The 72,089-nt window shown below is 40.4% G+C and overlaps 1 protein-coding gene across 1 annotated transcript; it reads left to right on the top strand.

The window, feature by feature from the left end:
* Positions 1 to 28,371: 28,371 nt before the first annotated feature.
* Positions 28,372 to 58,246, top strand: GRAMD2B (GRAM domain containing 2B; the record flags this gene model as incomplete). Its single annotated transcript, XM_082336015.1, has 14 exons — positions 28,372 to 28,483; positions 41,038 to 41,160; positions 43,092 to 43,179; positions 43,493 to 43,559; positions 44,540 to 44,643; positions 47,752 to 47,847; positions 48,835 to 48,906; positions 49,027 to 49,107; positions 49,800 to 49,911; positions 51,671 to 51,793; positions 51,987 to 52,074; positions 52,524 to 52,625; positions 54,456 to 54,549; positions 58,205 to 58,246. The coding sequence occupies exons 1-14, from the start codon at positions 28,392 to 28,394 to the stop codon at positions 58,244 to 58,246; spliced, it is 1,284 nt and encodes a 427-aa protein (XP_082192141.1). The 5' UTR covers positions 28,372 to 28,391.
* Positions 58,247 to 72,089: the final 13,843 nt, after the last annotated feature.

The following is a 72,089-nucleotide window of genomic DNA, read 5'->3' as shown; positions in this document are numbered from 1 at the left end:
CTGTGGAGGTTATCCAGTTGGGCACCTCTGCCACATGCAGAAGTGTCCTTGCCTTCTCTGCCGTAGTGGTGGCTTTGGAGCTCCCACTTGAGAGCTGGAGCAAGAGTGGTGATGGTCAGGGTTGTGGCTGCAGCCAGAGCCTGGCCTGCTGGGTTTGTGGGGTTTCTCCTCCTCTGGACATTGCTTGGCCTTGGCCATGAGGTGCCCTGAACAGCTGCCTTCTGGCCTCCTGCATTTCCCTCTGGGTTCTCCAGCTGTGTGTGGAAATGCTTTTCCCAAGCACAAATCCCATGAGTGGTTGCACAGGGCACCTCAGCCCGGCCGTAGAACCATCTCCCGGCCCAGGTCTGCTGCCCAGAGGTGGCCCCTGAGCACTCCTGTTCCAGGATGGCTACAAGACAAACCTGGGGCTGTTTCTTCTCTCTTCACCAAGGGAAACTTCACTCCGTTACAGGGCACCCTTTTCTCTCCGACAACCCTGCTTCCTGCCAGATTAACCCCTTCTTGTAGTTGGGCCTTTTGCCCTCCATGCCTGAGCAGCTACAATTTGAATTTCCCCCTCATATTCCCTCCTTTCATGAGCAAATATTGCTCACACACATTCACCATTGCAGCATTTCAAAGTCCTCCTTATGTTTCTTGCTCTCAGTTTTCATTTCCAAAAACGCTTGCCTCACATAGTTTTATTCCCTTTGCTCCCTTCTTCATTTCTTTACAGCTTAATTTCAGACACCTTCAGATAAGGATCTCTTTCTCTTAAAGATCTAGAGTATGGTAGATGGGCTGCTGACTTGTGGGAGCCCAGGATCAATCACTGCACGGGCCACGCTGTCCTATCATCCATTCCTACCTCTAGGTTTTATAATAATTTATAGCCATTAGTGCAAGTACTTCTTCCTTTTCATCTTCCTTACTCTCTAACATATTCAGCATTTTTGTTCTGGCCTCTGCTTGCTTTTTGCCGTGCTCTATTCTTTTGCATACCAATTGGCTACAATGTGAGATCAACTGAACTAATACAAGCACAAGCAATAAAAGTAATTAACCCAACAAATTGTACTTCAATGCTGTCTTAAGTATTTTTTTCTAACCATCCTTTCCAGTCTGGGAGCCATCCCCACCAGTCAAAAAGGTTTTTCACCAGGTGTTTCATGCAGTATCTGAACGTTACCTCAAATTTTATGTTTGTCCATTTCTATTCTTTGATCTTGGTCTGCGTCTGTGCTGCAAGTGGTGTTAACCAGCATCCATACCTTCCTTGAGTGACAAGCACATAATCAAATGCCATTCTGTTTTGCAGGGCTACCTGAGATGCTCATTGCACCTCCAACTGTAATGCTGAAATAGCATTACGCATCTCTTCCATTACAGCAGATATACTTAAAATAGCCCTTTATAATTCTGATTACAATGCAGACTGGTGGAAGCTAGGTTTTCAAATAACAAGTACTTTGCAGAGAGCATTTTATCTTTTGTTTGGTATGCTGGGGTAAATTGTGTCCATCTTTCCAGGAGAGATCTGGATGTACTGAAATGCCAAGAAACAACAACAAAAAAATTTTAATGTATAAGTGCCTGTCCAATGAACAGGCAGTATCTTATGGGCCTCAGAGCCACATACCCTTCATAATCTTTCATTCCTTACGGTCTTACCATATAACAATTCTTACAGGTTAGTATATGACCAGTAATAATATAAACTCAAATGCAAAACTCCGAGCTACAGTTTCTAAAAACAATGAACAGGTTCAGATGATGATAATAGGATCATCAAACTCTATTTGCAGGGCCGTAGACTGTACTCCTGTTGACATCTGATCAAAGGAAGTTCATCCAGATCATCCAGCTCTGCTGTGACAGGTGATACACTCTGCATTGTGTCTGAAGATGGTGTCACCCTTTTACCCTGAGAAGCATGGATCCATCAAGCAGCCCTTTGCACATAGCTGCAGCATTAGTTATTACCAGTACCAATAAGTTCCCTTCCAGCACAGCTGAAGCACATGTTCTCACTGGTATACCTAAATGTAGACTCAGTCTCTTGATTTCAATGAGTGACAGACTTCAGTGGTGGGTTATGGGAAAACATCTTTCAGTAGTCTGTGGAAAGTCCTTAAACATTTCATTAATAGCTGACAGTATTTCAGAAGAGCATTATCTGTTAGTTTTATGTTTCACTGTAGGGAGTGCTGGGTGAGATAGTCACATGCATCTGCCCATTAAAATCTTGTGAGGTGGCAGCCCATATTTTCTATTCACTGTGCTTCTTATATATACATCAGTGGGAGACATTCACATCCAGACCTTTCAGGCCAGTCTCTGCACAATTTTTTGCCAATTGTGTTTTAAAATGGGAGGTTTTTCTTCTCTGCAGCCCCACTTGATTGGGAATGACGGGCACAATGACACCTTGCTTCTATTTGTGGGGCTGCCCAAATTTTTTGCATTACTTGTCCAGTAAAATGGGTCCCCTTATTGCTTTCTAGCATTAGGGGAATATTAAAGCAAGGAATTAGTTCTCTCAGCAATTATTTTTGCAACAGTTATTTCATCTCTATGTTTACAAGCACAGGACTCCATCCTGAGAACATATGTAAATTGACAAGGACATACTGAAAGTTACAGCATCTAGGCATCTAAATAAAGTCAATTTGGAAATTTACAAATGGTCCTCACTGTCTAGGGTGTGCAGCTATACTTGTCTTCTCCTTCTGTCGTCTATGATTTTGTTGAAATGGTGTGCAAACAATATGAAGATTAAAGAACGTGAACAGTACTTTGCTGGCAAGCCTCAGTTGTTTGCACCTTAATTTCTGACAAAATGAAAGCCCCTTCCTAATCATTCAAGTTATAGAACTATCTGATTAAATAAAAATGTGTTTGAGTTATACAAACCCTAAATTTGTGTGGACTATTAAAAAAAACAAATTGTCTTTCAAGTTCAATTTTCATTTTTCAGTATTAGCTGTATCTTCAGATACACCAACATTTTAATGGTGTAGTCATTAGGTCAGTTTAGAATGGCATTTGAAACTCTCTATGTGAAATTGCAAAGACAATTGGTCTGTTAAGTACAGCAAGAGCACAACATTTTTTCTCAAAAGAACCAAAACAACTATAAAGAGAGTAAATGAGGTATCAAGAATAAAAGCTGAAGCCTCACAGGGCAGGCATGTGTTTTGATGCTGCACACCCCAAAAATAAAAGGCAACACAGGACCCAATGCAACCTTTGCCATGTACCCTCAGTATAAGCAATGCAGGCCAGGACAACTTTGCTTTCTTGGCTGCACTAGTTGCACATTTCACCAACAGTCTCTTTAACCTTTTAAAGACTGGGCAGTCTGAACCCTGGGATGAAAGCAAGGTATCGTGAATATAATACACCAGCTGAAGCTCCTCTGAGGATAAGTAAACACAGGTATGTTCAGCTAGCAGTTTTATCTAGCTTTATAACAGGCCTTGGAGATTACATATCACCACCTGCACACTTTGGATTTAATTTCCATGGTTTGGGACAAGCTGAAAGGCCAACTTTCCAACAGCACACAAATGCCTGTTTTGATTGACTGCCAGATCAGGGAAGAGTTTTCTATTTATTAGAATGAAGTCCATTCAATAAGTAACATGGGAAACATTACCAAATGTAATAGTTCTTTCTTGCCAATGGTGTTGATTGTTGCAGGGAGTGCGCCGACACCCTTCTGTCTTCCTGCACACAGAGGCTTCATACAGTAAAATCAAGCATACCATGAAATCAAAACATCTCTTAGTCTTTCCTAGTGTGCACTAGCACATCCAGTTGTTACCATAACAACAAAAGATGTAGGGGATGAGATGCTATTTTCAACACTGAAATATCTGAAGAACTACTTTCCTCAGGAAAAGAATCGAAAGCATACTAAATATTCTCTTCTTCAGTTGTGATAGGATTGCAAGCTCCTACAAGCTGAAAAGCTGCTTTCAAAGTGTTCCTGTGTAGTTTTGTGTAGCACAAATAGACACCAAAAAAAAAAAAATTCCCAAAGAATTAAAATACTTAAAACTGTACAATTTTACTTGCTTTAAAAACCCCAGTACTTACTGAAAAAATGGGTTTTTTTCCTCAGGTACTTGTAACAACCAGCTGTCAAAGTAAGTGCTGTGCATGCTTTCAGGAGGTAAGCTATTAAATATACACTTTTTCAATGTAATCCAGCCAGAAAATTAATTTGCTATTCGGGCTTAGCTTGTGTGCAAGCCAGGAATTTCAGATCGGCCTTTAAGTGCATGACAAACTGAATGAATACATTCTTCATATCCCTAACATAACACTTAAGATCAAGTTAAATCACAAAACAAACCAGGATAAGTGTCATGCATATATAATGTTTCATCGGGGGGGGGGGGGGGGGGGGCGGGAAGTCCACCAAAGCAGTTCAGACTGATTTAAGAGCTTCTTCTCCCTCCATAGATGTTATATACATACAGGTCACAGACTGAAAAATGCTATCTTTTTCAAATTGCTGTTAGAATTCACTGATAAATGTACATTTCTCCTGATCAATAAAGCACTTGCTTGTGTCAATTTTTTAAATACGTTTCTAAATACTCCCAACACATTCTTTTCAGCAAAACTTGTGAAAAACCTGGAGAAGGAAACCTACAAGAATAAGGATGCAATTTAACAGAGGGAAAAAAATACACTAATAGCCAGATTAGGAAAAAGTGCAGCAAAGTTTCTTGCAGCCTCAACACTCTTGCTGTGGTTGAGGTCAAAGGAACCATGCAAAGACACACCTGATGTCCACTAAAATGATACTTGGTCCCATATCTGTGTAACTAAACCGTGAAATTTAACACTTATGATGAAACAGACCTCAAGCACATTCGATCCTTATTTTAGTTTGTGTAGTACTGTTTCTCAAGCCCACAAAGCTTGCTCTTATAAGCAAAAGTATAAAATGTTTAAGGTAAATATGATGCAAACACAGGCAGTCACCAGTTCTAGCAATCCAGAACCCTGACTATGGACTATGTGGCTATCTGTATGCAAGAGGCAGAGCCACTCGCTACTTAGAGGAGAAGCTGTGCAGAAAAATTCAGTCTCCAGATCAGGAGATGAAGTTAGACACTGCATAAGTCTTCAAAAGCCATGGGTTTATATGCAGACAGATATAGATGAAGTAAACTAGAACACTTCAGCATATTTTATGACAAAGTTGATGTTTCTTATGCCTCTTCTATCCACTCCCATTCAGAAAGTGTAATTTATAAAATGTTGCTCAGAGACTTTTGGTTCCAAAGATGCTAAAAGCAAGTTTGGGGTCTTCTTTTGCCAGAGGGTGAGGGGCTCTTTTAAACACACAAAAGCCAAACAAGCAAATCACAAAAACTTTTTTTTTTCCCCATGAATAATTCTAGCTCGAAGTTTCCATTGAATTTTCAGAATTCAAGATGCATACTCAGTTCCACCTGTAATTTCAAGCACTCAATGAGTAGCACTCCTGGCTAGTATCAACGGGCATTGTATGTACTTCTACATCAGCTTTAGGACTGTGTCACCTCTTCTATTTCTCCAGCTTCAAGTGGGCTGCATTCAGCTACGCAAACCCAACGTTTCCAGCGGAATATTGTTGCAAGATTGTTATGCAGGTTTACAGCCAGAGTGGCAATCTGTCAACGTGTTCTACCACTATCATATTCCTTTATCTTTTAGCACTAAGCGGAACTAAGAAGGAAATAAGTAATAACCAGAATAAGTGCATCTGTGCATACGAAGAAATCTAAGATGGACATTCCATGTGAAACAGGTGAAGAGCTTCATACTATTAGGTACATCACTACAGGGGAAAAAGCAACAGAAGTCAGGTCACTGAATTACTCCCAGAGATCTCTCAGCTTCATCAAGTAGGCCCTACATCCTGTTCACGTTTCTGTGCACCGTCGTAGCAAATGAAGCATTGTTATCAATGGGCCCTCTCCAAATGCAAGCTTGGCAACAGCCTTCACACCAATTTTGATCCACAGTCAGATTACTGCATTATCCGCGTCTGCAAGCTTATACCATACAACAGGCGGTCTGGATTAGCATTCATCATTTTAACATGTGTATTCCAGAAAGCAGAAAAGCTATGGATTATACAGTTATCATGAAGGGTTTGTGACTGAGCATAAATTCCCTAGCATAAACAAAAACAATTCTTCTTTCTAAATCCAGATTCCAGAGCTAAACCTCCTTTGATGATACTTTTTCCCCCATCATATTCAGGACATACTCAACTCTCACATTTCGCAATCAGGTCAGATTACGATCTAGTATGTGTCACTCTCCTTAATTCATTTCACAAGTGTGATTCCATATACCAAACACCAAATATTTTAAAGCTCTTGCATATGAATTAGATGATGAGAAACACACCCCCCCGGAGGACAGCAGAGCAAAAAAAAAAGCACAAGACAACTAAATCCTGCAAGCTGATGAAGCTAAAGCAGAGCAAAGACTCAGCAGTTCTGTAGCTAACTAGCCTTCTCAGAACCATACGCTTGCCCAAGTGTTTCCTTTCCCCCTTTTTCTCTTTTTTTGAAGGCTCAAGCTATTAATTCACAGAAGTTAGGTACTATTCACCACAACCACTATGCAATGTATGAATTATTCACCATAACTTTTATAGCTTCCCTTATAATTAACAAACCACAAACATCCACATCACAAATGAGCTACAGCTGATGTAGGAGGATCTCACTGATACTCATACCAGGTGGACATATGTTCTACTCTGTTATCCAACAATCTCAAATGTAGAAAATGCAATATTGTCACAGAATGCAGACAACGTTGAGTAAAAAGCAGCATAATAAATATACTTTTTCTATAGCGAAAATATATATGACTTTTTTCCATTTGTCAATGTCTTACTTTCTGTCATTTTGCATTCAAACTAGAAAATAACTCACATGTAAATTGCCAAACACCTGTTTTAACATCTGGCGGTTTTCAGATCTCAACTTTTCATTTGTTCCATCGTTCTTGACTCAACCCTTTAAAGTAGCTTTAAATTCTATTCTTGCAAAAATAAACTACATTTAGGCATCATTTTAATGAGAGTCAGAAGCAGTAATGGATCACAGTTGAAAAAGTTTTGTTTGGAAGAAAGACCGTTGCTGAAAAGCTGTGTTAACTATTAATAAGTGCACTGCAGAGATCATCAAGAGCACTCTCAAGTGGGGAATATTTGTAAAGGATGCTCTTTAACTTAAATGTTATCAGAATAGTTTTTAGAAAAAATAAATAAATGGATTACTAAATATCCTGAACTTACCCCAAGCTGTAGAAAATTCATGCACTAAATTTTTGCAGTACTGTTTTCAAAATTGACTGCAAGTCCTGCAGTTTATCATTTGTATTAGCTGCCATCCCAAGCAAATGGGAAGCTACAGCACCAGCAAGAGAGCTCCAAGTGTGGGGTCCCTGCCTCTGGCTCAGCGGGAAGAGGAAAGCAAACATGCCCCGCACAGGCCACCACGGTGCCAGGACCCACTAGGTGGTGCTGTCCGCCCATGCATTTAGGACATTTGGATTTGAACTAAAAAAAATAAGAACAGGAAAATATTCACTGGGGGGAGCGTTTTTGTTTTTTTTTTTTTTAAAAAGAAGAAAATAGGATAAAGCTTCAGAAGAGTAATTTATCCATCACATCTTTTTCTTGAGGCAACATTAGATCAGAAAATTAAACTTTGCCCTAGTGTTACAAGCTTTGGGAGGTGTCTTCTCTTTTTTAACTGTTCTCTAACATAATTCAATGCCTAGACTGCTCTAGTGATAATGTATATTATTCAACCAAATCCTAAATTATACCATGGGAAAGTCTTCTCACTTTATTAATTCAAAGAAACAGTCAACATGTTTGAAAGTAATTTACACAGAAAATATAATTTACATTGTAGGTAAAAAAAATAATTTAGATTGCAGGGAACAGAACCTGACCTTTTGTTTCCTGAACTTTTCCCAGTTTATACACTGATAAATGTCACAAGTTCACTGCACACAAAGAGAAAGATTAGTTTTTCCAGATGACCTATTCCATTTTGTCTTCATTTCAAAGTAATAGTTTATGCCCTTCCATACCATTTGAGGGCATCCGGAGGCGGGAGGGGGCGAGGGGGGGCGGCTGGTGCGCAGCAGGCTTGAACCACGAAAGGTGGTAATTTTCTCCTGGAAAAAGAAAGTTACACACACACAAAGAGTTATACACATATAAGTTTACAGGGGGAGGAATAATGGGTTGAGTCGTAGGGAAACTTTACATGACGGGGGGAGGGAGAAAAGTGCGGACAGTACTAAGCCAATAAAGCACAGCAGACTGCACCAGAAAAGGTAAGAGTCATAATAAACAACAGTGGAGATTTAATGGTTAGCAGTTTCAATATAATTTAGAAAATAGGTGTCTTATTGCTCAAGGCCTAAATAAAGTTAGAGGAGAATTCAAGACAGCAATTGCAGATGGTCAGTGAAGAATCACATTACAATCTACCTTTCCTACCTTCTAAGGGGAAGCTCAGAAACAAGGCTGAACCCAAAAGTTAGGTTGAACATATGTTAGGCAAAGAACAAATCCAGTGCTTGCCCAAATAACAATACACAGAAAGCAACCTGCTGATGAAAACTATTATACATGCAAAGTTACCATCACACCTCAAGAACCTAGTATAAAACAGTGAGTTTTAACAGCATTTTTAAGGACATAGGATTAAAATTACATTGGAATGGTTGATGTAAAACCAAACTTCTTAAAGTAAGCAATGATTCTGACTATAAACCAAAGCTGATTCTAAGTATGACTGCAGAGATTTAATTTAATCTTTTAGACATAAAACTGACAAAAATGTTAAAAGGTTACCAAGAAAACTAGCAAGTGAGCAAAAAGAAAAGTATTTGTGGTATTTTCTGTCTTTCCTTAACACAAATAAATTACTGCCAGATTACATCACTCAGCAAATTAAAAAGTAATATTTGTTATAATTAATTGCCACTAGTAATTAAAAATAATGTTAGGAATTTAAAGCTAAATGTTAAAAAGCCTAGTACTATTGTTTCCAGTTTTACTGGAACACTGGGCTATGTCTCCTGTTTAAGCATAAACACATTTTGTTCACTTACAGTATTATTATATTATCAATAGCAAATTGATAGCTTGGCATATGAACTGACATATAAATCTATACTTAGTTTTAAATATAAAAGATTGTTCTGGACACATCAACAACTTATTTGGGCTTCTTATGCTATTAGCTTACTAGGTAGCTCGTTATATATTTTGTTCACTATAGAAGGTTTATTTTCCAATGCAGAATAATACAGAGTAATGGTCTGGACGGAAATTCTAATTCCTCTAGTTTTACATTATAACCTATGTAACCACTGGAAAGTACAAAATGCTTGTTGCATAATGCCAGATGTAGTACAGCTTTTAAATATGCTTCCTTTTCTTTTCAAACATGTTTCTGCATATACTAATGATTAATACAAATGTTTTTCTTGCAACTTGCCAACTTGGTTGCATTAATCCGTTTTATATTTTGTTCAGTCTCATTCAAGGGATAGGAAAAAAATGCAGTAAGAACATTAAACCAGATAGGTGAAGGAGGTTGCTAAAAACCTAACCCCAGTTACCATCATCTGAGGATGCATGCAGAGATGAATGGACCAAAATTACCATGGTTCAGCTCCTCTAAGCAATGTTACCTACTGCAAACTGAGCCAAACAATAGCTTTATGTAATTAATTTGAAGTATTAGGGACCCCAAGGACACAGTCCTGTATTGCTGGTCAAACTGAAGAGCGTAAGTTTTGAAGGCTCTCCCTACTTCACTTACCTGAATGACATGGGCGGCTTGAATGGGCTTTTCAAACACTCAGCATTAATTGGTAACAGAGTCTAGATCAAAATCAGCCGAGTGCCTTTAACCTTCCCCAAATACTCTCACATCTTCAAGTTTCACTTAATGTAATTGTAAAAACAGGTCTACTGTTATTCAACTCTCAAGGGTGGCATTAACTTCATTAGGTGCTGTTTGTACAATGTTTTAAGCTCATTAGAACATGCACAGAGGTATTTCACACTAATGAGGCACTATTGTTATAACCTATCACTGCATAATTGCAATTTCTTTATAAGTAGCTGATGTGGTGCAAACACTCTTAAATGGTAAATACTGGCACAACAATCAGTTTTCATTGATGTGTACTTTAAAATAAATCTTCCCATTAGGCTGCAGACTGTATGCCTGCTAGCTTCAGACAAAAGAGATTTAAAAAACAAAAAAAGAAAAAGAAAACTACACACATGTGACCAACGCCTCACCCATTTGCTGAAGAGTGCTGCAGCCTCCTTCCTTCTTGCGGCCCCGTTCCACAGCCCGATCTGCTGACCGGACACACAGCAGCAGCAGATAGGCTCTACAGCTACAGCTGAGGTGACAAGAGTCCAGCTCACCCCGCCTGTGCTTTTCAGCAGCAGCCTTCAGTGACACCCTCAGTTCAGGTATTCACTGTCTCCTCGCACACTAGAAGAGAAGCAAGCCCAGAGGTCTGCATAGACGGGCTCCTCTCTCACAAGTGCATAGTCACAAGAGCTAAACCGTGTTATTTCAACTGCGCTCCCGGTGGCAGGAGGGACAGACGGAGTCAGTCAACTCAGCAAATGCAGCAACTAATGCTCTAGGCCGGGTATATACAGCAACTCATGCACAACACCTAAGAGTGTCTTGGAACGAAAGAAGTTAAGCAAATCAAGGGAAAAACAAAAGCAAAACCGACCAAATAAATATCCAGGTTGCAAACAGGAAGTTTCCTTCTGACACAAGTTTGTTTCTCAACAATCTAATTTCTATGCTCTTCTCTGCCCTTCAAGAAGGAAAGACACGAGGCTTATGTAATTCAAATCGTGTACATAGCTAAATATAATAAAATCTTCAAGGGAAAAGAGCCGCACCTAAACCTTAGTTCCACTTTTGCCCTGACAAGGCTCCTTGTAATTGGCATACCTGAGCAAAAAAAAGTTTTGCTTTTAGCACAGTTGCACAGAGAAAGACAGCAGATTAAAATAGATGTGTGCATATGCAAGGACAGCAATTTATCTCTGAAAAGACATTCAAAAGGAAAAAAAAATTTCAAAAAACATTATTTTTATTTCACTTTCAGGAAGCACTCTGCTGTGCAATCACTTAAGATTAAACTTGTCTCTCCAACTTTTCCTCCTATTGTTTGTGTTAAACACAATAAAAATATATGGTAAGAGGTAGGAAGGGAATATAACAAGTGGGCCCATATTCTGATCGGGACTACATCAGAGCAGTAAGTTGCCAGCATTCTTAGAAAGAACAGAAAAACAGGTTTGAAGTGCTTAAACTTCCTGGATCTGTTTACTTTCCTCATGGGCTAGTCTAATCGTTTCCTAAGAAAATCAAAGTAACCAAAGCCATGATTTGTTCAGACTGTCTTTACTGATTACTCTAGGCAAGCTTCTATGAAGTGAGGTTTTTTTCCATGCTTCCTACCTTCAAATTAAGTTCACTGCTGCAGCACAGGGTTGTCTGACAGTTATCTGATTAGAAGTCTGAGGAAGCTTCTGTTCACCTCGGTGGGGTTATGTGTAAGGTCTCCAATGCCCTTCCCATTTTAACAGTTTGCTACACTGACATATTACAGCTGGCCTTGCTGGAGTTTTATTCCTGTTACCATCGTGTTATTTTACTGACAACTGTATTCCCAGCTGTGATCTCACCAACATTATTACTGTCTCATGCATCTTCCTGGTGCTGCTACACTAGCTAAACATTGCTGGAATTTCCTATTTTATTCACTAATGCCTTTGGCCACGCAGCCCTTGAGAGGGGGCGGCACTACACAGTCAGCAATGGTATTTTACACTGTGCAAACCAGTACCTCATTTACCAAGTGAAGTGTTTGATAAAGCAGAGGTCCAGATAGAAGACAGCTAGCATAACCTCACCTCAGAGATGACAGTAGTATGGGTAAGCAGAAATTTTCAACATTTCACAATGCTGTTTACTGAATTTATGTCTTCCTTTCATGTCAGCAGCCACCAGCTTGGCAAGATTTGTCACTTCTCGTTCTTAGCAACATTTTAGTCCAGGCCTGGCTGTAATCCTCACCATTCCCACAGAAAGTCTGAAAACATGACCTTGACAAACTCATCAGATTCAAATCCATAAATAAAAAGTTGGTTTTGTTTTTTAATTATCTTCTTACGCTACTCAGAAAAGAGAATAGAAAGAAAATCAATTCACATTTTTTAATGCTTGGACTGATAGTACCACAAGACTAGACATCACTTAAAGAATGAGAAATGCAGCCATTAACAAAGCTAAGTTTTTTTACCTTTTTAAAGCATATCCTGCAAACATCCATAAGGCAAAGAATGGCCATTCACTTAAATAAGCAGCACCCTGCAAAAATCAGATGCTAGTAGCCTATTTGCTTCACATACCTATATTCTCTTGTTTACTACCACAGTCTATGCTCTCATTCTCACCCAAGCCACTCAGGCCAAGCATTATTAATAGCAGGAGTCCTTCGATCAACCAGAAGATGTATTTTTTTGTTGTTATTAACAAATCCCTCACTCACACAGGGCAACAAACTCAAGACACTTTTTGACTTATATTTATCAGCCTCTGGTGCTAAAGCATTAAAGCTGTACGTACACCAAATTTTTAGACTTCAGGGTTTCCTACTGTTCCAACAAAATTTTACAAAACACTATCTTCCAAGTCAGACTTGCCTTTCATAATCCCACATCAGACTCTTCTCTCCACCCCACTGGCTTTCTTCCAAGTTCATTGGGTGTGGGTTTGTTTTTTTAAAAAAACTCTTTCCTGCCTGGAAGTAGAGGCTCCCAAACACAGATAAGCCCAAATACTCAAAAGTGGGTAAGTCTCATCTATGTGGCTCCAGAAGTTGAGCATAAGGGAGCTGCTGGGGGAGGGAAGTGAACATTCATACACTGGAGTAATCACAACAGCATCTACTGAGGTGACCACCATGCCAGAGAGCAAAAAAGACACAGTTTTAAGTGCATGTTCCTACAACAAGATTACTGAAGGGAGAAACAGTCACTGGCTTCCACAAACATGGACTCCACTCCATTCAGTTCATTCCTATATACTTCTAGGTGTCATTCTTCTATGCTACATTTTCATCCACCTCTCTCACTGCACCTGACCAGTTGAAGAAGTTTTCTGTCTCCTTGCTCCGTAAATGTGTTTGTGATTCTACCAGTTCTGCTCTCATCCAGCACTTAGAGCAGCACAGGAGCCACAGCAGTCCTCGGTATCTGCCTGTAGCATCCCACATACTCAACAAAGTACTGGTGTAAGTTTAAGCAGAAACAGGCACAACTCAAAACTCACTGCATACAAACTGAGTGTATTATCACTGTTGCAGACTAAGCATAGGGTGGAACAGATCAAACACAAGTTCAAGAGGAAAACCAAGAAATCTAAGATTAGAAAGAGGAACAGAATATAGGAACCTAGATATAAAACTTATCTAAAAACATCCAAACCTATTTTATAGTGAACTAGATCTGATCCATATTTCATTCTGGAATTATCTGTGGAAAGCTGCACTTTTCAAATGTACAATTCAGAGAAAAAACACTAGTTTTTGTACAGGCTTGGTCCAGGCAGCAAAAAAAGAAAACAAAGACTGGAGGCAATCCTAACCATGAAAGACAATATCAGCTCTGAATCAGAGCAGCTGCTTCTTCATGTACCACAGAGAACAAAAATTATGCGAGCCAAACCCGTAAAGCAAGAACTCTGTGCTTTAGGCTACTAAATGTTGCCCCCTCCCCTCCGCCCCCATTCTAGGGATCATACCAGGCTAATTATGCAGTCTTATTCCAGTTTACAGGCCTGTAAATTCTGAGACTCACAACAAACTGATGAAACACCCACTCATCCATTCCCCTGCTCTTTATTGTAAAATCTATAAGGTTTTGTGGCTGCTCTCCAACCAAGATGTAAACTCTTCTAAGATTGTACATAAAAACATTCACTACCATCTCAAATCACTAGTATGACATTCTGCCACAAGTAGAACAGCTGGTTTGTTGTTGATTTGATTCATTCTTGGATGGTAATAAAATTGAATGTTTTGTTCAGAGTATCTTTCCAGCCATCTCTTTACCTTTTTTGTTCAATAATATCTCCCTTTATCATCACTTCAACTTGCAATCTTTATGCAGTTTCTTAGCAATTACCTACCACAAGGCACAAAGGCTTTCCTAGCATAAATGAAAGCTCTCACTCTGAATACCCAGAATTCATCACTTTTTTCTTCCTATCCAATAACATGAGATCATTTTAGTAAAGACATAGGGACTTACAATAGGTGCAACACAATTGGCATTGCTAATATATTTCCTGGTATCTCTTTCCTCCGAAGAAACACTTCAGGAATTGAGAAACCAAAAATAAACCATTTCTTTTCCCGGAGTTACACACTTTTTGAAAAAAAATTCACAGCAATCATGAGGATAAAAGAAGAAAAGAGAATTGTAAATTTTTCAGGACAAATTCTAACCTTTCAGTGATGACCATTGCAGACTGAGAATAAAATTCTATGAGGTTCAAGGACACAAACAATTTTTTTTCCTCTGTCTGCCTATCAGAAACAATTGCAACAGTGCTAGACTTCACAAGATACAGTCTAGCAGGTAAGTGATAACGGAGTGTCAGTGACAAAGGTCAGAATTCAAGGGCATAGTTTGAGAAAAATAAGGATACACTTGGCCAAATATATACATGGAGTTGAAGAAAAGTAGTTTACAGGAAGAGAAACAAGAAATAAAGGGGGAAAGCTGTTTTCATGATATGGGACAGCAAGAGCTAGAGTCAAAAAAATGTATTCAAGCTTACAAGCCACTGAGGTAGCAATTTCTTCAGAACATAAAGCACAATTCTCTGGGGAGATGTCCGTGTACAGAAGATAGCCACATGGTCAGCAGTATCAACTTCTCCCCACACCTGATCCACCGCATCAGAAAGAAAAAAGATATTGGTGTCTGTTAACTACTGCTAAGAGATCTGAAGCAAACAGCTAAGAAAAGTAAATACTGTATCTGCTACACACCTCTATAGGTGAAATTTCTGTAGGTATCTAAACCTCCCCTGGAAAATTTTATGGATACAAGGAATCAGAAAGACAGGGAGTGATTGACTGCTTTAAAAATTTGCATAGTGATTATAAACTACAAGGTTTGCATACGGTTGCATCAAAATAAGGCAATCCTGAGGTTGATCGTACAGCTTAGATCCCCTTCCAATAAAAATGGCATGAATTCAAGGCTTATCTTTTATAGAGGCACCATCAGGTCAGCCCTTTTGGGCTCCTACCTGCAAACTACCATGTCCTTCTTTTCCAGACCCAAAACAATCTCCAAAACATCTCAACATCACAGTTGTGCAGAAGCACTAGAAATCAATAGTAAATTCAATTTGTCTGAGCCTGGTAATAAGGAAAGCTCCATCCCTTGGGCATATAATGACATCACTACCACCACTGTACCTCTCTGCTAGCACCAGAAATGCATCTTGTAGGCCTGCTCTTCTTTTTTCTATCAATCCAGGCAGTTACTGCTGCAACGCTCAAGAAAGGTGAGCCCTCTTAATAAGCAGCAGTAGTAAGAGTCTCAGGGCACTCTCACAGAAGCCTGTTTTGTTCCACACGGCCATACATAATCCCAGTGTCACTGCACAAAGTTCATGTGGTGGACTTGGCAGCATTAGGTTTACGGTTGGACTTGATGATCTTAAAGGTCTTTTCCAACCTAAATGATTCTATGATTCTATGTAGTTAGGCTGGAGCTAGTCCTGAACTAGCTCAGTAATATCAGCTGTGTAGCCACAAGAGCATTTAACTCACCAGCTAAGTACCTGACCTGGTTAGTATAGTACAGGCATATGGGATACGGTCATGTAATTGCAGGCTGGAAAGCATAGACTTACCACACAATAGTGTATGATGGAATACAGTAGTTTAGAGCGTGTCACAGTGCTCTGTAAGAGAACTTAACTGTTTTATGGACAACAGCAAAGATGCATAAACTTGAAGGAAGAAAATCGTGTCATGGTTGCTCCTTGCTAAAAATGTTCCTGTAATTACTCATTCAGGGAAAAATTCCATTGCCCTTTCTCTGTACTTGCTCTTGGAACACAGTTGCCATTCTGACTTTTATTGAAGGGTTTTTATTACATTTTACTATACAAATAGATTGTTTTCAAAGATAAATATTTCCTATTAATGATTTATGAGCTCACTATGTCACTTAAGTTTTCTAATCAGTTTTAAGGATGTTTGTTTCTTCAAAAAGAATAAAGACTTCCTATCCTAAGTGGATATATGTGAACAACACGACAGAGCCAAGGCCAACTCTCCTTGTGACTAGAAGAGGAAAATAGCTTTTGTTTACTGTATTTGTTGAAGGTTATATCACTTGTTTTATGGTGGAGGAATAAAGTACAGAAACTTTGCCTAGCTAGCCAGCCCTGTTTGTAGTCTAATGTCACGCAGGATCAAGCAGATTCAGAGTAACAAAAAGGCCTAGATAGCAGGAAATCAAAGATGTATAGCATAGCTGCTGAAGGAGGCATTCATTCTGAACGTTTAACTCAGGAAAAACAAGAAGTCCAACTCACTTTCCAAGCAGCTTAAATACTGCTCCTAAGTACAAGTGTTCAATTTTTTCCACTTCACAGGGAAAACCTAAGATGATGAAGAGTGTGTATTTCATTCCTTTTCTGCCTTTTGTCTTTCAAGACTTGTCACATTTATTCAGAATTTTCACTTCCAAGGAAACTGCTGTTTCATCTCTACCTTTGCTCCTTTGGTCTCCTTAGCTATTATGCTAATTGTGTATTTTAATATTACTGTTTCTCCTGTTGTTTCTGACATTTATAGATTTCATTACAGTTAGCTTAATACTGATCACAAAATAAATTTTATATTTAAAAAAGCAAAGACCAGGTATTTAGTCATGTAAAGAAACCAGAGACAAAAAAACCAAACCAAAACAAAAAAAAAACATGGAGAAAGACATCATAGTTTGACTAGATGTCTTCATGCTTATGAGTAAAACCTGGGAACAGTCCAAAGGCATTTGTATTGTCTCACAATCTATTTATAGATGCTGAGAATAGAAAGAGAGCAGTACGTTCCACATGTTTTTTCAGTCTCATAGACAAACCCTTATTACCATGGAGGTCCTAAATGAAGTTTAACAGAATTTCTGGCAGCCTTGGAATGCTAATTTGGTATTATAAGAGGATTTGAAATCTAAAGAAACATTGCTTATCAATTCCTTGACTAACCTAATCATTGTAGTCATCTTCAATAAACAGAAAACTGTGCAAGTTTGTGGTTAATGTTTGCCAGTTCCTATGGAAAAAATGGTTAGGCAAACTGCTTTTGTTCAGTTGCGGTTTGGTGCATTGAGAATTAAAAGATTATCTGTATTTAAGCTGAACTGCAACGACTTGACTTTATAGCAGCTGCATGCACACATGTGCACCAATTTGTCACTTGAGAGAGAAGTGCAATATAATAATTTTAACATGTCAGCACGGGTGTCACTTCTGAAAGAGATAAAATTATGTTATTCAAGCTTGGGTAATTAGAGATAGGTAGATAATTCACAAAGTAGAACTTGTGACAGACCATGTTACAGTTTTTGGTACAAACCTGTCAATGAAACATTATTTGAATTAGAGTTCTTGTTTTACATTCCTTCTTTTTCTTAATTCATCAAAACAAGTTATTGCTATTAATAATGACATTACAAAGACACGGTACACCTAGATTTGATGATTTCTGTTTCCAAGTAAACGTATGAAGTGCTGCGGATAAAAAAGAAAACCACCTTATGATGTCACATCAATATGTTACTCATTAACCGATTTTAAAAACTAGCTTGAGCTGGAGTCACATCGAGACTGCACTTCCTATAGCAGCGAAAGGCTGTGTGTTTGAAGGATCGCTCTAGAACTGAACTTACTTAACTCTGCAGTTAACTCCATTAAAATGACGACAAAAGGGAATTCCTTGGAGGACTCCGTTTTTTATTCTGAAAGTCAGAACAGCTTCCAAACGTCATGTAATGACACCCCAGTCAGCCCTACAGAGAGTTTCGGATCAGTATTTATAAGGTAAATCCTGATGTGTTTGAGTGTTCTGTATGTACTTGATGCCGGGAGGGACGGGGCAGCAACACAGGAGGGCACTGGGACAAATACACCAGTGAAAATTCCCTGAAGAGGAAGCTTAATATGAAATGGCAATGCATGCAGAGATGATAATTTCACTCATGTTACTGATCGCACTGGGAAAGGGAGCGCTACTGTAAAGGGGAAATTTTTAAGGGATGACAGGACGGTGTTGTTCTCTCTTTCCTTATCTATTACACTGAAGTAGGGCTTTGATTGTGTATAGCACTGTACATTAATAAACTCAAGTCTTAAAATGACCTCTGCAAGGTCATCCAATACTATCTATGATATTCGAGTCGATCTCTCTACAAAACAAACGTAAGCTTTGTTAGAACAAGGAATTTAACAAAGTATTTTCAGGTGTGTTTTGGCCTATATGAAACTTTACAATGCTTATTAAATTATGTTTCAAGAGAAATGCTACCATAATTACAAGGAGTATTCACGGAAGTTGAATGCTTGCATGAATGAATACTGCTAAAGGGTTTGCTGATAGAACAATTGCAAACAATTTTTAACAGGAAATATGCTTTCTTACTTTGGTAGGGTGGACTTGTTGGATTGTGGACTCACATTGAGGTGGAATTCATTGTAATGAAGAGTTCTGGATAAATCATGTGCATTTTAGCATAGATAAATGACGGAAAGCAGTGTCAGAGGGTTATTGGCACTTACCACTTATCCTTCCCTGTCTACTGCACGAGAGAGACAAGTAAACATCCATAGTATTTATGTCAACCCATTATGAAAAATATTGCTTTAAAAAGCTATCCAAAGTAGCTTTAGACATTTATTGGTTCTTAACCAACTTGAAAATTCTTTACCAAGCGCTGTTCTTAATATCTGCTCAGTGCCCAGCCACCCTGAAGAGTGATTTGGAGGGAGCACCTCTACATATTCTTTGTGTGACTGAATTGTATTTCTTTGTAGCTGTGCACAAATTCTTTATATGGGGTGACGGCTCATATCACTAATTGGGTCACAAGTATAATTAAGTCTTCTGGCCTCATTTTTCCTCTTTTGAAATGTTATTAGGGCTTTTTAATATTATATCTGCATAACATCCTTTCTTCCAACTCCAATGTCAGAGAGATAATGTCCAACAGTTTGAACACAGAATAAGGAATCAGAAATTTTAAGTTTTAATTAGAGCTCTCAAAGGCTCTTACTTAGAACTACCCACTTGGAGACTGTTTTTTAAAACAATATCCACATGTGGTTTTGTATGCCTCTCTTGATCTCATTTTCCAATAGGCATGGGACATGAGTACACACAGTGGCATACGCAGGGTTCAACGCAAGTAGGTGATGTTTAACCACTTCTAATTTGGGCAATAGAAAGTTTGCCTTTTTTTCCGCTGTTCAGCCCAGAACACTGGGCAGACAGATTTACCTACTTTTTTATTTACCACTAGATAACCAGTACACAAAAAGATACCATATATGCTCTGATAGCAACATGGTCAGCCCTTACAGAGAACAGAGTCCTTTCCCTCAGATTTCTCAATAATCAACCTGCTGCCAAGTAGTGAATGGCAGCGGCAGGCCTTCTAGAAATCCAGTTTACTCAATTGCTGTTTCAGTAAGAAGGATAATATGATTATAAAACCCTGCTGTGAAACTACACCTCTATCGATAGCAATGATGGAATAGCAGGCTCTAAATACTAGACAATCTAATAAGAAGAATGCATGATTGCACACAATGAGCCAGTGGCTGGACTGAGCTCTTACCAAACTTGCTTTTCATGTGTTTGTCACAGTCATGATACACTTGTCCAAAATGAGCCACATGAAAAATCAGGGAAAATGCTTTTGGGACAAAGAAATGCAGGCTCTGCATTTTTAGGTACTATTTTCAATGCAGTCTTATTTACTTAGAGCCTATTTCCCATGTACGAAGACGCAACCACAGACAAAATTTACTATATTAATGATTGCTCTTATTTATCCTAATTATTCATGCCTGAGGACAAAACCTGACTATATGCCTAAGTTTTTATATACCTCTGTTTTCACCTCACTGTAATTGGCACCATGTGGATGAGCACAAATTTGCCAGGATCGGGGGGGTTATTAACATTTCAGACAGGGGAGCTCACAGTTTAGCGCCATGGCAGCATGCAATTGCTGACACAGAGCGGAACTGATTTCAGAAGCAAATTAAGACTCTGGAGCTATAGCTGAGGTGTCAGCCATGCATAATAGATCAGAGATTTGTATTGATAAAAGTACTGGCCACATGTGTATGCAGCATTTTATCAGCATCAATGTATAGAGTTGTTCTGACCTTAGAAAAAAACATTTTCCAGTAGTTCAGATCAAAGTATTGGCAAAAATAATAGGGATCTCAACCTCCCCTTTGGAGCCCATCCCCATAATGTGACTCAATACCCTGCATCCACATATCCTAAACTGTAGAAAAATCTCAAGCCTTGTGGTTTTGACCAATATTCAGAATGACCCTGAAAAAAATATATTGAACACAAAAGGATGAGATTTTTAAGCAATGTAGATCAGGACTACTGACCACCAGCTCTGTGAATGTCATACTGCTACATATGTTAACATCAACCCTAGAAATAATCAAATGCAGGTGGTATATCAAATACTTGTAAAAAAAATTCAGCATTTGCTGGTAACATTAAGTAAAAATTATAAATAAAAAAAAAAAAATCAGGAAAAAAGTACAGTATGGAGAGGTAGTTTTCTAAATGCAAAGTCATGGAAATGGAAGTCAAAAGGGTCCTGGACTCTAATCCTGACTTGGCAGCTCATTTGGTGCACTGCAATGCATAAATCAATTAAATACAATACTTGCATTTTCCATCTGTGATTTGGCATTAATATTTACCTACCTTTTGCATATAGCAGAATAACAGAAAAACTGTGTAACAACTTGTGACATAAACTGTAAAGATTGTTTTGTTGCAGTTAGGTTTTTGTTTGGACACAAGATAGGATCTGTACACTCAGGTTTCCTCTCTGATGATTTTTGGATGGGAATGTGAACTTTTTTTAGGAAATTTACTTCTGCATTAAAATTATACCCCTCAGAAACATCCAATGCACTGCTGTAAGTCCGAGGCTTAGTTCAGACTAATCCAAGCAGTCATATTAAAGAGATGAGCACATACCTACCATCTTCTAAAAGGTGTATTTTCTTTATAGCTCAATTATGAGCACCAAAAACACTGGCAACCACTTTACTGCTCAAAGGCTTGCATCTGGGATTTGGCATTCACCCTATGTAGCCTTGCAAGTCATATCTACTTTTTTTTTCCCCCCACAGTAATATAGTCCTAGTTCTAAATGAGACAAAACAGTAAGTCTATCTGGTTCAGCAGAATAGTTTATTATTCACAACCCCAGCTGATGTAAGGACTGTGAGAGACGTGACAGCATGATTCATTCTTTCACATTATCCTGTGTCCCTCACTTTAACCTTCCTCTCCTCAGAGTAAGAACAATCCTTTCCTAAGCTCCGGGAAAGTCTGGGCACTATTTTTTCTTGTGGAAGATTCAATTCATCCTCAAAGAAGCTGTCTTAACTTCCACTTTCTTGCATACTTAACATACTATAGTGCTGCTCTTCAGAGACTGCTAGGTGACTAAAGGTTTCTCTCAACAAAATGATCACCATGTTTAGATATACCATGAATGTTTGCAGGCATGCATGCATATCTGGTTCATGGAAGTATCCATGTATATTCCTTTATGATACACAGAATCAGTAATTACATACATGCATGCACATTATTCATTAGACACACGTAATCTGTTTGATATCTTAAACATACTGGTGCACGTGGATTGAAATTTTTGTCCATGTAATCTGTATACAGAGATGTCACACTTGGATGTCACCTAGGATTTCCTCTGGACATTTATAAGCAGAGGATGACAAATCAAGCTAAGCTGATCCACCAGGGTAGAATAAGCAATATTTGTATTTATCTTTTCCTGCCTACCTGGCCAATATATTAAATGACAGTCATAAATGCAGAAAAATGGATTTCACTGCCATGGGATTTGGTACTTTCATCATAAATGACAAGATCTAGGCATCACAACATTCTAACAATGCCATCCATGAGGCGTCCAGGGCAATATATTGCTTGGAAGGTATTCCATGACTGCTTTTTTTATCGAACTCAGAGGAGACACTGACTTGTGTTTTTCAGCAAAGTGCCAACTGGCTGAGTGCCACCTCATAGGTAGCAGAACTGAACTATTACATGTCCCGAAGTTGCTTTTTTCAGAATGTAAGAAAGTTGCCATGAACACTTTGGAGAGAGATCAATGTTCCTTTGCTCCACCAATTCCACTGTGTTTTGCCATTCACCCTCTTTCCCATACTGTTCTTTTGATCAGTATGACACACAGTAAGACACATCGGTAAGACGCATAGTATGCAGTGTGTCTTCTGTGACAACACGGTAAGTTGTGTGAAGATCATTGGTATCAAAATGGCAGTAAATGTGCTGACGGAGTACACATACAATGTGTTACACATTCACTATCAGGGGCACTGACACAACATTACTAATACTCCAGAAGTTTTGTGTAAGAATGTCTCTCCTTTTTCTTGCTGGGTGCTACAGTACATAATTGTAGTGCAGTCTATTTCATCCAATTGCTTCAGTATTCAAGCCACAATGAACAGCCCCAGTGTGCCTCACCATTTGTGGTGAGAAATGCTCTAACTAGCTTTCACCCCAGCTTACCTCATATGCCCTATGCACCTCCCTGTCAAAAGGGGAATTCAGCCAATACGGTAATGCAGGGTCCTTTAAACAAAAACCAGGAATGGATAGGCAGATAGGACTTCTAGCAAACTGCTCAGAAGAAACCAATCACCTGATATAGGTCTCTATAAAGCAATCTCACACTTTTAAAAACAAATGAATTACTAAATTCTTAATCCAGGCCAGGAATGGGGAGCAATTGGCCAAAACTGCTTTTCACTCCTTACAAAATTTCACCACTCACTGTGTTCTGGCCCTAGTTATCTTCTACAGACTATTCAGGACCTTGGTTTACTCCATTTATTTTGAGCACACTTCAAGTATGCTGACTGACTTGCAGATGTTTCTGAACATTCCTGCTTGAGGCAGAAGTATCACTGACACCAGATCAGGTGTGGCTTTGTCTAGCTGGTCTTGTAACCTCCAAAGACAGAGTCTACAGCCTCTCTGGGCAACCTGTTCCAATGCTGCACCACTCTTTTAGTGCAGTTTTTTTGTCTTTTCTAGTCTGCATCTCCCAAGCTGTAAGCCACTTCACTCTGGCTTGTGGCTGACTTGCATATATTCTAGAAACCAAAATTTTTCAACATCTTTCCAAATGTCTATTAGTTTGTGTCTCATACTATCACAGCTCCTGTTTCTATGGTATCTAACATAAGTCTGCTTTCCTATCCATATTTCAACAGAGTAATGTAAGAACTACTTAGCGGGTCCTTCATCACTTAATGGCTTCCAAGGCATTTCAGTAGCTTGCACAGAATCCTACCAATGCAGGATATCACATAGAAAACTCAAGACAAGACATAATGACCTATAATCCAAAAGTACCTGTATTCAGGTACTGTTAAGGCTGTATCTCTTTGTAGCTTTTCGTTCCTGCAAAGAACTACAGAAGAATTCTCTACTGAGGAGAAATGTGCTCAAAGTATACAGAATGCCAGAAATCACTGTACTTATTTTCTGCTTTATTCCTTCCCAAGGAAGTTTCTTCACATTTAGGCATACTGATACCATATAAGCTGAGAAATACTTTATGAACAGCCTTGATGACTGTACTGAAATAAAGCCCCAAGATACATTAATACTGTTCATTACGACAATCTCTAACCCTGTTTATTTCCACCTATATTGTCTTTTTTTATCATTCATCAGCAATATCCTATCCAAGAATCTCTAGGTGTGGGTAGCAGTTGTACTGCTTTTTATACTGACCTTTCCAGTGTGTCTCATTGGGCTCCTTTACTCTTCCTTTTTTCATGTCATTCAAGACAGGATTCATAATTATTCTGATAAACTGAAGAAACAGCCTGAAAAAAACAAAAGTGAAATTCAAAAAGGATATGTAGGAGGTCATACTTAGTCAAATCTAACAATCAGCTGCTAATGTAGCAGAAGAGAACAATATTTCAGTTGTCCTTTATAAAAGCTTCACCAGGTCATACTGGTTCAACAATTAAACCTGAGCCAGCCTCACGCTGCTGTGAAATACGTAAATGCTTTACTACAAAATATAAACAATGGTAGTGTGTATAGGACAGATAAAGTAATCTTTTAATCTTGCCAGTATTCAGCCTTCGTAAGGCTTCTGGTGTCCAGCTTGGGGCACCGCACTTCCAAAAAGATGTGAACCTATTAGAGACGGTTCATAGAAAAAAAAGAAAAAGAAGAAGTCCAGAAAACACAATTTGTATATTTTATCTGAGGCTAAAGAGAAGAAAATGGGGGGAAATGGGAGACAGTTTTTCACTGTCCTTCATACTGAACAAATTAAGAAGCAATGACTTTAAATTTCAGCAAGAAGGATTTGGGATCATGTTAGAGATTAAGAAGGATTTTGCCTTCCAGCAAACACTGGAATTGATTGCCTGGATACATTGCTGACTTTTAAGAACAACTTAGACGTTTAAGTGTCTTGTCAGGAATGCACAGGAATAGCAGGCCATGCCTTGGGATAGGGAGTGAATTCAGTGAATCTCTCCTCATTCTGGTTTTCTGTGATTTCATATGTAACTTAAGTCTTTTTTTACAATGGAAGTTTTTCATATTATTTCATCTCTAGTTTTTCATCCTTTGCTGTGTTATACATTATGTTGAAGGTCATGATTATCGAAAACCCTCAACACTCTCTAGGCTTAATGTAGTCTCTTCAGAGCAGGAACATGTCAATTTTTGCCTACATGGCATCACCGGTGCTGCAGGCATTAAGCAGTAATCAATAATTTTGTAGTACACTAATTTCTCTTTCTCTCCCCAATCTGCACTTCACCAATTAGAGAAAAACACAGTGCAAATTTTCACACAACAATGGGTCTCTGTTGGTGACAGCTTTGTCTTCACATACTTGCTTTACTGTATCTGTATACACGAGCAACTATAACTGTACAGTAAAAGGTCCTTTGTGCTTTTTTTGCATATGTAAGACATGCCACAGCATATCAAAATAAAAGCATAAGGTTTTCAACTATATTCCACCCACGTGAGCAGCTGTACATTTGATTGTTAATATAAGGCATTCCTTGTACATATTACTGAGAATCCTGGCATTCAGGACTTTTATCACTCAGGAGTGTGTCCTTTTGCTCTGGAGTTGCTGTACTGTGCACAGTTTGACAAAACTTGGCCACAGAGTTTCTTTTTCAAATCCTCCAAAAAACACAAGCTAGAGTAATTGCTTATTACTTCCACTGTCACTAACAGGTAATAACAAAACACACTGAAGAGGCACATATTGAAAATCTGCCAGAACCAAGTCTCTGTCAAGAGTTAAGATATCATTATATGGAACAAAGTATTTAGTAAGGATTCATTTTTAATGTCTAGGCTGCAGGCATCAATGTATTTGAATGTAAGTTTATTCTACAGTGAGTATCTTGACTAAAATTAAAAACAGAGAGCTTTGCATACCTTGAGAATGGAGCCAGACGAAATTAAAACAGACTGAGCTCCAGGGACCAAGCAGCTCCTTTCCAGTTCTTGCACCACAGTGGTAGAGGCAGGAACCTCTGGAGATGAGTGAACAAAACAGTCACCGGTAGCATCTATCTCCTGTAGCTAAATCTGCCAGAGGCTGAAAATCTAAGCCCTCAAAAGGCAGCTGATTTTATTTGTTCAAATATCTAGAAGTCAGACGCTCACCTACTGTAAACCAGCATTGTTCTGCTGGAGTTGGTAGAGCTACATAAGAGTTATTCAACCACAAGACTGCCTTCAGCCTCAAAATTATGACTAAAATAGCAACTGATACCTTTCTAGTGCAGTGAAAGGCCTCCAAAAACCAGATGAAGGGTAGGCAGTCACTTTTCCTACTGACTCCAGACATACTGTGCATGCCTTGGTAGTGCACACTGATAGGAGAACAATTCCCACGGAACCCAAAACCTCACACAGGTTGCTGCACCCCAGCAAAGGGTCCTGGGTCCAAAGAGACACAGGATGCCAACCCTGCCTTCCCTGACTCTTTCAGTTCCAGCTCTACTCACAGCCCAGACAGCTGAAATGGGGCCTATTCTGTTATCCCTTGGATAAATGGGATGCCGCTATATCGCCCCAGGTTGCTTCCAGCATAAGGGGGTGAGAGAGGCTCTGCAATGCAGTGCCAAACCTGCTCAGGTGCATCACAGGGAAGCATAAGGCAGCAGTCAAAGTTTCACAGGTGCAGGACCTAACAGGTCTGAAGAATCTTTCCTGTAAATTACATCTCATTTCTTTTCCACCTGTGCCTTGGTTTTATGTTAAATACTACATAAACATTAGTGAATGGTGTCTTCCAGAAATACAGCCCTTGTAAATGTCTTCCGTTCTATGCAGCTTGGCACACAGTCTTTAAATTTTCTTGGACTGGAGCTAATTAAATACACCTGGTCTAGCTAAGACCATATAGCAATCTCACATTTTCTTCCCAAGCAGTTCTGGCAGTTCTGAGCGTTTTCACCATTAATATCTTTCTCTTTACTTATTTCCTGACTGTATTGCAACAATACTTAATACTTAGCTCTTGCACCTTCAAAATACTCTCTATCAAGCAATCCTAACAATGCCACTGGAAGGTTGATTGTTCTGCTTTGTACATCTTTTAATCTGAAATGTACATTAGTATGCATCTCCTACCCTTATATCCACTAACAGAGACCACTCTCCTGTACATATTCTCCCCTTACCTCCTGTGAACAATCCCGCAGTTGGGAAGAAAACTTAATATATTCTGTTGTTAATTCTATTAATATATTCTAACACATTAAACCATGAAAACAGGTGTTTTTGTAGAGATGTTACATTGAATTCTCGTCCCAAGGTTAGCCTACCTTAGATTGTATCATTACAGCCACGGACTCCATCTTTGCTCTGTGAAAATATTAGTTCACCAAACTGAACCCTGACTTGGGTATTAACCACGTAACGAAAACATTTTTCATATGCACATTGATAGTTTGTGTCTGCCGTGTGAGATGACTTGTGCCAAATGTTGCCATTTAACACTTCTGAGGACATGCAACTTCCCCAACAGCTCCACCAGCGCAAGCCAGGGAATGACTATGCTCATTCTGGTTTTTGCGCAACATCAGGCCACGTCCTGGGCAGACAAACCAGCCTGGGGTGCCGCTGAAGGAAACAAAAAAAAAACCAAAAAAAACACCTGAGGGAGCCACAGATGGAAATATCAGCTGATCACCACATTAGTTCATGTTAGTACAGCTGTCTGGAGGCCAGCATCGGTATTTGGACCGCCGCCTGCTTCAGAGAGGCACCAGGGAAACGCTCTGACGGAACCCTGCGGAAGGCCGTTTTCTGTGAGTGACTGCTGCCCCGCAAACTCCCTCCAGACGGGGCCAGGCAGCCCCCTGGGCCGCGCCAGGCGCTGTCCTGCCCGGCTGCCTTCACCTCAGGGCCTGCAACCCGGCCGCCGCCGCCACCGCTCCTCCTCAGAGCGTGTGCGTGCGTGTGTGAAACCGCATCTGCCGCCCCCCCGTATAAAACATTAAGGGCGCCTTTTGTTCGAGCCAGCGGCAGGCAGCGTCTCACGCGACGGCCTCCTGGCTGAATAATTTAAGGCGCGTAACGGATCTGCCGCGCGGGCAGCGCGGGCTCCCGCCAGGGCCGCGTCAGTCACTCGGCGGCCGCAACCGGCCCCGACCTCCCCGCCGCGGCCCGGGGCGGCAGCCAACCCCCGGACGGACCGGCGGAACCGGTTTTTAGCGGCTTCCCGCCGCGGGCCCGCGCTCCGGCTCCAGCCGGCCCAGGACGACGACGGCGGCGGTGGTGGGGCCCGCCCGGGGGCGGGGCGGCCGACGCGAGGGCGGTGCGGTGCAGCTCGGCGCGGCCCGGCGCGGCCCGCCGGTTGAGTGCTGTGCGGCAGCGGGGTGTGTGGTGCTGTGCCGATGGTGCTGATGACCGAGCAGCGGTGCGATGCGGAGGAGCCGAAGGTTGCGCGGTCCGCCGGCAGGCGGGAAAACAGGGGCGCCCTGCGGCTGTGAGTACTGCCCGGAGCGGGAGGGGCGGCCGCCAGCCCGCCGGGACCCCGCGGCTCCCGCCCGGGCTGCCCCGCAGGGGAGAGGAGGCCGCGGCGAGTTACTCGGCGGAGTCACGGCGGCGGCCGGGCCCTGTGAGGCGGCGGCGGCGAGGGCAGCCCCCGGGGCGGCGGGCGTCGGGCTCGGCGGCGCGGTGGGGGCTTCGCTTTCCTGGGCGTTGGCTTTGGTTTGAAGTTCATAGGGAAGAGTCGCCCAGGGGTCTCCGCGTCCAGGCTTAAATTAGGCATGAACATCTCTGCTCAGCCGAGATCTGCGCTCCTCAGGAGGCGGCCCCGAGCACAGCGTTGAACTCCGATGTCGTACTTTTAGGAGCAAGGCATATAAATATTGCTTCTAGTAATTTCATGCAACAGCATGGAAATCCTTCTCTGCCGTGACACAGAAATCCAGCAGCTGTGCTTTATCACTTACAGTAATGTGCGTGGGCTCGAGTGGGAAGCTGTGGTCCTCTCCTCTGGGTGCCAAGAAAACCCAGAACTTTGTCAAAAGTTCACAAACTTTGGTACAGGAAAGATGCAGTAAAATGAGAGTTCAGTCTGACTTACGTCCCAGACAGAGACGGGATGGGCTACTCCAGCAAGGCAGTGGGCACTGGCCTGCCTTGGCATGGTTCCCCACTGCACTCCTTGCCCAGCACAGCTGTACCCATACCTGGCCTCCTGCTTTTTAACCTGAGAGGTACTGTATAAATTGAGCAGATGAAAAGATCAAAAATACTTAATGTTCTTTGGGAGGAAGAGGAGGCCTTGCTGCCTGGTGAAGACCGCTTAGGCTAACTGATGGAAGGTAGGGAAGTCAGAGGGCTTCCCCTTCCATGGGCAGGAGGACCCCCTGCACTCCCCCAAGGCCACTGACCTTCCAAGCCTCCTATGGTGGCTCGGGACATCAGGGGTTAAAAACTGCATCTCCTGCATTGGTCTTTGGCTTCCTTTGGAGGTCTCAAGTTGTTTAGGTGCTTGTATGCAATGGGGATGACCATCATGTGAAAGTCTTGCTGGAATCAAGCAGCTGTCTTGTTCCATACCGGGCTCCCAATTCACATGGGACTTGACAGTCCCAAGGATGCTGTTTGAGAGGTTAACTGTCTGTGAAAGAAGAAACTAAAAAATCTGGGGCTTTCTCCTTGAAAGAAAAAAAAAAAAAATTACTTTCTCCTACTCTGGGATGATTCCCCTCCCCAAAGAACTTTTCTTCACAAAGATTTAATCTGAAACAGCCTCCAGGAGAAAAGAGAACAAGTTACCAGCAACTAGCTCGTTCTCTGGAAAGAAACTCTGAGAAGGTTTGTGTTGGTTTTTGTTTTTTTTTTTTTTTTTCCCCCAGCTGTTGTATCCCTGGTCTCTAAGCAGGTGTATTCCCAAAGTATGTATTGCAGTGAAATCTGTTGCCAGAAATAACTTGCTTGTTAGAGAGCACTGGGAATCAAAGTGTCTTCTAAGTGTCCTTTATCCTGTATGGTGTAGTCACATCAGTGACTTCACATTACAAATGAGACATAATTCCCCAGCCTTCTCTAGAGCCTTCTGACTTCAAGCCTTGGGTCGTGATACCCCACGCAGAATTATGCCGATGAACTTAGTGAAGTTCTTCAGGTATGCAAGATCTGTATCTGATTTTTCTCTTGAGAATGGGACTGGGAGCCCAAGACTGTATAGAAAGCTTGATGTCGGAGACATTGTACATGCACCAGCTAACTGTCTCTGTTTTGTCCCCAGGTGTTTAATCTTTCAGTGCTGAATCAGCTACAGTTGTAGAAGTGAGGTCAGTCTTTACCTGTGTGATAAATGGAGAAGTCTCACTTGCTCTGACTCTCCTTTTTTTAGCTGTCAATTTTTGCTGTTCAGTAGGAGGTAGGTGTCACGCAGCGGAAAGCTAGGCAGTCTGTTACGCTGCAAGCTATAGTGTTCAGCAGTACCAGCCTGGGCAGCAGGAGGGTGAAAAGACTGGGGTAGGCAAAAAAGTTGAAATGCTTTGTCTTAAACTAGAAAATTGTTTAAGCATTTGCTGGCTGGAAACAAAGTTGGAATTTATTTGCCAATCCCATGTAACTAGTAGCTGGATCCTTCTGAGAAACCATCGTGTTCATTTGACTGTGAGTTAACCTCAGAAACCAAGTAACTTTGGTTTGGCCAAAGTGAAGCTATGGGGGGGATTGTTCAGCTGAAGAACAAGAACAGAATCTTGGTTTTGATTCGGTTAGAAGTGAACTAACTAAAAGTTGGATCGCTAAAGATTTGGTTTTAGAAAATTTCATAAATAAGCATGTGTGGTTGTGCGGGAGTTTGATTCCCTTCATGTACTTTCACAGAAAAATACCCAACCAACAGAGCTCATGCTGACCTCTATTTGGAAAAAAATCCTAGCAGAGTTATAGAGGCTCAAGGAATCTTTTAGTGTTTTCCAGAGCTCAGGGGAAAGAGATTTATGTGTGTACTGTAATCTGTACTTCCTGAAGGTATGCTTAAAATGTTGTTCAGTTTAGAGATGGACTTTATAGCTCGATATGCTTCTGCTGCTACCATAAAGGCATCCCTGGGGGATAGGTGCTTCTGAAGGATTGAAGCTGTAGGAGCTTTTTGGGGGTTTTTTGTTGGATTGGGTTTCTTAATTATTTCAAGATTAGATCTGAGAAGATGATATTTATCTGCCAGTGATTCAGGAAACTCAATGCAGAAAGAGTTAAGTACATTCATACTGATTTAGAAAATGGGCTTCTCTGGCATGTTTAGCAATAGTTACATCTTTGCACAGTTTGCAGTACTTGTCTGTGGGTTGTACAACCCCAGAGATAACACTCTGTGGAAGATGGGCACTGTTATCAAGCAGACCCAAAATAATGATGTGCCAAAAGTTTGTTGTTACGTGGAGTTCCTCCCATGCAAATCAAAAGTTCCTGGACGGAAAACACCTTCCAAGTGGTGTTCCCTGACCCTTACATCCTGATGTGGCCTTGGACCAAAGAGGAATTAACCCTTGCATTCTATTTAGAGGATATTTATTTTCCTGACTTGACAGTAGGGTGTGTTATGTTTGTGATGGCGCTGGACCTGCCTCAGAAGTTGTCAGCCCCACTACAGGGACAGCTGGTGGAACAGTTGTTGTATTGTTGAAAAGAGAGTGTCGTACATTAAGGAGAAATGGCAGAGGTGTATTAATGGGCAGTTCATATTCCATGTCGGCATCCTTCTACTTTCACACATGCTTGCTTCTGTTGAAGTCAATATAGCATTTTCTGGTTTCCACATGTAGTATTTGGCCTAGTACCATTAAATCTGTCTGTATGAGGGCAGTGTGCTCAGTTACCATATGGTGAGATACTGCTAACATTGTGTCACATTCTGTCCCCTTACAGTTACAGCATAAGGTAATGTCCAGTTACTGAGTGTAACTTAAAGAAATGAGGAGGCGGGGACTTAAGACACTGACAGATATGGAAAGTTTTAGAGATTTTTTTTTTTTTTTTTTTTTTTTTTTTGAGCGAAAATACATTGCAGATACTGGGGAAAATCCACTATTGAAAGCAGTGGAAAATGCTTACAGGCAAATTATGTACTTCTGGGAAAAGAGAGAATATGATCTTTATGGTTTGTTTGTCTGATGTGTTATGCTGCTGTAACAGATGTTTCCTAATAACTGTTTATCAGTTCATAAGTTAAAAGACAATTAATTGACTGACCTGTGCATAATCATGACTCACTTTTTTTCCTAAACTCTCTTACTTAGGAGAAATACAAAATGCAAAGAAGAAAGGGGAGGTTTTTTATTACTGATTCAAAATTTTATTTCAGCTTTGATCCAGGTTAACTCCTTTCGAGTAGCCAAACTTCTACTGGTTTTTTTTTGTGAAGGTAAAAAGACGTAGATATGTGCATATGTTATTCATGTTCTGTACTTTCAGTGCATGAAGATATTAACACATATTACGTATCACATTTTTTAATTCTTCCCTGGTAGTTCTTCCCTATTTTTATAGCCAAAGTTGTAACGCATGATCTGAAAAGAAGGACAGACTTGAAAGTGAAGCATTTAAATTTGAGGTGTGACGGAAAAGAGGTTTCCTATCTGGATGACCTCCATTTGTTCATGATGATGTTTTTTAATTGCTCCTATTTTTTCCTTTTTTCCTGTCATTCCAACTTTGTTCACTCTATATACATGCTTAAGTTATAAAAGCAGCTTTTTAAAAATAATTGTACCATGTGTAAATGCATGCCATGAACCTGAACAGTCTTTTCTTTGTAGCAAAGTGCCTCATTGGCTAACCTGCAACACTCCCAAATGTGCTGCCTTTTTCTGGGTTTATGAGGTCTGTGAGAAATGCTTGTTAGGCAACATATATACTACAGATAAGCTTTGGGCAGCAGGATTTGTTGCCGGTATTTGACAGGTGATGCATAAACATAGTATCAGAGTATTGTCTTATTACCACCATCTCCATAAATGTTGCAGTCATGTGGTTAGAAATTATGTGCTTATCCAATGATACCACCGCTGGGACTAATGATCTTCGTGCTCCGTACATAGCTGTTGCCAAGTCCATATATATCCTTTCCCGTTAAGCTTTTTAGACTTGTGTTACTGTTATGCCAGAGAGATCTTGTGTTTGGTCTAGCAATCTTTACAGACCTCTTTCGCAGTACTTATTTTAACGAAAATTCATGGGTAGCTGTCTGGATCCAGCTAGGCTGATCAGCAAGACTCTCTTCAAATATTGTGATCACAGGGCAAATAATTTCTCTGCAGATAATAGGAATACATCAGGGCAAGTTGTCTTCCCCTGTTTCTTCACTTTTCCTTGAAAAGAAACTTCTTGCTTTATCTAAAAGATCTCTGAGCTGCCCAAAATTACAGAGAGATTATGTTTTTCTGCCAGAAAACTGTAAACAAATATTTAAAACATCCATTTTTCCATAACACAAGGGTCAGTGGGAGATTCCACGAGGACATGAGCAGCTGCTCCCTGCCAGCCCACTGTGTAGGGCGCTTGTCTCCTCTTTGTAAAATGACATAGTGTGCTGTCTCGTGCTGGGGTCGCTGTTACAGTAGTGCAATTAAGTACTGGGGGAATTAAGTACTGGGAGGTGTGACACCTGAATAAAAGGCATAACCAGGGGTTGTAGGGTACATACAAGGAGAACACAGTTCCCTCTTCTCAGTTGCCTGGTAATTGAGCTTCAGTGCTGTACTGAAGGATTCACTTCCTTTAACTAAACCTCTACCTGGCACTGACTGGCTTTTGCGTCCATCCTTGAAAAATAGCACAGTAAGGTGAGGGAGGTTAATAAGCTTCCAGAAATAGTGACAGGAAATAATGTGCAAGTTGCAGATAGGCAGCAGAGAAACTCAGCAGGGTAGAGGATGTAGAGGCAGACTGAAGCCTTCCTCCTCTGCAGATACATGAGGGAAGCTACTATGAAGGAACAGTTCCTGACGTCCCCCAAAAAACCAACCATACCTAGGCATGTCCTCTACAAAGATCCATTCTTGTAGGCACTTCAGTGGTTTAGCCCTTTGCCTAAATCTTAGTTTAGGCTGTTTATGATAGACCACCTAGGCAAAAGACTCTTGATGGGAGTTTTGTAGCTACCACTTATGCTACGCTAGTTCAAGAAGAGCCATTTAGGTTTGTTCAGCCTTTTTCTGGACAAGAAGGAATGTTAGAGTACAAAAGTCCAATAAATAACAAAATTATATATATGCCCATTGGTTTTCTGAAATTTTACAATACATATAAATATGCTACGGCCAGCATAGGAGAGAGTAGGTATTGCCATGGAGGACAGTGTGCAGACAGTGGAAAGGCTCATGCTGGAGAAGGAGGCTTACAGAGCATTCAGACTCAGTGTCTGGGTGACACAGAAAATAAAAAGTCTGGCTGGCCCTAGGAGGGATCTGGCCACCACATGTCACATCTGATTCTAATAAGAATATCTTTTTTCCAAGACTTTGGAAGGAAAATGGTTCCTTATATGCAGTGTTGCAGTCAAGGCACTGTTGTGATGAGCGTCAGTTAGACCTGTTGTTGGAAACTAATATTTCCTACTGTGAAATAATAGCTTTTGTATTAGATTATCTACATTGTTCTGATCTCTTCCATGAACACGTAGCCGGTCTGTAAGAAAAATTGTATATTGCAAAGGTAATTATGGGAAATTCAACATTGCCAGACGTTTGGTGAACAGTGCGCCTCCAACAGTTATTTCGCTTTGATCCGCTTCTGTCCTTGATGGAAGGTGTGATGAAACAGGGTGGATGGACATAATTAGATGCTCATTTTCATCTCAGTTAGTGTTTTGCATTAGGCCTTGTTGTGCACTGTTCTTGCTGGGGAACCTACAAAAAACGTTGTACTTGGGCATCCCTTGAAATAGCTACTTTAAATTTTCTCTGCTCAATTAGTGCTGCCTTTTAAACAAAGAAATCTCATTAATGATTGTGGGTTATCTGTTGTCAATGCCAGTTCTCAAAGAATCTGCTGCATGATCAAACCCAACCATCCTTCTTTTTTTGCATATCCTGTCTGAAGAACCAAAATTATGTTTTCCCCCATACTTTGATTAAAACACTTTGTGTGCAGCACATTGAGTCATTATTTCTGTGCAGCATATTGAGTCATTATTTCTAAAAGTACCATAAAACAAGCTTCTGATCAAATGATCAGTGGCAGCTTCATTTTTTGTTTTTCTTAAGGAGCAGAGAAAGGAATAAAGGTGTTTGTAGGACCGCTCCCAAACCTCCGGTATCATCTCTAACTGTTCTGCATTCGTAATAGCAGTTGTTAATATAATTGCTGGCATCTGCTTTTTTTTTTTTTCCCTTTTTTTTTTTTAATCCTAATTCAGTCTGATGTAACTGCTCAGTTTTTTTCAAGAACACAGTTAATGCTGGAAAACTGTCAGCTAGGTCTTATATCATGTGGAGGCATGTTGCTCTGGAGTTCTTCCTCCAAAAAACAGAGATGTAGCTCCAGGTAATGAGGCCAAACCTTTATGCTTATGCTCTGGTGATCAGGCCTCATTTGTAAAGATGCTTGTGTTGTTCCAGAGAGAGATTTGTGTTGTTTCTCCCCAAGTTACAGAGCAGATCTAATTGATTGATGCGTATGAGGTCATACTGAACACATGGATTGTGTATAGATGCAGTATTTATCTTTTTTTATTGAATTTGATATAGAACAATTGGTAGACCTGACACTTAACTGCCTTTGCCCTCTTTTCTGCACCCTGAACAAGTCGTAGATCAGGAATTCTTCTTTCTTCTCCCTTTTGCCTGTTACCTCTGGAAACTAAAGATAAAAATGTGATCTGATATAAGGCTGCATGCTTCCTCTTCAGTAGGAGTTGTGATCCTGTTTTTTGTCTTGTTCTGGGTTAGAAGATAGGGTAGGCTAGAACTAGGGGATAGGAAAACTTTTCCCACTAAAGACTGCCAGCGAGTTGGAGAATGAAAAGAACACATGCTCCAGTCCAAAGTAGATGTGAATGAGCGTCTCCCCTAAGGTCTTTTGCTTCACATTTTTTTCAGAAATGTCTGTCGAGACGATTTGTGTCGTGTGCTGGAATTGGCCATGCCTATGTTCGCATAAATAGTTGTTAGTCACCCTGCTGAGACTCCCATGAAAACTGCATCATGGGAATCTTGTGGAGTTGAGTGAAGATACATATTATGAGAGGGCTTTTGCTTTTTGAAGTGGATATCTGAAACGGAAACTCTTGAAAAGACAAGAGAGCTAAATGGCTTATGTTCCTGTTCTAGTGTTAACTTAATAAAATATCTTGTTATAGTGTCTCATGTTTCAGAGCACAGGGAATTCTTCTGTGGTTTGTTTTTTTTTTTTTCTCTGGAACTTGATAGCAGTCTGGTTTTGATTAGACAGGGAATACAGACAGTTAATAATAGATGGTATTTAAAGCAGAGAATTTACATACTTGCTAATGACGTCTGTGGTATCACAGTGATCTTGCTGATGTCCAAGTGGTAAGGTAGTGTGAAACTTGATCTGGTTATTAAGTGAAATGTCTATTCAGTTGAGGAAAAAACCTGACTTACTCTGTCCTTAACGGTGTTGGAGAGGTTTCTGTTCAGTATTAACTAAAAATTCCATTCATCCTTTTAATAAAGGTGTAGCAACACAGACATACAAAATGAGTAATTGTGTTCCAAGATATAGCTGTGAAATAGAACACAGTAAACATTTCTGAAATTAATTATCTTGATATATAAAATAAGATTCATAATTAACAAGTCTTTAACAGTTGGGGTGGTTGCTCTTTCATTGCTAGCTGACATCGAGATTCCACCTTGCCTGCAGACCTGTTTCATCCTAGAAATGCATAGAGAAGCACCTGGTGTATATGCATGTGTGCCCATCCATATGCATATGATATTCAGTTAATGTGCACCTGTATAACTTTGCCTGCATTATGGCATGTTTGACTGTGATATCATGAGAAGAGAATTGGCCTGTTCCTTGAACAACCTGAGGTAGTTAAATCTCAGTCTGGTTCATACGTATTCATGTTAACAAGCTGACCCTTTCCCTTATGCAGGGTTTCACATCTCTGCTCCTTCATTAATGCTTTGCAGCTCTCCGTATTTCGTATAAATACATCTGCTAGCTGTATATCTGTCATACAAATTACATAAGAAATGCCATACCTCAGAATCAGCTCCTCCACTTTTCAGCCTTAAGTACAGGCTGTGTACTAAGTATATGGAATTATACAAATACCAAATGCATACATTATGGCTATCCTTAACATCTATTATAGCAGCTGTTAAGCATCTCTCTGCTCCTTTGTGATTAGAGTAGCTGTAACTCATTTTCTGTCTGTTTTGGTAGTTTTGGACTCTCGATGATAGTTGATATTTGGCTTTCCATTTGCACAGTAAAAGTGATCCTTGGTCATAGCATTATTCTGAGGCATGTCCTTTTAGGAGATGTATTTTTCTCGCGTAAACAGTGCTGTGTGCCACATAACACTGAAGCATGGCTGTAGAGCTACTGGAGGCATCTTGTCTCTTGAGTGACCAGACTTTGTAGAAACAGACAACATCTAAATCCTCGACTTGAGCACTGTTGTTAGTTTATCCAGTACAGAGACCACTCTAATATGCTATGAAGAGGACAGCAAGAGAGTTTACAATGGAAAAGGTGTTTTCTTCAGTCCAAGGGTGAAACAATTCAACTGCGTAAGGTATGAAAGCAAGCTTATCAGATCAAGCACTCCGGATTCTGATTACACATCCAAAAAAGGTTTGTTCAGACTGGTGTGGCATAGAAAAGATGTTTAGTGGAATGATGGGACATACCTTCTGAAAGAAGATTTAAGACTTAAGATGTTAGGCTTAGCAAAAGGAAGGCTGAGGTGATTGCTCCCTCAGGGTGTGATAGGTCAAGGAAAGTCTGTGCTGAGGAGGAGGCCTCTGGCCTGCCGCATGCTTAGAAGGGTGTCCTTTCAAGCACTAGTAGACAACTTATTTCTTTCTTTCTTTTAGCTGTTATTTTAAATAGGCTTGGTAGTAGTACCAAATGCACGATATATTGTGTGTATTTGAAAAATGTTTATTTTCATATCAGCAAAGTCCTGGTGTCACGAAGTTTACATGCTTTGCCCTGATATTTGCAAATACAGTGCACTTATATGCAACTGTTGCTAACAGTTGTAGTGAGCATCACTTTGTTTCTTAAGTGCACTTGATCTAATTTTTTTTCATGGTTTGTTGACTTTCGTGCTCTTTTTACAAAGCATTTACGACTCCTTACTCACACGTGAAAATGTCAGGAGTGTTTTAATTAGCTGTGACTTGATGAACAATATTGTACTGTTTTTAGGTCATACCTGTGATAATTCCTTCTCCAGAAGGTCAGCTAAGATTCTTCTGATACTTTAAAGACACCTACTAGGAACTTAGCTGCTGTGTGGAGCTATAGTTATCAGAAGCGTAAGGACAAATCCTTATGTAGTTTTTCATTATGTGAAGGGGGCATGTGGGAGGTAGGGTAAAGGATAGACGTAGCAAGACCATATCAGCTAGTAAGAATACACCCAATTGCTACTGTCAGTGGCATGTGTTACATGGGTGAGTCTCCTCATGCCTGACATGTTTTGGGGGAAACTCTTGCTGTGTTTGGGTACGTTCTCCCTGTTCTCAGCTGGAGAAGACGATCCTGGAGTGATCAGACTGGCATGAGACAGCTCAGCATTTCCGCATGCAGCAGTCAGCAGGTTTAACGTGTTGAGATGCCGTAGCTCTCCGCTGTCTGAAAGCAGCTAGAGGGAATGAGTTCAGACAGTAGCGGTTCAGGAATAGTAGTGGTTAATAGGGAAGACAAACAGGATAGAACAGGTTCATAGGTTTAACTGTAAAGTAGGGATTAATTTATGGGTGAGGGAAAAGGGAATAAGAGTGGTAACTAAATAAAGCGTTTAAGAGCAACAAAGCACCTAACCATGCTGGCAGGTGTAAGTGAACACTAAAACCTGTGTTATAAGTATTTTTGAAACAAACTTGTAGTACAGAAGCGTGGGTGTGATACAGGCTGCTTTATATCAGTCAATAGCATTGCCATGTAAGAAAAGGAGGCTGCCCAAGGCAATGATGGACACCAGTCGAGCTCCAGGCTTAAGCAACTACATCTTTAAAATGCTGCTGTGTCATGTAGTCTTATTCACTTGGGAGTTTCCATGGTGCGCTGTTCTTTTGACATGCAGGTGTGATTGAACCTGACAATTTTGCCTCACTTTGTTCCTCATCCCATTCATGTCTGCTATTCTCTGGCCTCCCTTGAAGCCCAAGAATTTGGGTAACAGAAAAATAACAGATAGGAATACCGTGACTAAGACATTTGCAGGATTTGCAGACTTTTGGAATACAAGCTCCCCTATGCTTGCAGGGAGCACCTTGGGTTTGCAGTTCTCTCTGCTTAAAATCTCAAACAGCATAAAACTGCTTATTTGGGTTTTTCAGTCAAAAGATTGGGTTCCACTTAAATCTCTTGAATTGCCCATTTAATTCTAGTTTATGTTGGCCAAAAATAAAAGCTGGTGCCTTGTGGTCAGGCAGGGCTGATCCAACAGTGAAGCAATGGAGAAACAATTGTTTTTTTCCTTGTTGACTTTATTAGTGCTGTAACCCTTTCAGGTATACACAGAGTGTGACTTAGGAAGTGTCAGTTTGGGGCCCCTGTGGTGGGGAGTGCTAAGGGTTGAGGAAGGATTCGATAGGGGAATAGTTGCTGTATGTAAACATAAGACCCCTTGAGAACAAGTCCCAGCACCAGTAAGGCAAAACTTCATGGCTTTTGTCCTATGACATAAGCTCTAGTTTAGCTGCAAAGTAAGATACCACCTCATTAGATCTCGATTAAGATGTTGTGAGGTGTATCTTCTGATCTTATTCACCAAAGTGTAATCAAAGCAATGGATCTTTTTATGCCCTTCCTAAAAGAAAATGGAGATTAAATTAGTCTGGGAACCTCTGTCAGCAAAACTTTTGTCTTAGTAGGAGAAGAAACTGTTTATTGTCAAGACAGCCTCACATGATGGCAGTGGCTGTGTTGTTGCCATAAAATTGAAGAAATAAAACATTATAATGGAAAGCTTCTGTAAATGGGGTCATTCAGGCCAGGCATTAAATTAACAGGCAACATAATTTGGCTCTCTTCTTTAATGCTAAGAGCATCCTGTAGTCTTTCTGAGTCTTTAGTCTTCCGAAGGAGGGTGTTTGTATATATTTGTCATGTCTTATTTTAAAGTATTGTCATTCTTCAGACCCTGCTGTTAATGACAGCTCTTTTCTCTAAATTTTCTGAGTTAACATTTTATTAGAAAATTATGAAAAGTGAAACCAGGGAAAGGCTCCAATGGCACATGTCTTAGCTCTCAGACTCTACTTCCTTAACATATATTTCTGATGCAGTGGCATGTGCTGTGAAAGGGCAATGCACTGTGGTGGCAGTGCTGCTTTTGTAAAATAAAAAGTCCTGCAGGTGAACTTTCACAGAAGAGGTAAGTGAGAGGCAAAATAGGACCCAGCTTCCTCTTGCAATATTGAGCCACAAATAATCTGCTAAGCGCTAGGTACTGTCATGCAGGATGTTTGTCTCCCAGCTTGCCAATCAAATTAATTTCCATTAGTCATACGGTCTGAGTACTGAACATGTAATGCATTTTTCCTAAACGAGACATTCTCTTTGGAATGGAAGCTAGAGCTACAAATTTTATGACCGCTGAAATATCCACGGCAGTATTTCAATTTTCCTCTTTTCATTACTGAAATTCCAGTACTGGGGCGCAGAATACTGTTCAGCTGTATAATACTGTCAAGTCAGTAGATGAGGACTTTTCAGGACCTTAATATAAAAGATATGTCATCATTTTATTCATTAATATGTGCTGTACTGTCAACATGTTGCAGTGGCATTTGACATTGGTATGAATCCTGCAATACACATTTCTATCTCTTTTTTTATTATTTTTTTTTCCCTCTGCAGTTCAGATGGAGAAAATGGAACAGATGAAAAAAGAAAGGCAGGAAAATCGCCTACTGTGTTGCTGCAGACCCCTCCAAGTGAAATGGAATATTTTGATGACCGGAAAAAAGCTGATGTTGCTAGGTAATGTCAGAAATGCTGTCAGTTTTCTTCTAGTCAGATAATCAGAATGGTTACAACCTATTCAAGAAGCTACACTGAGTAGCAAGTTTTATCAGACATCCGAGTTGTGGGTTAGCTTGCACACTACGCAAGGAAACAAGAATCAGAGCCACCTTCCAGGGGTTGCTCTGTTACCCACCACAAGCAGTCACAACAATGAGAATTTAGACTTTGGACCGGCTTAGCTTCTCTGTTCTAGGAAAAATACATTGCACTGTTTGGTGCCACTGCTAGTTACATCCCTTTCACAGTCAATTTGACAGGCAGTCAAATGAGCTGCAGTTTGAGTCCTGGGCTGTTCCCAGAACACTTTTGTGCTGGAATATTGATTGTCTGTGGTAAAGCTATGACAAAAGTTTTAATTTTGGACTCTGTGCTGTATATTGCATCAGATTATTGTAATGTCTCTGCAAAAACAGTCATTCTTCCTTTGTTGGAGAACTGGAACGAATGCATTTGAAACTCTTGTAAAAAAACCCTAAATAATACTAAATTTTTTTTTTTTTTTTGGTAAACTATCCTTCCAGTCTCACCTCTCACATACCATGTAATTGACTGTGTGCTGGTGAGGGGTTGGCATAAGTTTTTTGTAAGGCTCACTATTCATTTCAGTTTGACCTGTACATAACCTAGGCACACAAATACACGAACACATGTATTTTAGAGTTTTCTTGTGTGAGGGACCACCTAAGATATGCAGCCAGCCCCGCTGCTATCTAAATCAGTTCTGCTGTACAATCTCTTTCCTAAATCCAGCTATATCTCCATTACATCTGGAGGTTCTCATCCCCTCACTCTTACAGTTTTTACTGGAAATCCTGAACCTCTCAGGTTTAGGAAAGTAAAGATGACTTACTGTGCAGGATAAGGTGCAGTAATGGAAAGTTTTGTAACACCTTTCTTTCCCCATTGAATCTTTAGCACAACATGTTCTTCAGGACATTTAATATAGGAGTCCTGTGTTGTGTTTTCCCTCTGTTCATCAGTCTGCATCTGAAGGCCTCTAAAAAAGAGCAACCTTATTTTTATAGCCTGTTGATATGGTTTTGTTCTGTGCTAAACAGCTCTCAGGGATAACGTTCTTCTCTTCCTGATTTATGAAACACTCTTATCCCACCTCTGTTTTTGTTTTTCTGAACAGTCTATGCCATTAATTTCTCCTCTATAAAACAAACAGAACTTATTTTCCCAGCCATCTGCAGAGACTTTCCTCTGTACTTGTTCTACTCTAGAGTTATTGGGTTTTTGGGTTGTTTTCTTTTTCCAGTATGAATGGCTAGAGCTGTACAGGTGCAGCTTGCTATACAACTGGCATTCACAATTCCCTTTCATCTCCTCGAGGATTGCTGGCTGTCTCAATGATTTCATTACGCCACACTACACTACACTACACAGTTCACAGCCATCCTCTGACTTGGGCATCTATGTTTCCTCTCTGTTGCACTTTGCAAATGTTCTCACATTTTGTAGTACAAGTTCATAGCTTTCAGTACACTACCTTGCACTCTCAGCTACTAAGTTTTATCTTACTTTATCTTGCATTAGTAACATGCTTAGTGTTAGTATTTCACATGTTGCACAGAAACAAATGAACATGGAACTACGCACTATGATTATTCATCAAATTCTAAAAATTTCTTGAATTTTTTTTTTACTTCCTTACAACTAGTAATTTAGAATATTCCTTCTAAATTAAAAGAAGACCTTCAGTGAGGGCTGGAATGGTTTAAGAATAAGATATGCTCCTCTTTATTGCTGCATAATCCTTGATGAATCAGATAATATTTATTAAAGGATTAATATGTTTCATGGAAAAGCATGTCCTGTTGATAACTTACCAAGACTAATGAACTGAGGCCAAGCTTATATGGGATATCTTTTTTAATCTTCAGGACAAAGAGCAGCACAGATAGTCCACTCCTGACAGTGGATATCAAGAGTGACTCCAAGATTGAAAGGAAAAAACGTGCCTCGAATCAGGTAGGGCAGAGGATGGACTTTTTTGTTTGTATGTAATAAGAGTAAATACGTAACTACCATGAGAGCCCCCTTCTTTAGCAATACTGTAGTTCATGGTTGTATAAGGACATAGATTCCTTTTTCATCAGTGTGTTAGAGTCTGCGTAAAGCAGGATACAGACTTAATAGCCACATAGCAAAAATGAGGATTTATTGTAAAACAAGTGGGCAAAATGAGAAGGTATTGGGAGGACAGGAAGTGGAATGGGTCACTTGTTTGTAAGAATCTCTAATAAGGTATGTGTCTCTGGGTGTGGGGCTTTTTGTTTTTTAGCTGAAGGCAAATGCACACTTTCATAAGCTGTTTCTAGATGTTCCCACTGATGAGCCACTGAAACAAAGTAAGTATTAACCCACTTGTTGTTGCTGTCTGTGGGTCTAAGATAATGTTGTTACCCACCAACTGTGCTGATGTACAAGAGGGGCTACTTAAATTTTAAAAACCTTGAACTCCAGCTGCCTAGAGCTACAAGGCCTTCATCTGCATGCAGTGGGTGTTTTTGTTGTAATCTTGCAAAATTTGACTCTTCAGATGTTGGGCATCTTTGGGAATTGTAGCCTGCTTTGCACTTCTTAGCAGAGTAATCTAGTGCAACATTTTTTTGCTACTGAAGCTACCTTACTAAAGGCACTACTTAATTGAGACAGCACTGGTCAAGCGACTAGCTTGAGCTTTTGCTGTTGATGGTGCTTTAAGATTTAAAAACACTGGTAGGAGAAGGACTTAAAATGTTTAAAGATTCTGCTGTTTTCTGTGGTAATTACAACAAGTGAATTCTGCATAGATACATATAACAAATATTTCTTGAAAGGAATACAAGGAAAGCAGTTCATGAGTGAGAAATGGTTTGCTCAGTGGCTGTGAAGTAAAAGCAGTATTATTTTACATGTGTTGTACCTCTGTTGGTCGTCTAGTCCGGACAGCTGCTATAGAGCTAAAAGTTTAAAGCTGAAACCTTTCGTTAACCTCTTTACATTTACATAATATAGTCACCTGAAAGCTAGTCAAAAAGTTTATAGGAAGCTAGGTGGTACTCTCTCAGAAAGGATTCTTGGCTTCTGGGAGCCAGTTGAGTGTTACTATTTATTTCAGTCTTTGTCCTTCATATATTTTGAGTCTAAGCTTAGGCCTGTGAAATCTTCTGAGCTTGTCAGTATTAGTTAAACTTATTGAATAGTTCAAGGTTTGACAATGTTTATCAAAAGGTATAAACCTAAATATATTATGGCTTTGAAAAAAGAGCAAAACAAAAGCCAAACTGGTAATAGTTGGCTCGCATTGTGGTTACCTTAAAGATAATAGAGTATCTATTTGTTTCAGGTTTTACCTGTGCTCTGCAGAAAGAAATTCTGTACCAAGGAAAGTTATTCCTTTCTGAAAACTGGATTTGCTTCCATTCCAAGGTTTTTGGTAAAGACACTAAGGTTAGTAAAATCTTTACATACAGAACAGTAATGCTATTCCTTAACAGTTTATTCATCACCAGAAGTTCACAGTATTATGCAAGGCTAGAGTACTAATACTTCTAAGTATTACTGAATACAATCACTGTTCAGAAGCGATGCCTGAAAGTCACTCTAGAACTGGAACACTATTATTATTACAGATCTAGTCTCTCTCTTAAGGACTTCCTGTATGAAAAAAATAGATGAAAGGAAAGGATCTGACATGCAGCAGTGAGGGCATTGCCAAGCCCATGTAGCACACACTGTACAAAAATGTCTCTCTTCGGGTAAGTATGGAAGAAAGGAGGAGGAGGAGAAAGGAAGGCTGAATGGAAGACTGTAGCTGGGGAACTGGAGGGAGGGATCAAGCATATTAAGACAATTAAAGAGGAAGAACTAAAACTGGCTTCTGAGTTGAGTGGCAAAGGTCTTCTAGCACTCCTTCTGTTCTGCGTAAACAGAGAACAGGGAAAGAAAAACCAGTTTGCTAGGTTTTTACTTGTGAGCCTAGTATGAAGAGCAAAAATGGGACATCGGGAAGATCCTAATTTACAAGATCATCATTTATTCTTCCTTCATGCAGATATGACCCACCTAAGGCTTGGGCCCCCTGTGGTGAAAAAAAAAAAGATAAAAATAAAGCCTTTCCAAAAAGAATTGTGTTCTGGTTCTGTTGATTCAGAGCTTTTGGAGTGGTTTTCTTTGTTTACATAAACTCTGCTTTGTTTTTGAGCTTTTATTGGAAAACAGCTCGATTTGCTGCAAGGATTTCTTTGGCTTCTTTCTTGAGTACTTTCTTAAACAAAGTCCCTGGTTAGATCCAGACCTTTTGTCAGTGAATTGGGTGCTGAAACCAGTTTAGGAGGTGACAGTATCTCATTTCTCTGCTGTCACCCGTTTTGATAGAACACCATCTATCTTCAAAATGGCTTTTAAGAAGGTGGAATAGATTTTAAAAAAGCTTAAAATTATTAAAACCACATTGTTCATAGTGACCTTATGGGTTATTGTGTTTTACTGCTTGGCCCAAGGAACTGAATTATTGTTGATTCCTACTTAATGGATTTTATTAGTCATAGACAGTACATTAATGCGGATGGTGTGTATGTCGCTGAAAGCCATGTGGCACAAACAAGGAAATCAAAATTAACAAATGATTGGGTACTGTCATTCATAATTAGTAACAGCTATCTTGGCAGTTAGTTTCATTAAAATTGAAGCTGCTGTACTATCAATCTCCTGTTCATCATGAATAAATGTGACTACTTCAAACTGTGGGACAGCTTTCTAAATTCAAGCTAAGATAAATGTATACAAAAATCTAGTAGAAATCTACCAAGTAGACAAGAAAGACCTGGGAAAACCAATGCAGAATGATAATGATGTAATACTAGGAAATTACCTTTGTCAACAGCGTTTTAAATGCAGGAATATATACATATTTATGTATACGATGAAAAGGGAAAACATATTACAAGATAGGGTAGAGTGGACAGTATTTGTAAATGTGGCTATAGTGATAGTCCAAATTATTCAATTCTGGGTAATTGTTTTCAGAAAACATTGCAGGGAAAATGAAGAATGAAGGGGATAGGCCTGATCATTTATTTCCAGCTGTCTTCCCCTACCCCTGCAACGCACACTTAAAGCTTTGTTCAGTCACATACAGCAGGCACAAGCTTTTAGGAATACCATCATCAAAAAAGCAGGTAAATCAGGGATATAATGAAAAATAACGTATTGGGAGGGGGAGGAGGAAATCAAGCTTGACAGGAAGAGGAACCTTCTTAGCAGTCAGATGCACTGACAAAGTTTCCAAGACACAAAACCTCTATTGCTTACAACTTGTAAAACAGTTTAAGCTTAGTGATAAAGTGTTTTATTGTGCGAAGTAGCAGGTCTACACATTCTAATAAATTTTTGAACATTAATTCTTCTACCTGCAGGTTTTTGTGGTTTTTTTTTTTTTATTGAAAGCTTTGGTGGAGGGAATAGCCATGCAAGTCAGGAGATTTGAATCTGCAGTGTAAACATTTGTGCATATTCAAAAACAAAAGATTGCTTCTGCAGGATCGAATAGGCTTTGAAAGACATCATTGTCTGTCCAGGTAGTTCTGTTTTGGCTATATATATTGGCCTTGAGTCTTTCCGAGGGCTAAGCATTATCTTATGCATTTTAGTTGCTTTCCAAGTTGCCTGCAGGTGTACTTTGTTTCCTGAAATAATTATTACTCCAGATAGAAATAAAGTACTTTGCAGTGATTTTACCATTATAATCGAATGCTGGGGTAACAGTGCAGTAAGCAAATGCTTAATCCCACTTAAGTACACTTTAGTCTTGATTACAGTAATGTTATCCATCAAAATAGCATGCAGTAGAATGCCATTAACATTTCTGATTTAAGGTTCTTTGAGGTGAGCTGAGCCAATCAGAAAACTTCTAAGCTGCTTTTTTATCATTACTGTTAGCTGGATTTCTGCTGAAAAATCTTCTGGTTTGGTTTTGTTTTGGTTTGTTGTTTGTTTGAGTTTTTTTTTTTAAAAAAGTGATGCAGATTCTGTTCTGACTACCTGAGCGTTCTGGGTTTTTCCCATCAAACATGCATCGTAGCTGCTCCTTTCTCCCCACTCCCAGAAAAAAGCTGTTTTGAAAAGTGTTGGAAAAACTTTGTGGAACAATACAATATCCAGTTAAAGCAGAAAAAGTATAGTGGAGGACCTGTTTAATTAGCTGTTTTCAAAAGACATGGCTTCTGAAGCAGGACAAATAGAGCTGACATGTTAAAAAAAATCAACAGAACAAATAATGACCAGATTTACAGATTCTTAGACCCAGGCCTGGGACTAAGAATAATTAAAATTATATGCTTTGTGTTGGGTTGGTTTGGGTTTTTTCTGCTAGCACACTTTTTTAACAAAACTAAGTACCAACTAAAGAGTGAGTTTCTAGCCCTTAGATGACAAGCAGATACTTGACTAGTTGTTGAAGGTCTGGCTTATCACAGTTGGTAGGCTGGCTCCTTTGAAAGAGCATGCAGATTTGTATGTGCAGATTGGGACTCTAACACTACATTGATCTTGTTTCAGATTAGCATACCTGTGCTCTCAGTGACACTTTTGAAGAAAACCAAAACTGCCCTTCTTGTGCCAAATGCTCTGATCATAGCAACAGTCACAGATAGGGTAAGTACTGGTAGAGGGCGAAGCTGTTGCACTCTGCCTGCTTTCTTTTTCATTTTTTTCTACCTTTTTTTTCTCCCTACTTATTGGCAGTAATGTCAGGGATTCTTGAAGGTGCCCAGTGGCCATTTAAACAGCTATAGGAATTGGTTGCACGTGGCCATTTAGATTTAGGACCTTGGAGGATCTGGCTTCTTAGGGGATGATTCTAGCTTCTTCTGCCTCCTCCCTTGTGACAGTCAAGGACCATTTTTATTCTTCCTACTAACTCCCTGTCTTTTTCCTTTGGATCAGCAGTAAACAAAGCTATGTAGAACTTGGTGAGAAAATAAGAAATGGAATCTCTGGTTGCCACCTGCTCTCTGTAATCTGTCATTCCCTTTTCTCAGGACTGCTGTGTAGTAGCACGGGGGGAACTGAAGCAGTGGGTCAGGAAGTGCATGCACAGACGGTTAACTGCCTTGTTGGCAGCTCTGACAGTATTTTTTCATTTACTTGGGTCTCTTACCTGACCAGCAATACCATAGATGCACAAAATACAGTTGCTTACAGTGATACTCAGGAATAGTAGTTGCATCAATAAGTAGAAAATGTGATTATCCTAAGAGCAGCTTTAGAACCAGCCCATTTTCATTGCACAAATATTTTGTGGATGCAGGAGACCATACAAAAAATGAGTTGTGGTTTTGTTTTTTTTTTTTAAAGGGGTCGGTAAAACATAGTTTGCAAAGTCTTTATAAAAGAAAGAACAGATTTGGACTATGCTCGGGTTCCTGCAGCAGAACATGGTAACTTTCATGTGCCTGTTCTGTGTTCCTTGTGATTAACCTCAGGTCATAGGCTTAGAAGGAATGGAGGTTTTGCCTGCTATGTGAAAGTGCTTGAAAGTAGTCACTTGATCAGCAAAACCATGTATCAGTTTTATTTAGATAAAAGGAAACTTGTACTGTATGCCTTTTCTCAAACAGTTTTGCAACTTTTGTTTTTCAGTACATGTTTGTCTCCTTACTCTCCAGAGATACCACCTACAAGCTATTAAAATCTATCTGTAGGCATCTTGAGGTAAGTACTAATGGGAGTGAAGATGGTATGTAGCTTTGTGTTCATTATTACTGCTTTCCTGCTTTTAAATGCTAGGAAGTTTCGGAGCATGTTCCTTATTAACACCGCTGCTTTTTTCAGGATATAAGCATGGGTAACAGTTCAAATCCCTCTTCTGCAGAAAACAGCTTCAGGGCTGATCGTCCTACAACTCTGCCCTTGGTAAGTGGCTTAGATGTTTGTTCTTTTGTGGCATGGCATCTTTCATTGCAAGTACGATGTCTGAAGAAAGGAAACTAAAGGAAATTGTGACATCTGTTTTTAAAACTTTCATGAGTTTTTTAACATTAGGAAGCAGTGGGAATGATTGGCATAGGTGTAATTTGATCTGTTCACATGCAGTATATATACATGCATATGCTTTGGATGTATTCCAAGGTCTGTATGGTCTACATACCTCTCTTTAGCAGTCAGGTTTCACAGCACTCTGTACTGACTTAAAGTAGCTTCTTCCCCTGCCCTGAAGAGTTTTTGAAGTATTTCTAGTTGCAATCCTTCCTCTGTGAGGCAATTCAGACATCTGAAAGAGCTGTGTAGCCACATGTGATGACCAGAGTCTAATTCTAGTAATGCCTGTCCTGGATTTCGCAGTTTGTCTAACTTAACAGTTTCTTTCTTTTGCACACAGACTTTATCACTTAAATGAAGGCAGGGGACGAGGCTTGAATTCTGGTGATCATACGGGGCTTATTTTGCTGACTCGATCTCAACATCTTGATACCAGAGATTGTTCCTGGTTAAACAGTTTTAAATCTGTAATTGTTGGTTCAGTTTCTAGAGAAGGGTCAGAGGAAATAAGGTTATTTAGATTTAGAACAGGGCTGAGACTTCTTGTGACTCTTTCTGCCCGTCAGGATTTCAACGAAGACTATTCTGATCTGGATGGAATAGTGCAGCAGCGGAGACAAGAGATGGAAGAGTCCAGCAGCACAGGTTCACAGACCCCAGAGCTGGAATGCTTCCAAGGTGAGTGGGATCGTGAGGCCCAAGAAAATGAGAATGGCTTAGCTCTCAGTTTTGCTTCTGTAATCCCCTTCTGATGTGGAATCTACATTCTCCACAGTCCTGGAGAACTACATAGTTTTTAAGGTCTTCCTCAACGCCACAATAGCTGCATTTCCATTATTATACCCCTTTGCAATCCAGACTCAGGCAATGACTTTGTCAGCAGCAGATCTGATTTGTCACTACGGCCTCCAGCTGCTTATCCATGTACTATCTGCTCCTCACATCCCCCATCAGTTATGCTAGCAGAGATACAAAGTAGGAGACGTTCCTCCTTTAAAAAAAAGAAAAGCGAACAAACAAACAAACAAACCCCCCTATTCTAAAGTAGTTTAAGTCACAGTGTAACTTATTCTAATCTATACAAATAATGTTCTGTACCATGGTGGCTTTTGATCATCAAAAAAGTTATTTTTGACATGTGTTTCTGTGGTTTTGTTTTTTAAACCCTCATCTTATTCTTTGCAGTTACTAAGACACTTGAAGATACTGTCCAAAGTTGTTCTTTCTTAGCGCTACTGGTTGTAGTCTCATATGCCTCAAGTTCTTCACCTAATTAGCAGGAATGCTGTGTAGAAACTCACTGCATAGAATTTCATAAGTACAGCAGAGCTTGTTTTATGTAGCACATGCTGAATGTTATTAGCAAAACTTGGGGTATTATTCTGCTGTACAATTAATATATATTAACATATTAATGCGTTGTTATGCTGTTGTTACTCCAGGTTCCATCTTGACTATAAAAGTATTTGTATAATAAGAAACTTTTACCATTACTTTTAAATGAAATACTGTCTTTTTTTTTTCATAGCAGTTTTCTGTCATGTTAGTTTTAATTAACTCTTCTTTTGTCCTATGTGTCTTTCATTCAGTGGTATGATTTGGGGCTAATTACTTTCATTGGTCTTTGGTATTTACTCTGTGTGTATGTTTAACTGTTTGGTGGTGTTTGTGAAGCAGTAACTAAATTGTGGTGTCATCACTTGCCACATGAATGCTTCTGAATAGTGATTTAACTTGCTGTCTTACTGCCTTACAGCTAATAATTGCTTCAAACCTTTCTGTTTTCCACAATTAAAAAAACAATATCCCATTAAAGAATCACCCTAGAAAAAGGAATTGAGGGGTGGAGGGGAACACATCTGTCACTTGTGATTCTCTCTCTTGTGCATCATTAGAGCAGTCCAGGTTGTGCAAGTAAAGCATGAATAGAACTGAGTGTGATTGGATTTTTCCGTCCCATCTCTTTTAAGACATCACGTGCATTTAAAAAATAGTCAGGAAAGGGAGCTATAATCTCCTTTTTAAAGTAACAATGCAATATCTCCATTTGATGTTGCTATTAAAATCATTTGGAATCATTACTCTAGCATATTCGGTCCTTCTGCGAGATGACTTTTGTGTCTGTATAATCTTCTGACTGGAGAATGGGTGATAACCTTCAAGGTTTGCACAGGTTGCTGTCTTTCAAAGGATCTGGAAATGTAAATGCAGCATACATCATCCTCTTCTAGTCCAGGTGCTTCTTTATATTTTGCGATTATGTGAAATTACTATGCAAACTGTTTTAAGGCTACTAAACCAACTGCTGCTTTCTGTCCAAATCCAGAAATACACCTTTTAAAATCCTCCTCGTCCCCTACTCCTTGACTATCTGAAGCCATCAACAGCTTCCTTTGACTTCATATTTCAGCTTTATTAAAAATCTTGCTTTTGACAGATTATCATGTCGTTGAGACACAGACTCACTTGAAAGTTTCCAAGGCTGAGGCAAAGGCTGTCCGTTCAGATGCACACAGTAAACGCGGAGCTGACGGAAAAGCCCAAAACAGTCCTCAAAATGGTAAGGAGTCAAGGGCAGATCTTCAGCTGGAGTTAGTTGAGATAAATTTGCATAGTTATGTCAGTTCACATAATTTGGAAGATCTCTTTCTTGTTTATCGCTCTGTTTATATTATCTGTTGCACACTTGAAAACACTGTTTGTGTACCGTGGTCTGCTTTGATCAAAGTAACACTTGGCTCTTTTTCTTGCAGGCGATTCTGAAGCCTTCAGATTCTTCCACAAAGTGAAGTCCCAGAAGCTCTTGTCTCTGAACCACGTACTTATATTTTACGCAGTTCTGTAAGTTAACAACTAATACCAAGATTGTCAAAATACTAGGATTTTCTTATGTTTACATAGACTAATATAATCTAAGCTTCACTTCAAAAAAGGAAATTATTGGTAATTGTGGCCTTTATACTTTTCAGAAGTAGAATGCTGGGGCAGGCTTACTTAACGGGCCTTTTACTTTTAAAAGCAAAGGTCTTTTGGTTCAGGTAATGTTAAGAGTTTAACTACTTGCAAGTTCATTTTACACGTCACTTAGCAAAGCCATACTCAAGGCTGAGATTTGCATAACTGTCTGTATGCCACTGATGGGTATTCCTGAGGTGTTTCTAAGAATGATACCTTTATTATTCAACGTGTACAAGTAACAATTTAAATGGCTTTTAACATTAAATTTGGCAGGTACCTCAGCCAAAGTTAAGTTTCCATTAACTGATGTACCTTATTTTTCTCTTTTACAGTGTTTGTATATTAATATTTTCTACCTTCTACATGAGATATAAAATCAGTGTCCTGGAGGAACGTCTTATTTCCATCACATCCTTTGATTCACATGTTAAGGAGTAAGATAGAGTCTGTAAAATTTTGGGGGTTTAAAATCTTTTTCCAGTATTTGTCATGCTCATCTATTTTCTTCAGAAACTACTGTGATACTGTAGTGCCTTTGTGATACTTTAGTGTCCTGTAGTTCTTTTATCTGTAGTAGCCTCATCTCACAGCTTTCTGTTTAAGACTCTTAGTATAAATGTGATATATCATGGTGTACTACTGCCTTGAGAATTTTTGAGATAGCTTAACTATCTCAACTAGTAAGTTAACTACACTTTAACTAAAGTGTAAATTGCTGAAGTGAGCAATTCCTTTCCAGTTCCTTTATTCTGTGGAAAAGGTATAACTTCTGTCTTCAGTCTTAATGTCATTTGATTAGCTTAAGATGACAGAAGGTACTTCATAATCTGTGGGTTAATACACCTGACTTGCTTGTATAATGTTTTCTAAAGCTTTGGCCTGCCGATACCCTCATTAGAAACTGATATCCTGTCTTGCTTAAATAAAAAAAAAAAAAACACCCACACCACAAAACCAAGCCAAACAAAAAAAAAATCCAGACACACCAAGGGGAGGTTCTTTGTGTATTTGAAGAGGAAATAGGGAAAGGGGCCATAGTTCCATTGATAGTTCCATTCTGTAGCTAGAGTCATGGATGTCAGCTGCCCTTGCTTTTTTTTTTTTTTTTTTTTTTTTTTTTTAATCACCATGTTGCATGCATAGGAAATATGCAAACATTAAATGGAGAGGCAGTGCAGGGGCATACACCACAGCAGTATGCTCTGTATCAGCTTCCTGGTCCTCTCTTAGGCAGTTAACTGAATACTGCTGAGAATACTAATCAGTTTATTCAGCATTACATTTTGCATTAACTCTTCTCCCCTTCTTATACCTGAACTTTTTCTGAGCTGCTCTGAAAAACATGGCCTACAAAGTCATTTATACATCTCACTGCAAAACCTGCAGCCACATGCAGCATGAGTGGGAATGCTGACAGCTGGAGAAGCACCACCCGAAAAACAGAGAGGGAAAATAAAATTCAAGCCAGAGCTGTACCCAGGCTGGGTGGAACTTTCTGCAAAGTGTTTCAAACCTGTAGCAAGTTCTTGAATAAGGGTGCTTTTTAATTCAGCTTTCTTTAACGACCCATCCGTGACGAACAGGTCACTCCAACAATGCACTTGTGGTCAAACTGAACAATGGCTGTCCTTCTTAGGATCCAACTGCTGTCAGCTGTCTTCTGTGGAAATCAGTAGGACTTGCATGTGTGTGTCAGAAGACAGAGCTAGGTTCTTGATAAAAAAGGGATAGGGAGGAAATGGTTCTTTATCTTAAATAGGCTTGTATTTATATTTTACCAATAATGCAAGGAGAGGGGTAAGCCCACCTCTAATAGTAGGCAATGTCAAAAGCCATTTTCCCACTTCTGGCATGTTTTGATTAGCAGGATTCTGTGTCCCTCTTCTAAAGCATTCTTACATGAGAAGGTCATGTTTTCTGTTGCTCTGATCCCAAATAGTACAAGATACAGGATGATCTGATGTGTACTTCTACAGCATCAAGGGGTTAGACTTTCTGATTTCCTGCAAATCACAGGACATGGAACTTCTGCAACTTTTCAGCTTATTTCCAGTGGAAATAGCTGTAAAGTTTTCCATCCAAACTTCTGGAGAATGAGACCCCATAAAGAATGTAGTCAAGAGTGCAAAAGTGACTTAGGCCTTTGTTTCTGTAAACAAGTACAGTTCACAATGTCACCATTGTATTCCCATCTACATGTATCTCTCCGTGCTGTTTTCCTCTTTTTCATTCTGTCACACTTACTTCTTTTTTCTGTTTGACAGACATCCAGTGCGCCAAGGTTTGGGATCTCATCTGCAAATTAATGCTGATGCCCTTTGTGATGAGTTAACTGCTAATCTTATAAAATTGGAAAAGGTAACTTCCTGTGATATAATGCAAATGCTGATACACTAATCAGGTTCTTGCTGAATTTCTATGGTCTGTTATTTCGAAAAGTGCCAAGTTACCCCCAGATTTGATACCAGAAGCTGGCATGTTTTCCTAGACAAAGGGCTGGTTTTTGGACTATAAATTAGCCCAAGTACAGGTATTGGTATGTGTGAATGTTTTGCCTTGAGCTGAGGCTCACAACCAGGAATACTAATAAACTGGACACTTCAGGGGTGATTATTGCATGTAACGACGTGAATTATTTTTTTGTTGATCAAGGCTAAGGATTCTGAACTTAACCCTTATTACTATTTGATGAAATTTTCTGTCTGGAACTTTTGTTTGGGTTTTGGTTTTTTGATTAAGAAAAATGATGCTGGCTTTCATATGTAGTCAGCCTCCTCATATGAAATGACTGGAATCTGCCAGTTTCACTTTAGTAACAAAAATGCTGCTGCACCAGTTGTGTAATTCCGTATGCCTGACCTTTACTTTTTGCCATTCTCTAATTGCAAAACTAAATGCGCTTGCTGACTTAAATTGGAAACCTGTGCAGAACAAGAGTGGGTGTGCAGACCTTATTTCCACTTTAGGTGTTGTGGTGGGCTAACCTTGGCAAGCAGTCAGGTGCCCACCTAGCTGCTCTCTCACTCCCCTTTCCTAGCAGGGCAGGGGGGAGAAAATAGGATAAGAAAGCCTGTGGGTCAAGATAAAGGCAGAGAAATTGCTTACCAGTTACCATCACAGGCAACGCAGACTCGACTTGGGGAAAATCAGTTTAATATAGTGCCAGTTAAAATAGATTTGGGTAGTAAGAAACAAAGGCAAATGATAGAACATTACCTTTCCTCCCTGCTGTCCCAGGCTCAACTTCACTCCTCCGCTCCCGACTCCTCACCGCACTCCCTGCCCCCCAAGTGGGGTGGGGGGGTTATGCTCAGTACATAAGAATTTTCTCTCAGCTGCTCCTTTCTTACCCCATTTTCCCCCTGCTGCAGCATGGGCTCCTCCAAGGGCTCCAGTTCTTCAGGAAAGAACCGCCTGCTCTGGCATGGGCTCTCCATGGGCTGCAGTGTGGACATCTTCTCTGCCACGGAGCACCTCCTCCCCCTCTTCCTTCTCAGACCTTGGTGTTCCTTCTGCTGTTTCTCACCCTCTTCTCTGGTTTTGGTTTTCCCCTTTCTTAAAATCACTTTCCCAGAGGGTCCACCACTGTCTTGGCTGAGGGGCTCCTCTGTGTGCTGTGGTGGGTCCATTGGAGACTGCTGGAACAGCCGTGTCCAGCACGGGGCAGCCCCCGGCCTCTTCCCACAGCAGCTGCCCCTGCAGCCCCCTGTCCCGCCCCTGCCCCCAAACCTTGACAAGTGCACCCTGTACAGGTGTATAAAATGGTATGTGCTGGGAACACATACACTGGCCAAGCATGAAAAAAAGTATTAGTGGAGCGAAAACAAAAGTTACTTGAATTCCTATGTGCTTAAGTCACATGTACTATTTTTGCCTCTGTTTCTAAAAACTGAGGGCATGTCAAGGTCTTTCAACACCTTTTTTTCCCAAACTAAGTTTCTCAAATAGCGTAAAGCTAGAATTATATAACATCACTGTTTACCTGTGTGGCATAGGTTTTACAAAGACTGCCAAAAAGAGGTTTCTCCCCCCACATCTCCATCCCGTTGGCTGTGGAAGTCTAGAGTAATGCTAACATAACCCCTCTGGATGGTCTGGATAAGAACAATATGAATACAAGGGGAAAATACTTACCAGATGATTACCAGATACAATCTTTAGCCAAATTAGGTCATTTAAGAGGTTACTGCTTTCCAGCTGTTTAGGACAGGCTAGCGAGATGGTGCATAGGAGACCTTAACTTCATTTAAGTGGGAAGCCAGCCAGCCCTTTGCAGCAGGACTAGGCACTTTCGCACTCCCTTATATAGTCTCTGCTTGGAGATGCAGTAAAAGGCAGCTGGATGGTTGGATCATTCAGCTATTCCCAGAGAAGTGACCCTCTGTCCTGAATTAGAGTCTTAAGTCATGTGCTTTTTTCAGTTAGCGTCTACAGGATTGGACCCTTAAAGTCTTACCTTGTATTTGCCAAATACTCAAGACACAATCAACTGCTGTGCACACAAGCTAAATGAGTATTGCCTGTAGCTGCATATTGCCAAATCCCAGTCCTCTCTAATCGAGACAAGCAGTGGTTAGAACAGGATCTTTGACCCTACTCTTGTACTGTAAAACTTGGTAGAAATCTAATAACTTTATGTTCTCTGAGCAGTTACTGCAGTTGCTTAACTGTTTCATATGCCTTGGTGAAAAGTGCTAGTAATTGGCTGCAGCTGGCTTGGGCAGCAAAGGTAGCATAAAAGTTCCAGCATAACTTGTCTTCTCTCCCCTCGCTTCCCGTGTGACTGCAGCATTGTAAACTAGAGCGCAGAAATTATCTGGGTTAAAAACTAAAAATTACTCTCCAGTTAAAAAATGTTCAGTGCAAGAGTATGTTGCAATGATTTTTTCAGTGTGACCTTGTGATTTTTACAAGCTCTACTTCATACTGGGAGCCAAGGAATTACCCTGGCTTAGCAGAATTTTGCTTTGGCATTTAAGTGTATTTAACAGGTTGTTAAAATGCACCATGTCTATCAGAGGATAAAGCGTTAAACTGGGGGAGGGAAAATGTGGACTAATGTTACCCATTCCCTTACTCTACTGTAGTTTGTGAAAAAGAAATTCCTGTGTATGCGTTAAGTGTCTCTTACAAAATCAGGTGCTCCTTACTGTTTTTCTTTCCCCAAAATGCCACTCTTGAAAAAAGGTGTGCGTCTGGGCTAGAAATCATGAGGTAGGATTAAGAAGTGGTATCCTTGAACAGGAAGTACAATGGTTCCTTAAACTGAAGTCTGAAAGTAGCTGTGACTGAACCTTGTGTAGCCAGTGACTGCTAGTTACTAAGATACAGGGAACACGTGTGCCAGGGGATGTGACCCACTATAATCCCCGCTCTCTGCTTTTAAGGACAAGGAGATGAAAGGTGGATAAATAGGCCGTGTAAAATAGGTCTGTGCAAAGCATCCTTGAGGATGGAACTGGCTGGCATTGCCTTCACTGTAACTAAGGGAAGATAACCCACAATCAATACACTAAATCTGGCAAATAGGACATGTCTGCTAATGGTTAGAAGACCTTATTTTGCTGTGCACACATCACAGCCAGCTGTGTAGCTGAAGCTGTTACAAAACTATTTGAATTATCCACTTAAACCTAAGAGCTGCAACTGTGAAGTTTGAGGCTTTTATTGGGTTTTCGCCAAGTTCAAAATAATTGGGTTTCTTGTCCGTTTCTTTCTAGCTCTAGTTTTTTTCTATTTTATTTTCTCATACCTAATGAAGGAGAGAAGCTATAGGAGGAAATTGCCAGAGATACTCGTAATATGAAAGCTAGGTGTGCTGCTGGCTGATCATATCCAGATGTTTCCTGTGGCTCTAGTGCAGAAAGCATTTAACATGAATACCATTGGTATGAATAGTTGTGACAGAATTAACGCGCACACAGAGAGTATATTGAAGAGTATGTCTTGTTTGTTTTTTTAAATGCAGTATAACACTTCCTGCCTCCCAATTATTTTTCTCTCTTTTTCTAAGATACAGAACAACTTACAAAAACTACTTGAAGATGGTGAATGAAACGTCGATGTTCTTGGACTGCTTCAGACCTCATTCCTCTCTCTTGACAAACAGTTCCAAAGGAGCTCTGCTGGCCAGAGTTCAAGGTTCTTTGTTTTCAGTCCAAGCCAAGGTTAAACTACTGTAAAGCTCATGTCATAATGCAGAAAGTCAGTTTATTCTTGAACATGTATCTATGTGTTTTGAAAATAAGGGGATTATTCCTTCTCTATTGTGTGTGAATTAATGGATTTTATAGCTTGCTTGATTATACACTTGCTTACACCAGTGCAAACCTGGTGCAACTCCTTTTACCTCAGCATTTGCTTCCTGCCTATTGTCATTGAAGTGTAAATGGGAAGAATTTCAGTCATGACTCATGTGCTGAAGTGTTGTGTGAATGAACTGGTTCTTTGTCTCAGCTGTGGTTGTGGATTGGTGCTGTGCTCTTCATTTTTACTTATTTGTGGCCTGGCATCCCAAAGATCAGAAAACAGACACCTCTGGATTTGATTATGTGAAGTTCTGAATGTTCATGGTGTGCTCAGTTCTCAGGTGCTGTAAAAAGGCTCAATTCCACTTTCTGTGGCATTGCATCACTGCTGAGGGTAAGGTCTGTTTCTACTGGGCATTCAATTTCCATTGAAGTCAAGCTTGAAATATGTATGGACTCGCCAGCTTGCAGTCAAGTTGCTTATGAAGAGCAGTCTGGGTGTGACATATCTGCACAACTTAGAACTGCTAGGTTTTTCGTCCAGTCGTATGGTCTCTGTCCATTAAGTTAATTGGTGTGAAGACGCTCAGTCAGCTTTCCTTGGAGTTGCATGGGGTTTTGGTTGGCTGAGCAAGTGCAATTTGTGTTCCAGCTGATGGAAATCTAGTCTTGGTACATGACTCCAGGGACCAGATATTTCCATATAATAGGAACTTGCGAATTAATGATGCAGCAATACAATCAGTAGAGTGAATGAAAAAGTGGACACCTGCTTTGTTATATCATACTATTTTTCACAGTGCCTAAGATGGAATAACTGGGGATTTTAGCTTACTCATTTCTGGTTAGGTTTTAAAAAGCAATATTTAGGATAATAACAACTAGTATCTGTAAAGTAACAGTATTGTTTATAATATGCTATGCATTTTATAACCATTTCTGTGAAATGTACCTACTTTGTTTAAATAAACTTTTTTAAAACAAGCGACTCAGTACTATAATTTGGATTAGCCCTATTCCATCCATCAGTTTTAGTCAAACGTGATACTCATGATCTGACTAGGCTCATACCTCATGGTACAAAGTTTGTGCAAAACCCAGTACCCAGCACAAAGGGTGAGGAACTGCATCCTGCTGATGTGCTTCCTCTTACTCGGCTGTACTCAAGGTCTTCCCAGGCTGCAACAGGAGGAGCAAGTTTGGACCCCAGAGTTTTGAGGAAGTGTTAGTCGTTTTCTCAGGTGATTCCTCCTTGAAGGATATCGGATGCATATTCTAATGCTGAGGCAGCTGAGAGAGCCCGGTGTGCTCTCTAATGTGTGTGCCTGGCTCAAGTTGCCATCTGAGCATGGTCTGTCAGAAATCTCTGATATCAGACTGTTCTTCCTGTTCCTGCCTCTGCCTTTCCTTCCTCGGCTATCATGAGGTTATTGTAATACTTGCTTTCACAGAAAAACTATGAAAGTAAGTTATTTTTTTTCTTCTTTTTCCATCCTTTTCCCTACTCTCCTTCCACAATTACACAGCTTATGCAACACTTTGGACTCTGCCCTCATCCTCTCCCTTCTACTCGACTTTCCTCCCTTTAACTCTGTATCAGTAACAGGATTTTGTAGTTCTGTTTATGGTTTAAAAATTGATGCCACAAGTCACCTTTGTCAAAGAAACTTCAAGGAAACTTGATGATACCCAGCAGCTGAACTGAGTTAGCCTGTTACCTGATTACATCAGCAAGGCTGTGCTTTGCTATAGGAAAACAAGGGGGGGAGAGAGAATATTTGGCATGTGCCTCATGTGAAGCAGGCAGGATAAACCCTTGTCATTAGCCATAAGCGAAGAGAGTAGTTACTGGAGTGAATGACTAATCAGAGGTGGATGCGTGCCCTTTAGCCCATTGCGGCAGCATGCCAGGGGAGGCAAGCCTGGACAAAGGTGTAACTGTCTTTCAAATGGGGGAGAAGCAAATTACACGCCGAAGAAAGAAGCGGCACTTGGCGCTTGTGACTCTGGTCGCCTCAGCTCACTGACGCGATTCAACGTGGCCACCTCTTCTCTGCTCTTCAGTTGGTGCCCTCGCTCCTCCTTTCCCTAGAAGGAGGAGGAAGAGGATGTCCCGAGGATGTCGCACTGTTCAGAAGGCAGCGCGTGGTCGGGCGGTGTGTCATGCCACGGCACTTCCAAACTGGGAGACAGAGCACACGCAAGACCCTGTGGTGGGGAAGTTAAGGCGTGTGAGTGGAGTGGTTTCAATCCTGTGATTCAATCTTGTGATGGAAGAGGAGGGGTTTGCCCCAATCCTGTTTGGGAGGGAAGTAACACCAACAGTGGTGAGCAAGGAAAAGCTGCTTCCTGCGAGGGTGCGAGTCAGTCAAAGAGTACGGGGGCTTCTCCTCCCAGCATCTGTGGTAGGTGGTGCAAGCAAAGGCCACGAGAAGGGGTTTTGCTGCTTGGCAAAGGTGAAGAGATGTGAAAGATGTGCGACTTCAGGGAAGTCAGAAATCTACACCAAACATTTAGCACATGGTGTTAATGATCGCTTATAATTTGCTGCATAGGCTGCCTGGAAATCGGATTAAAAAAGCCAATTTTCTTATTTCTTTTTGTTTTTCAAATTTTGTCCATCTATCTGTTGTGCCTCACAGCATAGAGGCTGGAAAAACAACTGGGCTCCACCAGCTGTGAAGGACCTAGTAGTAGTACCAGGTTCTGGCAAGATCATTTGAAACTGCAGATTTATGGAAGGCAAGAGGGGCACATCACTAGTGTTTTCTCTAGTTGCAGTTGGTGGCCCAGTTATTTTTTCTTAGCAGTCTAGCCCGACCTTCTTCAATTCATGTGAGTGCTTATTCTAAAGGAGAAAAAAACAAACAAACAAACAAACAAAAACAACCAACCAAGCAGCTGCTTGATTTTATTTCTTAGAAAATGAATCTTAAGGAAACTTCCAAGACACTTTGGTGATTGTGGGTAGGAGTCGTACACAAGACCTGACTTTTCCACGTACATTCTGCCAATGTCCAGCAAGTGAAGTCCTTACATCCTGGCCTGGCAAGACTAATTTAAAGTGTTTTTCTCCACCTCACTGGTGTGAATGTGTACCAAATAGCTAATAGTCGCTGTGGTGGAGGGAAACATGGAAGTATGTTATAGGCATGATTTTCTGATGTTTGGGAATTCATCTATCTTTAGGCTGCTGTCAAGAGGAAGAGTCCTTTCCATTTCTCCCCTCTTCCATATTCCCACTTGTTATTTTCTTGTGGATTTTCACAGATAGCAGAACTGAGGGGAAAAAAGTAACGTGGGTTTGGAGAGGCTGGTTGGGTTGAGGGGTTGTTGAATTCTTTTCTTCCAAATTAGTTGCCTGAGCTGGCTTGAACTGAGGGCTATCAAGTTTATGATACTGTTGGTGTGAAGGATGCAGCTAGTACTCCAGGAAGGGGAAGCATCATAAAGCCACCTCTCAGCAGAACATGAAAGGTAGTAATTCCTGTTAGCGTTTGCAGAAAAGGAACAGTTTTGTGTGTGCGCGCATGTGTTTGTTTGATTTTAATACTATCACTGCTTTCACCTGAACCTTCCTTCAGGTGTGTAGTAATGCTCTCTGCTTCCTGCTATGCCCGCACTTTCATTTCCAAGTTTCCAGCTCATAGTCAGCTGACAAACGCTAAATAAATCTGTGGGTTGTTTCTATCCAGGCCTTTGCGGGCTATTGCTCAGCTGGTTCAGCTGCAGCTGCTATTGAAGTGTTACACCCAAGAACAGGATATTTTGCATTTACAGAGCAGGTGTGACATGCAATAAAGGTCACGAAAAAGCTGGCTATTTAAATAGAAAACTGAGCAAACAGTTTCTTTTGTGCCTCTGTGTGTGCTTCTGTAAACAGCAGAGGAATAATGTCGTTTGAAAGGGTTTTGCCAGCAACTGCTTTCAGTTTGCCTGGTGAGACTATCTGAGTCTGACATGCAAATTTGCTCAAGTGGGAAAATTGACTAATCTCATTTGACACTTCCAGGTTTATGGTTTGAACCCCATGGAGCCTTCTGCTAAACATGGCTGCATGTGATGACACTTTACAAAAGGGAAGGGTTTTTTTTGCTTTCTTGGGTTACAAAATCACTGTAATACAATTTTATAACTGTAGAGCTTCATGATGGCCTGGTGTTCAGTGAACAACCACAACAAAATATATGGCAGTAAATTTCATTTAATTTTCTCTTAAGTTATTCCCTGTTTGTCAGTAGCCTTCCTGGACTTTCAACAAAAAACCAGTCAAACACATATAATAAAACAGTGTACACTATATACACTAGCAAGCAGCACTTACGAGAGTTTATTCCCCGAGCTTCACACAATGTTACAATGCCTGTAAGTATTCCTGTCCAAAATACAGGCATTTCACTGATAGGTACATAGTTGGTTTTTAGTCCTTCTGGTTTTCCTCCTGGTCCTACTGACCCTCAAGTTTCCATTTAGTCAAACTGGCCAGCGATACTGTGCCTACTCAGCTTAGATTAAATCTAAAATTATTTGGGTGACTAGGCCTACATCCTTACGGCAGCACGGTTAGGAGCCCTTGCCTACACCTGCAATTGGTAGGACCCTCAAAGGGGATGATCCCAAGAAGGAACTGATTAGAAAAACTCTCTGAGAGGATACCAGCAGGATTGGCATAATAATCACAATATTTTGTCTCTCTTCCGTACCTGGTATCATCTCTATTATAATTTAAAAACAAGTGGTCAGGCTGCAGCATCTTAGCAAGCAGACTTTGAGCAGGAATTCAAGGTAATCTTATGTTAGCAAAGCTTTCCCCAGGCTCATGTTTCTAATACAAAGAGTATCAGAATGTTCCGGCTATCCCCTCCTGAAGTTACAAATGCTTTGCATGAATCACTTTACCTTTCTTCCCCACAATGGGCAGTATTTGTGCCAAAAATATTTCCTCTTCTGGAAGGTCCAAGTACCTTTCCAAGAGTGTTACTGTTGGTAGAAGGAGTAACCACCTTGAGTTGGATGTCTGTTTACTAAGCAGACATCTGTGCCAGAAAAATTGGAAATTAGCTCCTTGAAGAGAGCATCCTAGAAATTATCGCCCTCCATATACATTTCATACTGACTAGGCTAGCTAGCTGCCAGCCTCTGTGAATTCAGTCTCGATAACTCTTTCCCCCTCCCATTTTTTTTCCTTTTGTCCATTGTGTGCGGAGCCTGTGCCAATGTATTTTATTGTGTATGTGACCTTCTTGCTTTGCCAGTTCCTGTACTGAGTTCATTTGGATACTACTTAAAAGTTCATTATGTTCTTAAAGTTGAAAAGATTTCTTTTCCCAGGCTTTACATAACAAACAGCAAGCTCATGTGATGCATGGTGATGTTGTAAGTGCACCCTATTCTGGAGGTGTGACATTCAATATTAAGCTTCATAACAAGGATTTATTAGTCTTTGGCAATGCAGGTAGTTTGGACTGTACAATAGGCCTCTTCAACTGCTATTCTCACTTAATGGTATTGATAAGGTAATTTTCCACTGAGTAGGCATTCTAGCAGTGCTTAGCAGGAGATTAAAGGAAAATCATTCCAATGTGCTGTCAAGTACAAAATTAAAAACCAGCTCTTTGCAGTATCTACAGATAGATAGATAAGGGCTCCGTCCAAGAAGAAAAGGTAATGAGTAACTTAATTATAACCTTACATGCTGGACCTGGCACACAGGGCAAAATATAGCTCTGAATCCTTCCCGCACTTACAGCTTGCTATCATGGCAATATGCACACGTGGCCACATTCTGGAGCAGGGGCAAGGTGGGAAGAAAGTCAGCTTGTACTAATAGCTGTTTCCATAACGTATGTAATGAACCATGAACCTTCTGTCACAGATAAATCATGTGAAAAATAAACACTTTATGACACTGGCTTATGATACTAGCGCGAAGAGATGTCCTTCTATGTCTTTCCCCGAAACAGTTCTAAATGATGCCACTAAGAGCACACGTGAAAAAAAAAATCTCCATTAGCTGATTTGGAACTGGTCAGCCTTCTAAGGACTCTGATCAACAGTAATGGCTATAAGGAAGATGGTTGTTGAGCTGAAAGACTTAAACTTCTTGATTGTGGGAACACATCTTCCACACTTCTCTTCCAAGTCCCTCCATATATTTCCGGTTCTGAAATCATGCTTTGACCATAACAGTAACTCCTCCCATGAAAACAATTTGTGGTTTGGGGTCTAATTGAATTAATGAAAGCACAAGAGTTGGATTAGGGTTAGGACTAAAGAAACAAGGGTGCTCAGAGCTGGCTATTGAGACCTCCCATAGTTACTCCCTCCTTCTGCTTATAGCCTATCCTCTGTCTCCATTTCCCTTCTTGTGCTACCAGATGTAACACGGATCCAAAAGGATCTGCTAAATAGTAACCCATCCAAAAATAGTTAATTTTCCACCAGATATATGAAGAAGAGTCTGTAAGACAGCCCACAATCAAAGACAGGCCTGTTGAGCAATGGCTGGAATTGTATGTTAGGAATTTTGCTGACATCATGACTACTTTTTCCTTCTATTGCTTTCTGTAATTTCATTTCACGCAAAGTGAAACAATACTGGAAACTGCAAGAATAATCTGAGGCAATTTCTCTGTACACCTGCCCTGTACCTCTGTGCTTCCCTAAGGAGCCATGGGCACAGATGAGTGAGATGGACCAAATGTGTCAGCAGCAATAACTTATAGGCTTCCACGCAACTCTGGTTGCACTCCTCAACTGTAACCATCGTAGAAAACTCCTTTTAATATATGACAATGGAGGATTATCAAAGAAAAATGTATTTGTCCTATGATTTTTTTTGTTTTGTTTATGTTCCCTCAGAAAGCAGAGAGTTCCCTAGCACAATCAGACCTGTATTACTATTTCCAACTTATGGAAATCAGATTTTTTTTTTTAAATTTGTAACAACCTTTAATATTGAAGTTGGAAGCATGTCTGTTACATCAAGTATGCCCCAGAATAAGATGGACTGTAAGCTAAGTGCAATATTCATTTTTCTCCTGCAAAAGCAAGGTTATATGCTGACACACTTCATCACTGGATTTTTTCCTCCTTGTTTTGAATAGTGAAATTAGTCTCCAGGCACCAACACCAGAAATCATCTCCCTCATCTCTTGCTTTCTCTGCTTACCAGTTATCCTCCCCCGTTCACTTCTTTTTCATGAATCAGCTCTACTCAGCTGTAAGAAGCAGAGCCAGCAAATCCTGGGGTTTAATGTTTATAATAAGCTCTTTAAGCTAATACTAGAAATTCCACTTATGTTTCTGCATTTGGTGAAAAAACATGGTTCTTTTTGTGTTGGAGACATATAGTAACAACTGTACGGTGTACTACTATACAGTGTTCTTTTCAAAAGGTTTTCTTCCTCTTTCTGAAACCTATCTTTTTTTTTTTTCAGCTCTCAGACTGAGAGATCTTTAAGCTAGTTTGATTTCCAGAGTGTGGGTATTTATTCTGGTCTGAATTGATCCATTCTTTCATTTACAATGTGCAAGAATGTACTGCAAAAAGAGATGTATTCAAATCGCACTGGAAAAACAGAGATGTTAATGTCTAAATCATAGAACAGGCTTTTTTTTTTCTCTCTGACAGTTTTTCCAACAAGTAAAAACTTGTTACAATACACCCCAACCATGGGTGAGTGAGCATGTAACAGCTATGCTGCTTTAGCCACCGAATTATTATCGCATGGTGTCCTGGGCCATCTTAGAAGGGTGCTTGGGAGGCTGGACTTGGAAAGCCCGGAGCAGTACGGGATTTCCCCTACTGCCCTTTCCTGGCTCTGCCTGGGGAAATGCCCCATGCAGCAGAATAGTTTCGCTCCCATCACCCCCAGGCAAAGTTCATGCATAATGTACCTTCACTGCAAAAATTTTAAATCTCCAGCTATTTCACCACTTTTGCTATTACTTCTGGTGATACCACCACTTAAGGCTATGATGTGCTACTGCTGTTGGATGAGGGGATGTGCTTCTAGTGGATGCTTATCCCACGCTGGTCCCATCAGGGATGGTGGAAGCCCTAGCAGGAGAGAAGTATGCCTCCCTTTGCTGAACTCAACACAAAAATTTCATAAGCAAGTAAGCTTGCACACAGGCTAAGAACCACAGCCTCATGACCAGAGACTGCAGCATTCTTATCAGTCATGCTGGGATGGAAAGTCTAACATCAAGTGCCACAAAAGTTTTGCCATCATTGCAGAGTAATGAGGATGTGCAATTTGAGCAAAGGAAACACGGATCTTTTATGAGCTGAAATGAAGTCCCGATGTTTCCTCCAATGTATTTGTCATCTTATCTGTCATCAGTCTAGAACAAATTTTGGCAACCTTGTTAAGAAAGTAGGTAGAAAATCTGCCCCATCAAAAAGTAAATATTAGCAGCCTAGATTATCTAATCAGTTTATGCTCAAGAAATTGTCCAAAGGATGAAAGTCTATGTATTGTGATGGTCTTCATTTGGACTCCCAGGGCATTTCCCCACTGCTTTACATCAGATGATACAGTTGTATAACATATGATTATGCAATTTAAGTGTGAATTTTTGCAGTGGGTGAGTGTGTACTGGCTCAGAGGTCTGATCAAACAGTGGCTTGTGGCTCAAGGCACTGACAGCCTTTTGGCAGCAGTACAAATGACAACACCCCAGAAGCAGCACTGTGCAAGCTGCTGCCAAGCTGCTACTTTCGGTATAGGTTTCTTGAGGAAGAAAAGTCAATAATTTTACTACCAAGATCTAGTGGGCCTAGTGAGGGCACAGTTCAGGAATTGCAAATGAGCCAAACAAAAAAAAAATATCCATTCACACCTCTGTTGTAGACTCAGTGGTTCTTCTTGTTCCTCTAAGCCGCATGCCGTAGGCCTGTTTCCCTCCTAGGGCCGGTTGATGAGAATGGGAAGTTGCTCACTGGGGTTTTATTGGCAATAACATGCGTCATGAGCTAAGCCACAGGCGTGTAGGGCTTTTTGAATAACCTACGCTACCTGTCTTTCCGCCACCTATCTTGCATTTGCAATAAGCAATCCCTCACAAAACACTGGTGGCCAGCTATGTTGTTATTATTTCTTGCACCACTTGTAAGGTTGAGCGGCTGGTGTCTTTCCTGAGATTAAAAATATAAAGAAATGAGCATTGCCTGATCCTTAAGGGTTCAGTCCTACAGCTGGCTGAGTCACTTCAGACACGTGCACATTTCCATCTGCTCTACCCTTAAGCACTCAAGTGAGGCAGACTATGACAGTTGTCCAATCCACCAGCAGTTGCCTTCCTTAAAGACCAGTACTGCTGCCACCCCACCGTCACCTCCCTTCCTGGTCACGTGCTGCTTCCCATCCCCACCAGTATGCCTGTGGTGCAGTGCCATCAGTATCCCTAATCTGCTTCCAGTAAAATCTGCTGGGGTAATTTTTTGTGCAAAGCCCAGAGTGCAAAGGTACGTTGCACCACCTCTGCTGAATAGATTAGAGCATGTGAGTAACCAGTTCGGCAGAGGAAGGAGGAGCTGGAAATGATGAGTGTCCAGGGTAAAACCACATTTGTCTCCTATGGATAGGTGTGGAAGATGCTGCTTTGGATGTCTAATTCCGTTTTGGCAGCACTTATCTATATTTAAAAGCAAGCTTGGATAGGAGCATCATACACACACATATATACCCCTGCTCATAAAATAAAAGAGTTAGAACTAGATTTTGTGAGATTCCCTGGCCAGGCTCAGAGGAAACTTACTGAATAAGGCAGCCAAAGGCTGTGGGGCAGCAGTTGATTTGCTACCAGGCAGTTCAGCAGGTCACAGAGAAAACAGCAGTGTCGTGGAGAGCAGCGCAGGTCCTGTGCAGGAGCCACCAGGGTGAGTCAGGAGTTGAACCAAGATTCTGTTCAGCCTCCAGTTCAATGCACAAGCCAAAATCCTGCTTTGGAGTACTCTGGCCACAACTGTGTGAATGAAGCTGTCTTCATAGTGAAATCTTCGTGCTTTTACCTTGCAGTCACTGCACTGGGTAACTGCAGAGCAATAATAATTTCTCTGAAAATTTTGCAGACGGGAGCAGACCTCTCTCAGTCTGAGATGCTCATGCACTGCTGTGAGTGTGCGTTGCTCTTACCCGCAGAAACACTGCAGTCAGGCTGTCACGTTTGTGCTTCATATAGCACGAGGCCTTTATTTGGTACCTCTGACCCCTGGCAACTGGCTCTGGTGATGGGAAGCTGGGAGGACATGAGCGGAGGCCATGCCTGCGTGCTCGTTGCCCAGCTCTGCCCAGTGCCCTGCTGGGTGCAAGCGTTCACAGCAGGGCAGCTCAGGCAGCAAGCAAGGGCAGACATCTTTTCTCATCTCTTGGACAAGTAGAGCAGCAGAATAGCGTATTGCAGAAAAATACAGCGTCTCGCATCCTCTCTCCTGGGCAAGAGCTGTGGAGGAAATGAAAGCTGAACAACAGTAGTTCACAACAGAGATCAGGGAGAACTTGATTTGTGCTTTGGCTGCGCTCACTGTATTCATCCTGTCTTGGTGGAAGAAAGCAAAAATTAATACTTCAAATCTTAATTAATTGGCCTGGTAAAGACACATGCAGATCCAGATTCTCTACTCCCAGTAAATATCATTCTGGAGTAGTTATACAGAATTGTACAGAGTTCAAACAGAAAGTGCTAAACCAGAACAATGAGAAAAGAAGAGCACAAATATTTTCTGCTCTGCTGTGTTGATTTACTGAACCATAACAAAGGTTAACTAATCTCACCTCAGTGCTGAGGAATGAGAAGCTACAGAATGATGAACTAGAGAAACAATTAAACCAAATGCAAAGTCATGGAGATGCTATAGAAAAATACATGTTGGTCTATAGGTATTTAGGGGAAAAATGAATTGTTTTGACTTTGGTCATATCTGCTGTAATTCTATGCCAGAACTCATTTTGATCTCTGGTAGGTGTCGTGGTTTAACCCCAGCCAGCACTATACCAGCTACTAAGAAGAAAATTAACTCTATCCCAGCTGAAACCAGGACAGTATGGAAATAATGAAAGACCACAATTTCCTGGTATTTTAACCCACGTTGCAAAACAAGTTTTCTTAGCAGCTTAAATACAGAATTCAAAAATGTGTTTTCTGATTAGCAGTGGGCTATTGTAAGCCAAGCAAATCACTTATTCTCTGCAAACCCAGCAGATGCTGAAATACCAATATCTTAAGCCAATTTCAGAAAAGCCCCAAAGAAACAAGCTAACTCTCTGAGGAATGACAAACTTCTCACTTACTTACAGCAATTAGGAAATTTGTGATTTGAGGAACTCATAAAAAGAGTTGTGCAAATTGTGCTTCATATTTACTATTTCCTGGAGGAACAACACAACATGGAATAACACAGGCTAAATACCAGTAAGGGTTAGCCTTTCTGTGAACTTTCAGTATTTATTGTTCAGAAGGAACAAAGCAGTGAACAGCCAGAAGACTAAATGATACGATCAGCATGCAAGCTAGAGTACTTAGACAAATATTGGCTGACATAAATCTAAAAAATCTAACAAATCTAGAGATTTGAAATGCATGGATTAATACATCAGAGCTGATTTTAAAAAACACGGAACAAAGAAAGAGATTGGTGTGTATGGTTTTATTATTTTTTAATTATTTTTTTTACACAAAACATGCTGAATGACATTGGGACAATTTTTACAGTAAAGAAAACATTAACCATCAAAATAGGAATGTTTCTTCTGTTCTCAGATGCTTTCCTTCGTGTTGTTGTTGGTTTCTTCCTTAATCACAAGAGCTGGTTTTGACAGCCTGTCCTACTGCCTGGTTCATGCTCCAGCCAATGAACTCTTAACAGATTTGGAGATTTAGGATGATATTATTGCATAGTGAATATGTCTGTCTATGCTTTATTTGCCCTAATTGCAGCCTTAAGTGTTAGCTTAGACTACATCTGGCTCCTTTTGCTGTTCTCTTATCCTTTTGTTCCTTTATACAATATTAAAATACATGCTCTTTCGATCTATCCTATTTTGTGCACTCTGCCCCACCTCCCGTTTGCAACAGTCCGACCTTCTCTTCCCCAGCATTCCCAGTGTAATATCCAGCATCCACAAGCCTGGTACTGGGTCCTCTCTCTCCTCTGCGGTACTGCTGGTGTCTGTCTTTCACCCTGGCTTCACCACCTCCTTTGCTGGTGGTTTTGAATTCTTCATCCTCACTTTCAAGGCCCTTCCTTTTTCTGCAGCCACTGACCGGCTGCTGCCTTCCTACAGATGCCCTTGCACAACTATGGTGCTTGTCAGGCTTTGCAGGCAGTCCCTTCAGCATTAAATTGGCAGCGAAAAAAAAAATCAGTAACACTTCTAACCAAAAAACGTGGAAAGGAAATCAGCAGGCAAGAGAGGGTCACAGCAGCCGGTGTTGGTTAAGCCTGCTTTGGAACAGCAATGCTTGCCTCACCATTTTTAGATTTCCTACCTTGTGCTCCATCCCTGACTTGTTTCTTATTGCTATAAGTTTCTGTCTCCTTTGCTGTCACTGCATGATCCTACATCCCATCTCTTTCTTTCAGCTAAGATCTTCACATTGTTTTTTCAGCCTACAAAGATTTAATACCATAGCAAATCTTAGGAGGGTAGTTTGACTTGCACTGTATCATGAAACATCACCATAACCTTACTCTGCTATTTGTTCTGCCTTAAACCAAGACCATAAATCAAGTGCTGTCTGGGTCAAACTGAGAGGAGAAGGAATGTCTTTACTCTTTATGGAGCAAACAGATATCCTTCATTTCTCAAACACATAATTGTGAGTACATACAGTCTATAAGTGAATACAGTCACATATGAGCCAGAAAGAGGTTTATATTCTGGGGTTCTATGAGTATCCTGCATACTTCTGGTGATAAATGTGCCAAAAATATAAAATTAGCAGCAATTCTGGTAAAAAATGTAGTTAGCAGAAATAAAACTCGCAGAAGAGGTATGTGCTACCCTTTTTAGATACTTTTCAAATATAGCTGCCACATCAAACTGAGAAGTTTATATCATTATATGTCAGTCTATATCACAGGTCAATGAGTGAGTGGCCTCTTAAAATCCACAAGACAGGAGACAATAAGTGCTCAGCAATATTTTGGGGACTAAATAAAAGCCTTAGAAGCAAGAGAGATGGTATTTACCCTCTGTTCTTCCTCAGTCTCTCGTTTTTAAACTTGCATGCTGTCATTTCGTCACCTCTCTAACGCTCCTCTGAACAAAAAAACGGGTGATGCTGACTCCACTGGCGCTACTAAGGAGGTTTGGGACACCTGTAAGGATAGTGCCAGGGAAGTATGAAACACAATTACCACCAACTTCCAGCATTCCAGACTGCAATGTAATGAAAGGATGCGCCTTCCTCTAAAGGTAAGAGATCTGGCTTGCACTCGCCGTTCCTCTTACCCTCACCCTGAAATCTGGTTGCAGCGAAACAGAACCATAATGCTGGGGAACAGTAACGTACTGGGTAAAGTAAGCTTTAAACAATTTATTCTTCCCTGGAGATGAGTACCCGGCTGAAACACTATTATTTTTATCCTTTGGCTTTTGGAGTTAATGCTTTATTTACCAATTGCACTAATCGACTGAAGCT

The sequence above is a fragment of the Platalea leucorodia genome, assembly GCF_965183815.1.
Source record: "Platalea leucorodia genome assembly, chromosome: Z".
Classification (NCBI taxonomy): Eukaryota; Metazoa; Chordata; class Aves; order Pelecaniformes; family Threskiornithidae; genus Platalea; species Platalea leucorodia.
The sequence above is the reverse complement of the archived record's forward strand: the minus strand, read 5'-3'. Positions and strand labels throughout refer to the sequence as shown.